This window comes from Manis javanica, chromosome 3 (assembly GCF_040802235.1).
Source record: "Manis javanica isolate MJ-LG chromosome 3, MJ_LKY, whole genome shotgun sequence".
In the NCBI taxonomy this organism is placed as follows: Eukaryota; Metazoa; Chordata; class Mammalia; order Pholidota; family Manidae; genus Manis; species Manis javanica.
In genome coordinates this window covers 41,570,534-41,640,487 of record NC_133158.1, presented here as the reverse complement: position 1 = coordinate 41,640,487, position 69,954 = coordinate 41,570,534, and the positions used below count along the sequence as shown (strand labels likewise).

The window sequence follows — 69,954 nt, the reverse complement described above, 5'->3', positions numbered from 1 at the left end:
TTACTAAGCCCTGTCTACGGGCCAGGCCTGGGCCAGACACTGCGTCCTGCTCCTCCTCCTCGTATGTCCGTGAGCGACACAGACAAACAGTGTCTCCATGGAGCGTGTGTCCTGGCGCAGGAAGACAGAAAAGAAGCACAACAAGAATAAAGAAGCAAACCAGTAGATTAGGAGGCGCCGAGTGCTGTGGAGCAGCAGGGTGGGCGGGTGCGGGGTGCCAGCTCTGCGACTCCCTGGGGGTGAGCCACACGGAGCTTCTTTCATGGGCCTGCTGGCATCTCTATGTCTTTGGAAAAAATGTCTATTCAGGTCCTCTGCCCATTTTTAAAATTGGGATATTAGTAAATTTGGTGTTGAATTGTATGAGTTCTTTATGTATTTTGGGTATTAGTCCCTTTTTGGATGTCATTTGCAAATATCCTCTTCCACACTGTAGGATGTCTTTTCATTTTTTGTTGATGGTTTCTTGGCTGTGCAGAAGCTTTTAATTTGTGCACCTGCTGTGGAAAGTACTATGGAGGTTCCTCAAAAAACCAAAAATAGAAATACCATATGACCCAGTAATTCCACTTCTAGGTATTTATCCGAAGAAAACAAAATATCTGGTTTCAAAAGATACATGCTTCCCTGTGTTTATTTCCATGTTATTTACAATAGCCAAGAATGGAAGCAACTGAAGTGTCTACTGACACACGAATGAATAAAGAGGTGGCACATATATGCAACAGAATATTACTCAGCAATAAAAAGAAAGAAATCTTGCTATTTGCAACAACATGGATGGACCTAAAGAGTATTATGCTAAGTGAAATAAGCCAGGCAAAGACAAATTCAATATGATTTCACTTATATGTGGAATCCACAAACAAAATGAACAAAACAACAGTAGACCCATAGACACTGAGAAGTGACTGGTGGTTACCATGGGGCAGGATTGGGGTGGGTGGGTAATGCAGGTGAAGGGGGTAAAGGGGCACAAATCTCAATCATAGCATGAATTAGTCACAGGGATGGAAGTACAGCATAGAGAATAGTGCCAATGGTTCTGTAACATTTTTCTATATAGTTGGGGTGTGTATTTAATAATGTAAAGAACTGTCAAATCACTGTTGTATACTTGAAACCAATATAATGTTGTATATCAACTATACTTCAATGAAAAAAAAAAATGGAAGAGGAAAAACCAACCTGGAAAAGAGAAAAGCAAGGCAGGCTGGACGGGGCCCTGGGGGGCAGTTGCATGTTGACTCGTGCGTGTGTGGGTCAAGGCAGCCCCAGGGGACATGAGAAGAGAGCGATATGACACACGTGTGTTTCAGGCCTCCCTTGGTTGCCATGCAGAGGATGGATTGTGGCAGTGGTGACAGGGAGACCAGGGGGAGTCTGCTGCATGACGCAGAGGTGACCCGGCTGGGTGGTCAAGCGGCAGACCCGGGTTCTCTGAGGACAGGGCCAGGGGGGCTTCCTGGAAACGAGAGAGAGCTCAGACTTAGTCTGAACTAGGAGGATGGGGGGGTCTGCTGTGGTGGCGGGAGATGGGGAGGGCCGTCACTCAGTCTACCAGCCACCCAGGTCAGGGAAGCAGGTCTGCCAGATGTGTGGGCTGTGGAAGCAGGTTGACCGGTGTGAGTGCTGGGCTGGGGGTTGCCATCCAGGGTCACAGAGGAAAAACCTCTACTGTTGGGAAAAACCTCTACTTCTGAGAAACGTGCCAAAGTCATGCAATCATTTATCTAACACTCCCACTATGCCCCCTGGAGAACTCTTCTCATGTGTAAGGTCAAGATTCAGGTTGTTTTGAATGCTCTGCGGGTGAGAACCCTCAGGGGACAAGTTTATTACCTGACCCCACCTGCAGGCTGAGCGCAGCCCCTCAAAGCCCCTCTGAGAGCCCCGACTGGACAGGAAGGGTCTGAAAGCGCCTGCTCCTGTGGCTGCGGTTCTGTGACGCAGGAAGAAATGACAAGGTGAGTGGGGTGAGAGCCTCCCTTTCCTGACGCAGTCCAGGAGGGCTGCATCTAGACCTCAGGGCGGCAAAGGGAAGCAGCCAAGTGTCTGGTGCGTTTGTGGGACTGTGTGCACCTGAGTGTGTTGTGTGAGCATGATTGTATGTGATACATGTGCATTACATGTCTTATGTGAGTATTTGTGTGTGTTGCAGGTGTACCTGTGTGTTTGTGTATATTTGTGTGGGTGTGAGTGTGTTTGCACTTGTCTGGTTTAAAAAGTGACCAAGTGAACTCATGCAGAAAGAACCTGGGGTCAGGAAGGGTTCTGCTGTGTACACTCAGAATGTGTGCACCCAGGCCCTTGGAGTGGGGGAGGAGAGTGCATGCTGTGGCAGACGGGGCATGGGTGCTCAGCCTGTGGCCGGCGTGTTCCTGCCTGGGACTCACAGTCCCACATTGCCTGCAGTGGGTGGGGCAGTCACTCGGGCCCAGGCAGAGAGTGCAGAAGGCAGTCCTGAGAGGGGTGGAGGGCAAGAAGAGGAAGTAAACATGGTCTGGGCAGGCAGGCGTCTGGGGCAGGAGGGGTGGGCAGCACCCCCGCCCTAGAGGCCACTTCCTGTGAGTGGCCTGTTGGGAGCCTGGAAAATAAGCAACTCAAACAAGAGTGGGTGGGCTGGGCACTGGAGTCCCCACAGGGCGTGTGACCTGTCTCGGTGGTTCGGGGAGGAACAAGAACAAGGATGCACCGATGGTCAGTGTGAGCAGTGGGTGGGGGCTGGGTTTATGGCTGACAGGACTATTCTGGCCCGCAGTGATTTCCTGTGGTCATGTGGTCCTCTCAGTATGCAAGCTGCCAGACGATGGGGTGGGGAAGACAGAATGATTTATACAAGGTTTTGAAAGGAAAATTGGAGCTTAGGGTGCTGGCCTGAGAGCAGAGAGCAAAGTACCTCGTTTCCAGCACTGGGGACATCATTAACACCACCACCATCACCACTGCTACCAACACCAACACCAACACCAACACCATAACCACTACCACAATCGCCGCCACCACCATAATCGCCGCTGCCGCCACCACCACCACCATCACCACCATTACTACCACCACCATCACCATCACCAACACCAACACCATCACCACCATCACCACCACCATCACCACCACCACCACAACAACAACACCATCACCACCATCACCACCAACACCATCACCCCCAACACCATCACCGTCACCACCATCACCACCAACACATCACCACCACCACCACCATCACCACCAACACCACCACTACCACATCACCATCATCATCTAGTCACTGCTATTGGGGTAATGACCACATATTTCTGTTTGCCCCACAAATTTCCTCCCTTCCTCTGCTCCGCCCACACTGTGGTCCAGAAAGCTGAGAACAGATAGCCAAGAACCTCGTTTCCAGCACTGGGGACATCATTAACACCACGTGGGTGATTTTCCTCACCTGGCCCCCTCCCCTGCCAGCTTCCTGCTGGGGCTTAGCCAGCTGGAGGCCGCGACAGGACACCACACGGAGGAAAGCATATGGGAGGGCTGCCCGTCTCCAACCTCACCCCACCGCATCCTTGTGGCAGCCTGTGTCTCTCCAGCAGTCCTTACAGGCCCCAGCCCTGCTCTGGTGACCAGCCACTCTCCTGCCTGGTCCCCTTGGCTCACAGCTGCTGCTCAGAGGCCCTGCGTGCCTCAGCAGCTCTGGCCATTCCCCTCAGACCTGTTGACGCCTCTGAAGATGCTCTCTTTGATCCCCAACCCCAGCAAGTGTCCTGTCCCACTCGGAGAGATGCCTGTCCCACCATGTGCTGGACAGCACACACATCCCAGAGAGTCCCCGCAGTGCCTGTGCCTGGTGCACCAAGCCGAGCTCAGGGACGTGGCCTGCCCCAAGGGGCCCAGGGGCCACAGGAGAGTGAGGGCTCAGCCAGAAGGCCGGGGTCTGGCTCCAGAAGCTGAGCGGTGAGCAGGCACGAGGGAGCCATGGGAATCAGGCTTGGGCATGATGGGGATTCGCCTACGGCTGGAGGGGCCATCGAGGCAGTGTCTGGAACCTGCCCCAGCTGCCCTGGTGTGCCGGGGGGCTCTGCTGGGCAGGGGAGCTCTGGTGGCCGTCCTCAGGGAGAGAGGGCAGACAGACGCTGGCTGTGGGGAACAGCATGCCCTCTGCAGATGGTGCTGGGTGGGGAGTACAAAGCCGCTGCCCTTTCTCCCCCGCTCAAGCCCCTCTCTTGGCAGCCCCGCCCATCCTCCCTTCCCCTGCCATCCCCCCACCGCCACCGCCCTGTCCAGCCAGGTCTGTGTCTCCAGAAGTAGCTCCCTGGTTTCCCCTCTCCTCTGTCCCCACCTCTGGTTCTGTTTCCCTGAGGGCTCTGGCACTGCTGTCAACAGTCATGGCCTTCCCGAGAGCGACCCTTCAGCACAGGGGCCCTGGGCCAGTCCTCAGCCTCCCTGGATGGGAGGCCAGGGCAGGCCCCCAGACTGCCCGGAGGGGGAGATGTGCCATTCCCCCACGCAGGACGTCGTCATGTTTCTGCCCCCAGCTCCTGCCAGTGTCCCCACTCCAGAGCCTCTGAGACACCAGATTCATCAGAGTGGGAACACTGGCCCCCAGAGGAGGCACAGCCCCAGGGAAGGGTGGAAATTGGTCCCACTGGGCAGGTGAACAAAATGGAAGTTTCTGGTGTGGAGCCCACGCAGGTGGGCCTGGTGTGGGGTGGGGCTCTGCTTCCTTCTTTCTGGGCTCCTGGCCTCTTCCTGGGCCTGTGGGTCCTTATTCATTTCCTACCAGAAGTGACCCTTGAAGTGATAGCAGCTCCATTACCCTCATGCCCAGAGGCCCCAGCGGCCAAGTCTCCCCACCTGCCTCCACGCCTTCCTCTTTCTTTCCTTGGTGACAGTAGTGATACTAACAGTGACGCCCTGGCACCTGCTGGCCCGCAGGCCCGTAGGTGCCATTTGGGGGCAGCTCACTCTCCTCGAACGCACTTGCCACCCAGGAAGTGTTGGGCTACTCCCCAGAGACCTGGAGGAAGGCCCAAGTACCCACGACAGAGCCACCATGTCTTGAGAATCTTGTATGTCTTCTTAAAACAATATTCATTCACATACTGTATTCTCATCCACGCCAACCCGTGCTCTATAACTAAAGCTCCCCAGAGGTGGGTGTCTCCAGCCTCCGGCTCGGCTCTCCCGACCCCAGAGCTTTTAGATCTGAACATTGTCTCTCGGATGCTGGTGACATTCAGGCACCGAGTGCCTGGGTGACTAAATGACAGTGCGGCCGGGAGCTGGACTCAGCCTGGTCTTGGCCAGTGCAGGGCAGGGTGGGGGCCTGGACACTGGAACAAAGGCCTATGTACCAGGGCAGGAGGATGCCAGCCTCAGGCCTGCTGGGTCCCGTGGGATCCGCCCATGGGGTCACAAAAGGCAGCCCGCAGCCCCGCCACCCAGTCCTCCTGGGCTGCTGGGCCTGGCACTGTGGACAAGGTGAGCAGGGGGCAGAAGGAGGTTCTGTGCACTTGGCAAGGCCAGATGCACGTGCTTCAGGTCGGCAGAGACTGTGTGGCTGAGTGGCCGGTGGCCGAGTGTGGTGGGCTGTACAGCGCTCCCAAAGCTGTCCACATCCCACTTCTGGAGCCTTGAATGCATGACCTTCTGTGGCAAAGGAAAATCTAGGTTGCCAATCCTCTGTCTCCATAGTGGGAAAATATCAATTCTCTGGGGCCCAAGGTGCACACATGAGCGTCTTCCCTGGGGAAGAGGCTGGAAGGAGGGTCAGTGTCAGGGAAGCCAGGAGCTGGTCAGAGGTGTAGTGCAGAGCCCTGCCTCTGAGTGTCCTTTCAGAGGGGTGAGCAGCCCCATGGCAGACCCTGGGGCACACCTCATGGCATAGGGCCAGACGGCCATCTGGGGGGAGGCCGGTGCCGGGCTCATCCCCCCACCTCTGCCTTCCCCAATCCCTACCCAAGGTGCAAAGGGCAAGTTTGCCCACTGGGCAAAGGCCTGGTTGCCCAGGTGTGAAAGCCATCTTGGGACCAGCCTCCAGGTCTGCTGAGCTGGGCTGGGACTCAAGAGTCCACTGGTGAGGTAACTGAGGCTAATGAGGACAGGAGGTGGTTGTGGGGGCCCTGGCAGGGTGCCCACAGGCTGAGTGAGGCCGGAGGAAGTTCCTGGGTGGAGGGTAGTGCCCGGAGAATCAGCCAAGCCTGTGCGGTCACCACCATCACCACCCTTCCTGGCCACCAGACCTCTCACACAGGCCTGCATGCGGCTCACTGTAGGGGGGATTTTACACGTGTGCATGATCTGGGAGGGCCAGGCTTGGGGCCAATGCCCAGACCTGCCAGGCTGGAGCCCTGGCCCTCGGCAGCTCACCCAACTCATAGGCTTGGGACCTCTTGCTCCTGACATCACCCTGCAAGCTTGGGCTCCTTAAGGAGCTATGATAGGAGACAGGGTCCCAGGTGTGGAGAGAACCAGAAATAGCTGAGATGAGTGTGGCTGGCATGCACCCGCTAAGAACGGGCCGCTGTGAAGAACCAGTGGATCGGGGCACGCGCTTGGGGCCCACAGGGTAGGAAGGGCTGTCCCCTCACCACAGCTGGCAACTCTGGCACCCTAGCCCCACCCAGACAGAGGTCTAGGCCCTGGGATGAATGAGAGACTGCATTACTGGGCCCACCTGCCACCCTCAGAAGGACCCACCTGCCAGAGTCACAGCTCCGGTTCCCCCCTCCTCTCCCAGGCACCCGGAGACCGGGGGTGAACGTGTCCATGTATCCCCTTCCCTGAGCCCAGGGGGTGCCCTGTCTGCTCTGTAGCAGCTCAGGCCAGGGTGGGACACTGCCTAAGGGGCAGGAGGAAGGAGGGGACCCAAGCCAGCCACCTCCGGCCTCTCCTGGGTGGTGGTGTCCCAGTCTGGGCTTCTGCAGCCAACCTGGGCTCTCCTCACCCAGCCAGGCATCCACACTGCTCCCAGGTACAGGCCCCATCCCCACCCGCTGTACTGTGGGGGCTGGAAGCCTAGCGTGTGCCCAGCTATTTGCTTTTTGTGGCCAGACCCCCTTCTCACCTCCTCTCCCCGGTCATCTCCACCCTTCCAGGAGGCCCCCACTGTGAATCACCCCCCCCATTCCTCTCTGGCATCAGACAGAAGCAGCCCTGCCCATTCAGAACCTCAAGAAGCAGGGCACCAACCCCACTGACAGCCTGAAGCAGGGCCGGGGGACGTGGGGGCTGCCCTGCCCCTGAGCCTGCCCTTGCTCCGGGTCACCGGGTTCCACCCTCACATAGCTGAGCAGCTCAAAGACTCACCCAGTTGGCCCTGCAGGCCCAGGACAGGGTGTGGGGACAGGGCCTCGTCCAGCAGGGCCTTGTGATGTGTGTCTCTGTCCCAGGCGGCTCCACGGTCAGGTTCCATGCCCAGGTGGCCATCCCTGCCCCCCTGGACAGGAAGCGCCAGGACAGCTTCTGGCCCTTAGTAAGCAGGACCTTCATGAGGCGGATCCCCCAAGTGGGGGGCCAGTGAGGACAGTGGGGCTGGGGTCACAGGGAGAGGAGAGCTTCCTCAGGGTCTGAGGTGCTCAATGGGGCCAGGATGGACCCCACAGCCACATGAGCCCCTGCGAGCAGGGGGAGCAGCAGGCCGCGTTCTCAACCTGGCCCTGCCCAGCAGAGGTGGGCATGGCGGGCTGGCAGCCTCTGGCTTGTGTACTGACCTGCTCTTGGGGACAGTTAGACGAGCTCAATATTAAGATGGGGCTGCTCTGCCTGCTAACTGGGTGTAGTGGGCCGAATGGTGGCCCCTGAAAGAGATGTACCTGGGAAAGTGACGTTCTGTGAGGTAAGGGCTTTGTAGCTATGACCAAGGAAAGGATGGGCAGCAGACCCTCCCGGACCCAGGTAGGCCCTGCATCCACTGACAGAGAAGACAGGCCCACAGGGGGAAGGCAGGATGGACCAGGGAGTTTGCAGGGGTGTGTCCACAGCACCAAGAGCTGCTACAGCCACCACGGCCGGTGACAGCCCAGAACAGATCCCCCCTACAGGCCTCAGGAGCATGCAGCCCTGCCTACACCTTGACTTGGGACTCACCTCCCCTGTGAGGCCACGTGCGGTGGTCCAACCTGCCAATCTGCAGTACTTCACCACGGTGACCCCAGGGTGCAGGCTCATCCTGGATGCTAAATGTGGGACACATCGGTGACTCAGCCAAGAGCCCATCAACAAGTGGCAGCAGTGGGGCGGGGCGAGGGTGCAGGGCCTGCACGACTGCTCAGCGCACAGGGAGCAGGACACGGCCCCACCTTTTCCAAAACCAAAGCTCGGCCAACTCAAGCCCTGGCCCCAGGGTGTCTGCCGGTAGCAGGGGCTCAGCGGCCACCATGGGTCTCCCCATCCTCCTGTCCTCACAGGGCACAGGCACCAGCTCCCTGGAGCAGCCAGCCCAAGCCGGCCCCCTCTGGGCAGTCCCCTGGCCTGAGGGTGTCAGTACACAGAGCCAGAGAAGGTGATGAGCTGCGAGGTCAGGGGACCCCGGGAACGTTTCCTTCTGGGGTGAGGCCCCTAACTGCTTCCCTGCTGGGACAGACCATCACCAGCAGGGTCAGTGGAGAAGCCTCTGACCAGATTCTTGGATTTCAGATGAGAGGAAACCCAAGCTCTCTGTGAGCAAGGACCGAATGTGCCTGGGCCGCAGACCGGATGGGTATGAGAAAGATACGCAGGACCGCCAGGCTGTGTGGCCTCTGCTCGGCGCCCAGCTGGTGCTTGCAGTGACAGCAGCACATGGGCTGGTCTCCAAGCAGCTGAGGCGTGGCTGGGGCGACAAGACCTCCACCGCGGGGCTGACAAGGGGCATAAGCCAGCATGTGCCAGGAGCAAGTGGTGACCATGAGGCCAGGGGTCCTCAGGCTGTGGGGGAACATGGCCCCCCAGTCTTGCTCTCAGATGAGGAGATACCCTGAGCGGGTAAACCAAGACGCCTGAAACACACCCAGAGGGGCTGAGGGTGTGTGCAGATAGGAGCGGAGGTAAGTGGGCTTCAGGCTGTTGGGGGCACCCTGGAGGCTGGGGGAACTGGGGAACAGGACACCTGACTGTGTCGGCTCAGAGAGGGTGAGGAGAGATGGGGGGCCTCTTCAGAGGCCTTTGCAAGGGTTAGTCTCTGAAGTGACTCCCACATGCTCCCAAGGGGTTGGTACTGAAGGGAGCATTGGAAGGTCGCATGTGGGAGGTGCACAAGGCATGGGGCATGCAGCTTAACTCCACCGCTCTGCTCACCCAGGAAAATGCTCAGTCACCCGTGCCCCTGCCCCTGGCCCACCCAGAGCACCAGGGGAAGACCAGGGAGCAAGTGGCTTCCCATGAACTTCCAGCAGCTTCTAGCTTCTCCTAGAGGGCTCTCTGAGGACCCTCACAGCTCAGGGAAATTGCAGGTTTGCCATAGGGCCAGGGCCCCTGCCAAGTCCCTCAGTCAGCTGGCGTCCTGCAGCAGCCAGCCTCAGTGCCCACCGGGTGGCAGGCCGCTACGCATGGGAGTGCTGGGAGGCCGCTCCCCCCTCCAGGGCCTACTCTAGATGCTTGCATCATGGAAACTGCTTTTAGAAACTCCATTGCCTGAGCTGCCCAGCTCGTGGGAGACAGGGATGTGGGCTCAGCAGCCACACGCGACAAACATGCAGCCTGCCTCTCCCTGTGGAGCCTGTGTCCCAGCGCTGTGACGTCGCTCTGACGTCACCGTGACTCCACGTGGCTGCAAAGCCCCCAGTGTGAAGGCCCCTCCCAGCCAGCACAGTACTGACGCAAATGAAAAGCTTTCAACTCTCCGAGCAGCTGCCATCCGCTCCAGCGGCAGCCCTGTGGCCACAGCAGGGAGGGCAGGCAGCCTCGGGCTCCAGCATGGGACCTGGCATTTCAGATAATCAGCTGCTCTTTAAAGGGCGGCCAGTGTGGTGTGCGGGGCTCCTTGGAGGTCAAGGAGAGCCAGCTACTGTCGCAGCTCCTGATGAGGTCGGCTGCCCTCGGAGCCTCAGGCTCTGCCTGCCAGGCCACCCCACCCTGTCTCCCCACCCAGCAGGTGCTTGGGGTCCTTCGGCTTTGGTTGTGGCTCTTTGCCCAGAGTGGCATTAGAAGCAGGGGAGGAGGTCAGGCCAGGTGGACCTGCCCAGGGTCGGCTGGGGGCCGGGAACACAGCAGCCTCCACGTGGCGTGAGCAGAGTCGGGTCCTGTTTCCTCTGGGTCTCCTTACAGCCTGGACTGCAGCTGCCGGGAACCGCCACTGCGCAGCCTCCCTTGGCCTCTGGGGGGCTGGCGGAGTCTCACCTTTCAGCAGATCCTCGCTAGAGCAGCTCACAGACACGTGACACACATCCGGGACTCCTGGGAAGAATGTGGGGTGCCAGGCGTGGTGACCACGAGACCAGGGTGCTCGTCCAGACATCTCTGGGTGAAGGCCATCACGGGAACGGGACTGCCCTGGAAAGGCGGGCCCGACCCTGCAGGCACATGCTGCCGGCCTGCCAGAGTGCTGTGCGCCTACTTAAACATATGCATACATGAACGTGCACACACACGCTCACACACACCTGTACACATGCGTGTGCTCACACATACAAATGAGCGAACACACACAGTGCTTGTGCATGCACATGTACACTTGTGAGCAGCACAGGCACAGACTCTTGCGCACTCGTGGAAATACCCACACACACAGATGCACACGTGGGGGGCTTCTGCAGTCTCCCAGTGCCAGATCGGCACTCGCTGTAACCCTCAGGCCACCCTGCGGGATTGTGGCCACTTCCTGAGTGACACATGGCCTCTCCTCTCCTGCTGTCCGCCCTCTACACTGTGCTGTCAGGACCGCAGCCTTCTGCCCTGGGCTCAGTGGACCCGGCACAGGCTGTCCGCGGGCTGAGAACGGCTGCCGGGGGGGATGAGAGTGAGGCAAATGCTCAGGGCCAGGTGGCAGATCCAGGGACAGGGCAGAAGCTGAGGTCCCACCTCAAGGGCACCCTGGGCCAGCCACCTGGGTGTGGCAACTGTGGGCCCTGTGGTGTGCACAGAGAGGACCATCTGTGCAGCCTGAGCTCCCCCTGGGGCCTCCCTGGGTGGGTGGGAGGCCCAGCAGCCCCTCCCATCCCAGCCACTGCTGACACCCCCTGAGGAAGGTCCACTGGGGGGGCCTGTGTGGTTCTGCCTCAGGACCCGAAGTGTCTGGCACCCAGAGATGCCTGCTGGGAGGCTGGCCTCCCCTCTTCTCACCTGGGGGCTCTGTCCTGGCCTCTACCCAAGGTGGAGACCACGCTGCTGTGCTGTGGGGACACTCAGGAGGGGCCCTGGAACCCGTGGCCTATGCCTCTAGGTTGGGGCCATGGGGCTCTGGGTCACCCACAAGGTCAAGGGCTGGTGAACACGGCCTCTGAAAGCCACTGCTGGTGGTCTGTCGGCGTGCTGCTTCCTCACCCGCTGCAGGCCTGCTGTGCTGCGCTGGACCTTTGCACTGGTCGCCTCTGCTCCACGTGGATCGTTGGGGGCCAGTGTGGGGCTGGCAGGGCTGCAGCTGGCAGGAGCTGTTCTCCGCGGGCAGGGTGGCCCTCCCTCGGCCTCCCTTCCGTTTCCCTCTTTCTGGTCCAGGGCAGAAGCTGGCCTTTGTTTTGTTTTGTTTTAATAACCTAAACAATTGGCACAGGCTGCATCAGCCACTGGGCAGGCAGCCGATGGTCATGCTCTCCACGTGGCTGGGCTGGCAGCTTCACGTGCAAGTGGGGATGGGGTGGGGGTGGGAGCCAGCAGTGGGCCCCCAGACACTGCAAAGGCATCCAGAGGAGGAAGTGCTTGCTCCTGCCCCACCCAGCTTGTGTTCCAGACAAGAAAGGCCCCGGAAGGCCACCTGTTCCCCCCACACACGCAGACAAACAGAGGCCTGGCCGCCCAGCATGGCCCACAGAGGGGAGCCGCTGTTCCTTCTGGCCTCATAAGGCCCAAGGCAGCCAAAGCTTCTGCTTAGCTGCCCAGGGGCAGTGCCCAAAGGCAGTATTCCCACATACTCCAACCTGCCCTTTAGTTATAAGATGTAAATATTTGCTCTACCATTTAAGAAAATAATCAGAAGTTACCCTTTAAATGGAGTGTACACACTGGTGCCCTTCAAATGCAAATGCTGCTCTTTCTAAACATGGAAGGAAAAAGCCTGGCCAAGTGGCTCCCAGGAGTGTAAGCCAAACCTTCCCGGTCTGCCTCCTCCTGCCAGAATGCTCTGGAAGCTCAGGGTACCTGTGGAGGGAGAACAGCAGGATTTCCTGGCTTGAGACCGGCTCTCAGCCACAGACATCTTAGCAGAGCCCAGGGAGAGGGAGAAGGAGAGGGGCTAAGGGGCCCTGCGTCGGCATGGAAGGCCTGTATTTGAGTCTCAGGTAGCCTCGTTCTGGTCTGACCTCGGGCAGCAGCTGGCTGGCCCTCTGCAGCCATCGGCTGGAAAGCCAGGGGACCCTAGGCCCCTTGCATGCAGCTACCTGCTCGATGAGTGCTGGTCTGGGCCGTGGTGTGTGGCGGCCCTGGTGCTCTTCGCAGCACTGAGACCAGGGCTCACATTGGCTGCGGGGAGTATTCACCCCATGGGAGGGAATCCGTGAAGGCTGCAGAGCTGGGCGGCGTGTCTGGAAGGCAGGACTCTGGACTCTGAAGCCCATGGGCCTTGGACACTGAGGCCCCTTTCAACCCTGCATTAAAGACTCGGAGTGTGCATGATGGGCCAGCACACAGTAGGCCTTTCTGAGGGGTCTGCATCAATGCGCCTGAGAACAAATGAGCACCTCTGCCAGGCCTCTGCCCTGGAGAGCTGGCATCCACCGAGGCCATGGTTGCCAGCAGCCCCATCTTTCCAGCGATCTGTCCAGGACAGCGCCCCAGAGAGCACGGGCGGCCTTGCTTCCTGACTGCTAGCCTTTAGATCCTGTTGAAGAGGCCTGGAGCCTCTCCTCACTTCTGGGGGCGGGGGCCGCCGGTGCTGGAGCCCACCCCCCTCCCCTCAAGGGCCCCTGTGCTCTGTGGGACCAGGCCGCTTTCTGTTGGCAGGGAGCAGGGTCTGGGACAGACACATGGCCCCCAAGTCCCAGCTTCCTGATTCTGGGAGAATCCCGGGAATTCCCTGAGCTAATACAGGGGAGGCCGCGGCCTGGCGGAAGTCCAGGGGAGTGCCCCTCGTACTCTGACTAGCCCATCTGCCAGCCCCCTGGCTGTGACCCGAGGCCCCCTGAGGCTGGGTCGGGGAGGTGCAGAGATGAGCCCACAGACTACCTGAGTGGGGCAGGGGCCACGTGGCCAACCCCGTGGCCCCACAGGAACGGAGAGGCGGCCTATTGGCACTGGCACACCAAGTGAGGAAACGTCTCAGTGTGATGGCACGGCCTGGGTGTGGGCACCCACCCTCCCGTTTTCCTCCTGCAGGTCCAGCACCTGCAGGCCCTCAGGCGGGGCTCTCCCCTCGCCCTGCCGCTCCACCCTGAGCCCGCGAGCCTGTCCTACCCTCACTCCTCCTGGGTGTCCTGCCTCAGGGGACCCCTCTCAAGGGTCTGCTGACATCCCGCCACCCCAATCACCCCAATCGCCCCAGAGGACTCCTCTCCACTTGTCCCAAAGACAGGGCCGCTTCCCCCAGGTCTCCCTCTGCATCCCACATTCTGGAAGGTTCTTAAGGGCAGACGATGCCTGACGGAAGGCAAGTGTGCTGCCTCCTCTGCCCATGTAGGTTTCCGGCAGGCGAGGTGACCCCCTCTGCCTTTTGATGGGCAGTCAGTCACCCACTCCTACTTTGAAGCCGAGTGGGGCCAGGAGACGGTGGAGGCAGAAGCCCAGAGAGTGTTCCAGGCAGGCCTGCCGGGGACAGGGAGTGAGCAGGCCCTGCCCCAGAAGGCCCCTAGGAGGCTGTCCAAAGGGCACGCCAGGCATGAATCCAAACTCCCCGGGCGGGTGCTTCTGAAGGTGGGCCGTGCATGGCCGTGCGTCTGCCTCCACCCAGGCTTGTTCTGTGAGCATGTCCCTCGCCCATGGCTGACGGCGTCCCCACCGGGAACAACGCCCTGCTTGGCCCATCATTGACCCTCTGATGTCTGCATTCTGCAGTTTGGGCCAAGATAGAAACCAAGAGAATTTCCTGACGTGGGACCTCCTGGCTTCCAGACCATGTTGAGTGGGTCGGAAAGCTGCCCCGCGTGTCACCATGCCCCTCGGGGAGTGGCAAGAACATTGTCCCCTGTGTTTTAGATGGAGAATGGAGTACCCGGAACTCTCTGGAAACTTATGACTGACAAACAAGAGTAGCAAGACAAGGGCCTCTGGCAGCCTGAGACTGGGTGTTCCCCAGGCACACCTCTCTGGCGGCACCTCATAGGTATTGTATTTTCCACAAGAAGATGTGCAGCAGCCCTGCCTGGAGCTAGTCTCTAGGAGCCATTTTTCCAATAGCATTTGCTTACTTGGCTTCTCTGCCACATTTTGATAATTCTTGCAAAATTTAAAATATATGCATTGTGGTGTTTGTCATGGTGATCTGTGATCAGTGATTACAACTCACTGCAAGTTCAGATGATGATAGCATTTTTTCCCAATAAAGTGGCTTTTAATGAAGGCACGCATGCTGTTTTTCTAGACATGATGCTATTTGCACATTCAACACACTGCGGTGTCGTGTACATGTAACATTTACGTGCACTAGGAAACCAAAACATTCATTTGACTCACTTCATTGTGGTACTTGCTTTATTGCGGTGGTCTGGAACTGACCCACAGCATCTCCAAGGTCAGCCTGTAGGGGTACTGGGGGCTGCACCCCGATGCTCCCACTGCCTCTGTACGGCTTTACCCACCCCCCTTCACCATGTCCACCAAAGGGCCTGCAGCCCCCAGCTCAGGGACCACAGGCCCTCCCCTCACTCCAGGGCCCAACTGGAGGGCAGGGACAGCCCTACAGCAACTGAAAACGTGACCCCAGAAGCCCTCTCCCTGTTGTCCCCACGGCACAACTGACTCACCAAAGAGAGAGACTTCCCATCCACACCCTCGCAGCACATGGCCCCGTTCCCAGCAGCCAGTGCTCTCAGGGGAGTGGGGCCCTACTTCTCTCTGCGAAGAACACAGGAAGGGTTCAGCTCTGTCTGGGCTCCTTTCTCCCATGAACAGGGTGGAGCTGACGTCTCTCTGGTTGGGCTGACTTAGAGTGGGGAGACAGTGATGGGAAACATGATCAGCTGATCCCTTCCCAGAGCCCACAAGGCTGGACACCTGCCGGGCTGGTGACCCACCGTGGCCACAGGCAGGAGGGGACCTCTGGGCCAGAGAAGCCCAGGATCCAGAAGGAAGAGGTCCCAAGATCAGCCATGGGACCCATTGTTGGGGAGTGTCTCCCTTTTCAAAGTCATGTATGTCAGGAAAAATGTAGAACGTCCAAACCATGACATGGATTTTGTTGCCCGCAGCCCACCCCAGATCGGGGCAGCATCGCCTCCCCCTGGCTGCGTGAGGAATACCAAACGCGTCGTGATCTGGCTGACTTGCTGTGGAAATGTGGGAAGTGCTGATCTAGCCTAGGGCTCCACAACTGCTTGTGGAAAGGGCCAGAGAGTAAATATTTTAGGCTCTGCAGCCACCTGGTCTCTGTCGCGTCTGCTTGGATCTGCCATTGTATTGCAAAAGCCACCATAGGTGTCACACAAACTGGTGGGTGTGGCCATGTAACAATAAAACTTTATTTATGGACCCTGGAATTTTAATTTGTGTAGTTTGCACATGTCATCCTTTATCTCCAGCCATTTAGAAATGTTGAAGCCACACAAACAGGTCAGACTTGGGCCGTGGGCAGTAGTTGGTGGACCTGATGCCCTCTAAGGTCCTCATCCATACATGTGGGGACAGACCCAGAGGCGGGAAGAGGACTTCTGAATTGCTTGCGGCATGTGGTAGCAGACTGGTCTGAGCCCTCCGGCCCTCGGCCCACACCTTGCCTCCAATGCCCACTGACACGGAGCCCTGGGATGGCCTTGCCTCCTGCAGGTGGTGGGCCTGGCAGGGCATCCCCACCATGCCCGAGGCCCTCCTCCTGGGGCAGCTGTGGCTCAGGGCCCTGGTGTGCCCTCCAGCTCTCCATGAATTGACCCAACAGGGGTCTGGCCATCTTTTGGCAAGCAGCAGTTGGCAGAGAAATGAGTAGATCAGTGTCTCAGATTAGTGTCCCTTCTCTAAGGTGATGCTTTGCTTTGCTCCTGGAGGGAATCAGGGACGAAGACCGGAGAGGAGATGCCGGGCACCTCTGGGTGGGGAGGGCCAGCTGCCTGGGTGTGGTCCTGCAGCGTCAGCTGGTGGCTCGTGACCAGAGCCTGCAAGACACCCTGAGATGAGGGGCTGGTCAGGGGGTTCTCATGAGGGGCTGGCCGGGTGGGCAGGGCTGTGTGTGTCATGGTGCTGGGACCTGGTGGCCTTGATGAGGGCAGATGCAGCCAGCAAACCGAGGGGTAAGGGCATGACCTGTCTCACCCTCCCTGCGGAAACCATGGCCTCAGGGTCAGTCCCCGGGTGCTGTGCACGGCTGAGAAGCCAGTCCCATCTCTGACTTCTGGGGAGGTGCTCTAGGCCCCAGGAAAAGCTGGACACATAATGCTGGGGAAGTGAGCGGGGTGGCCCTGCTCACACACTTTCTACAAAGCACACACCCTGGGCTGGTGCACAGGACATGGGCTGTTACAGGACGTGGGTCGAATGTAGACTGCTGGCCCTTTCTTCCCACATCCCTGCTCAATGGGGGAATATTCCCCAAAGCGCTTGGCCATCAGCCCAAGAGAAGATAAGCTGGTGTGGGGTGGCCCGACAGCCTGCTCTGGGTGGCCCCAAAGGCCTCCAAGCCTCGGGGTCAGTTAGATGCTTGACTTTTTCAATTCTGCATTAAATTGGTGAGCATCATAGACTTTATGTGTGTGTAGACCCTCATATAGGCAATGAATCAACTTGGTCAGTAAAAGTGTACTTTGCCATGATGTCTAAATAAGGTCCCATATAGAGTGACTATGGTTTAAAACTGATACAATGTGAAGGAGGGTGTGGGTCCTCTGGGACCTTAGCTGACCTCTTGAAGGCCGCAGCTGAACTGAGGTGTGTTCTGGAAATGGGATATTCTCCAGCCCCAAGCTCCCTTCTGCCCTTCACCCTGCCCTTCCTGTCACACACACTCACGTACTCCCTTCTCTAGCACCAACAGTGGCAGGCCCTTCTTGCCCCCCATTACAGGTGGTCACAGAGGTAAGCTCTCTGACACCTCCAGCATGGGTGCCAACCCCAGAGGTGACCAGCTGTGGGTCTCATTGAACATTGAACCAGGTTTGTCAGCAACTTTTGGGGTCACAGGACAGACACCCATGCAGGCCAGGTTTGGGGTGGGGGCCATGGAGATGTAGGTGCCTGGGTAGCTTGGGTCCCTGAGGGGAGAATTGGGCTACTGGGAGTAGGTGACTCACCATTCCTGTTTGTCCAGGTTGGAGAGACACAGGACATTTAATGCTGAAAGCAGGGAAGGCCCAGGCTAACCAGGAATGCTAAGGCAAACGTGGAACCCTGGGAAAGTGGTGGAAGGCAGCTGACCAGGGGGTCCTCCTGCCCAAGGCTCAAGAAAGGGATGCGGGGGCACCCGACCCCTGTGAGCACGGAGCCTGCTGACCTGGTGTCACTCTGCCGGTGGCGACTTAACACACAGACTGGCTGATAATCAGTCACCAGCCCCGTCCAGGCATGTGCACCTCTCCATCTCCACTGCACCCTTCTTACACTGCTTTTCTGGGGGCTGAGACACCAACAAACGGAACCAGGTTGCCTGATGGACTGACCGCGGCATTGGGCAGGGCCCTGCGAAGTCTGGGGGACAGGGGGAGCCCCGGGCCAGCGCTCAGACTCCCAGCAAGGCTGATCATGTGGGCAGCTGGGTACACGGCTTAAACCCTTTAATCCTGACTATGAAAACAGTGCATATTCATGCAAGGAATTCAAAAGTTAAGAAAATTAGAAGAAACAGAATGGAAAAAGCACCATCAATCCACTGCGCAGAGAATGCTCTCAACATTTCTGGAGTGTTTCCTCCCAGCCCTGCCCCTCTCAGGAAATGCCAGTGATAGAGCCTTCTTTCCACGTCACCAGTTGGGCACACCTCCATAAATTAAATCCACAGTATCACTTCATGCGCATGTGGGGTGTGCATGTAGCTCGCCTCGCCACTTCACATTGCAACCTGTGTATTTTCCTGGTTGTAATGCTCTTTTTAAATGTAACTCGGAATGAGTATCTAACAGCCTCTCCTATGGATATACCAAGATCTCTCCTTCTTTTACTATATTTGGTTTGCTTCTATTTGTCTTTTAATTACCCTGAGATAAACATTTTGGGGCACCACTATATTCCTATGTTTTGGGATCTTTCCTTAGGTTAGATGGTGAGAAAGAGAAGCTCTGGACCAAGGGGACATTTTCAGGTACACGGTATTCATGTTGGCAATGTCCCCCAAAGTCGGTCTGCATTTATACCCTGATCACGGCCAGCATGACCCACTGAGGATTATCATTTACACAAAGTTCACCGATCTAACGGGGAAATGCATGCTGTGATTTGCATTCTCTGACCACTGAAGTGGACCTGTCCTCCCCGTGTTTGGTGGTCACTGGTCTTTGCCTTCTGGCGAATTCCCTACTCCTGTTTTGGCCTCTTTCAAACCGGTGTCACTGAGACTGTTTTTTAACTTGGAGAAGTTCTTTGCATAAATAGGAGATTGTTATGGCCAAACTGTGTTTCTTTCAAATTCATATGTTGAAACCCTAACCACCAGTTTCTCAGAATGTAACCTTGTTTGAAAATACTCATGGCAGATGTAATTACTTAATATGAGGTCATATTGAGTAGGGTGGCCCTAATTCAATATGACTGTGGACTTATGAAAAGGGGCAATTTGGACACAGACACACACAGGGAGACGCAGTGTGATGACAGAGACAGATCAGGTGACGCATCTGCAAGCCAAGAAATGCCAGAGATGGCCAGCAGATCCCAGGAGCTGGGGGAGGCCTGGGACAGATGCCCCTCCCTGTCCCCCGGAAGAACCAGCCCCACTGGCACCTTGGTCTCGGACATCCAGCCTCCAGAGCTGAGATGATCAACTTGTGTTGTTTGAGCTGCTCTGTGTGTGGTGGCTCGGCACAGCAGCCCCAGGAAACTAGTGCAGGAATTAAATTCATGTCTGCAGATCTTGCCAACATGTCTCCAGTTTTCCTGTGCTGAGGAAGAATGGCTCCTGGGGTACCTGTGCCGGGGCTCCTGGTGCATTTCTGGTGCTCCTAGCCTGTCTCGTGCCGCAGAAGGGCTGTACACCGCTTTGCTCCTGGAGAGGAGCTCCAGCCTGTTCTGGAAGGAGCCGAGAAGACATGACACAAACAGCCTCAGCCCCAGCACCTGCCACGGCCCCACCACACTGGTGTCCCTGCTGACAGCAGGAGACTCCGCAGGCGGGGCTTCTAGCTACAGCATTTGATGGTCCCGCTGTTTGCAGAGGTGAATCTGGGATAAGAGCCGCCTTTGCCCTGTTGTAACAGAGTCTTTTTGCCCACCAGTTTGGGCTAATTCTCTGGATTTGAAGGGGGCCTGGAAGGAGTGGCTGGCCCAGCACAGATGGTGCATGGTGAGAATGGAATGGAACAGAGGATGGCAGGATGTGGGCACAGGGTGCTCAGGCCAGTGCAGACCCGAGCAGTCTCAGGGGCCTGTGACGTGTGGGCCCAGAGCCAGTAGGACTGTCCACACTTACACCAAGGCTGACAGCCCACGCCGTGCTGAGCATCCTCTGCCTCTCTGCCCCTTCCCTGTTCCTGCCTGTCCAAGCTGTGTTACCTGGGGGTGGGGGGATGCCAACCCTGCTCACTGGTTGCTCAGACCCAGGGGGGATGGGCAGGGCAGCGAGGACCAGCTCTTCCTACTTCGAGTTGGCATCAGCAGTCACTAGGACGGCACCCTGTCCTGCTCCAGGTGGCCCCTTGTCAGCACTTGCAAAACCGACAGCATCTCAGCTGGTGCAGCCAGGCCGTGGCACACTGAGGGCTGAGGGCCAGCCTGAGCTGGGGGCGCCTGCCTACCCCCCTGCCGACCACCCCTCAATCCGCTCCTCCAGCACCCAGGGCACCAAGTCCTGGTGTTAAAGGCCCCCTGTTGGAACACCTAGGCCAGCTGGTTCTCCCAACAGGATCCTGACTGTGGAACGCACTGCTGAGTGCCACCGAATGAAGGCCAGGCAGAGCCGGAGCCGCATGCCATGGGGTCTTGCCCACAAGCAGCCACCACACCCTCCTGCAGATACAGGTGCCAGTGCCCGGTGCCCGTGGTTCCTCTTGTGGGCCTAGCCTGGCACGTCCATGTGCCCACATGCCAAACTCCTGAGCTCAACCTGAACGTCTGCAGTAATTCTGAGCCACTTTGCCGTGGAGAAGGGCTCACCCTATGACTCACCCTATGACCTGAGAAACCCAAGTGCAGCAGAGCACACGCCGCATGCCACCATCCCTGGATCAGGGTAACACGACACGCGCCTGCTCTCCTGTGAGTGCATGGGGCACACCCCACCCCAGCCAGCTCCTGTCTTTGGGGAGGGGGATTCGAGGGGGCAGGACTTCACAGAATGCATGCCCCTCCGTGCCTCGAGGACTTCACAGGGCATGCCGCACAAGGTGTGTACAAGAACCTGCTCTTTGTTCAGTGTTCAGTTTGAGTATAATGATTATTTTAGAAAAGATCCCGTCAGTTGAGGCAGACAGCGGTGGGCGGGGAGCCCCTGGGGGTGCTCACATGGGCCCAGGCAGGAGAGAACGTCAGGACAAACCCAGCCCACAGCAGACCTGTGTCAGCCCAGGGGACCCAGCCCCCAAGCCCCCAAGCCCCAGGGCCCGTGGCCTCGCAGCTCTTCAGGACCCTGGTGGGGGAGGCTCCCCACCCTGAGGCCTAAGAAGCATGCTGTGAGGGCTGGTGAGTGTGCCTGCTTACCAGGCTGTGATGAACGGATGTGCCTAATGACAGGCCAGCAGGGCCACCTTGTAGAGCCAACCACCGGGACCCACTTCAAAGCCGCTAGCTGGTGGTAAGGGACACTGTGATCAGGGCTGTCTGCACCACTACTCCCGGAGTGCTTATGCCACTCCACCCCAGGCTGGAGGAGTCTGGCAGGAGCCCCGGAACAGCATCACAGAAGCACTCATGTCCCAGCACCCCCTGTCCCGGAAAAGGCCACACAGCAGCCAGGAAGCTGACCCATCTGTGCCATTGACTGTCACCAAGACATGGCCGTGGGGGAAAAAAGACGGCACTGTGGCCTCAAACAGACATTGGTGCCAGAAGAAATGAAGGGTGCATTGGCTTCTGCCCTGGGCTCCAGGGTGAAGTTCACGATTGCAGACTGGCTACCATTTCTTAAAGACATATGACATTTTATATTTTTTATTTCAAAAATATGTGCATCTTGACAGTGGATTGTCTGTTGGCATCTAGTTTTAATGTTTCTTTGTTGAAACCTTGTTGATGGCAGAGCGGGAAGCCCCTCCAGAGACCTCTGTGGGTCCTGACGGTTTGCTCTTTCCTCCGCCCTCCCATCAGCCCACTGCCCACTGCCCCTCATGGCCAGCACAGTGGGGCGGGGAGGCCCTTTTCCCAGGCCCTCTCTGACACTTGATCGCACAGCCTTCTGCACTGGGACAGACAGATTCTAAACTGACTCTGGGTGCAGATACCAAACCAGGCAAAGACACTACAGCAAAGGAAAACTACAGGCCAGTATCCCTGATGAACAAAGATACAAAAGCCCTTAGTAAAATACTGGCAAACCATATTCAGCAGTATAGTAAAAGCATCATAGGCCATGACCAAGTGGGGTTTATCTAAGGCATGCAGGGATGGTTCACCACGTACAAATCAAGCAACGTCATACAACATATTAACAAACTCAAAGAAAAACCCACATGATCATCTCAATAGACACAGAAAAAGCATTTGACAAGTTCAACACCCATTCATGGCTAAAACTCTCAACAGCATAGGTGTAGAGGGATCTTACCTCAATACAACAGAGGCCCTGATGAAAAGCCCACAGTTCACATCATCATTAGCCGGGGAGAGGAAAGCTTTCCTGCTAAGATCTGGTACAAGGCAGGGGTGCTCACTCTTGCCACGGCAACCAAAGCAAAAATAGCCAAATGGGACTACATCAGACTAGAAGGATTCTAGGAATGGAAACAATCAGAGTGAAAAGGCATCCTATGGAATGGGAGAAAATATTTGCAAACCATATATTTGGTAAGGAGTCAATATCCAAAACATGTACGGAATTCATAAAACTCAAATAACCTGATTTTAAAATGGACCAAGGAATGAACAGACATTTGTTCCAAAGACATACAAATGGCTAACAGGTATAGGAAAGGTGCTCACTAATCGTCAGGAAAATGTGAGTTGAAACCACAATGAGACTCCACTTTACACTTGTTAGAGTGGCCACTTCAGAAACACAAAAGGTGAGGAGTGTTGGTGAGGATGTGGAGAAGAGAGAGCTCTTCACTGCAGGTGGGAATGTGAATTGTTAAGGCCACCCTGGAAAACAGTATGGCAGTTCCTCAAAAAATTAAAAGCAGAACTACTTCATGATCAAGCAATCCTACTTCTGGGTATTTACCCAAAGGAAATGAAATCAGGATCTCAAAGAGCTATCTACACCCCATGTTCATTTCAGTATTATTCACAATAGCCAAGCTATGGAAATAACCTGGTGTTCACTGAAGAATGAATCAGGAAAGATGGTGTGTGTTATATATGCAATGGAATATCATTCAGCCTTAAAGAGAGGGAAATTCTGCCATTTGTGGCAACGTAGATGAACGTCAAGGACATTATGTTACCTGAGATAAGCCAGAGGCAGAAACACAAATCCTGCATGGCCTCAATTACGTGGAATCTAAATATCGGAACTCACAGAAGCAGAGAATAGAATGGTGGCTGCCAGGGGCTGGGGGAGGGGAAGACCGGCAGATGCTGGTCCAGGGACACAAAGTCTCAGTTACAGACGAGATCTAATGGGCAACAATGTGACTATAGTCAACAATACTTAATTGTACACTTGAAATTTGCTAAGTGGGTAAATCTCAATAGTGAAAAAGTTAGAAATATTACAAAGAAAGAAAACCTATCTGAGGTGACAGGTTAATTTTCTTGATTGTAAAGTTTATTTTACAGTGTAGATGTTTTCAAGCCATCAAATTGTACACCTTAAATATATACGCTTTTAATTGTCAAATTTCCTTTGTTAAAAAAAAAAGAGATTAGCAATGGCCTGGTCTCACATCCAAAGCTGGATCCCCGCTTGAGCCCCTGCTGCAGGTGCACCAGCTGTGCCCGGAAGATTCGACTCATCTCTTCTCGCTCGGCGTGAGTCTGCCATTCCAGGCATGGCAGATTTTCAAAAACAGATGCATCTGTCTTCATGGCCGCTGGTGGCAAGTATTCTGGCTCTGCTTCGCAGATGGAACATCTGAGAGGTCAATTAAATCATTTGTTGCCCCATAGGGAGTTGGCTTTGGGGCCGGGAGCCACCTAGAGACCGGCTCCTGCCGACCTTGGCCGAGCTGGGAAGCCGTTGAGGCTCCCTGCCCCCGCAGGGCAGCTTGCAGGCTGGCCCCGGAAACGGGCGGGGGCAAATCTGCAGACTGGCTGCTTCCATTCCTATAACTTATAATCACTTTGCTCCTCTGAGCTTCCAGGAATAAGAAATTGTGCCTATCAATCAAGTTAAAGTGCAAGTTATTTATATTGTTAAACTACTCCTATTATTATTTGAGAAAATGTTACACTTCAATTAACAAAAGGACATATGCGGTAATTTCTGAACGAAGCCTTATTAAAAACACTCAAATACACAAATTAAAAATACTAAAAAGAATGAGTAACACCTGGCCTGGTGCTCACACGCCCTCTTCCGGAACTTGCAGCCAGCCCAGTCTCCCAGGAGTGCCTGTCTGTCCCCCACGGCGGGGCCCCCCATGTGGCCGCCTCTGAGCAGGTGCAGACCCATTCCTCCCCTACCCAGGGCTAGCTCCTTTCTTTGAGAAGCAGGAAGCTGGGTGGGTCTGTCTCAGGTTGAGTTCTGGAGAAGCAAAGCCTGAGGTAGGGGTGCTTTGAAGGTGGTTTATGGGGGAACGGATCACAGAGTATTCTGGGGTAAATCATGTTCTCCAAAATTCATGTTGAAGTCCCAACCCCCAGGACCTCAGAATGTGGCTGCCTTTGGAGATGTGGTCTGTGAGTCATAGAGTGGGCCCTGCTGCAGACTGATGGTGTCCCTGCAGATGAGATGATTATAGGAGGGGACACAGAGGTGTCAGGGGTGCAGGAACACAGAAAAGGACACAGCATGAAGGCAGCCATCTGCAAGCCGAGGGGTGAGGCCTCAAAGAACTGACCCTGTGAGAGCCTGGATCATGGACATCCAGCCTCCGGATTGTGAGAAACATTGTCTGTCTTTCTAGCGGCGCAGAATAATCCTGGGGGAGGCAGGCTGGGGCGGAGGTGGAGCCAGGGTGCTGTCTGGTGGTGGGCTGCTACCTGGTCCCCCAGGGCTCTGAGTGTGAGCAGAGCCCAGGGACCAGGGAGGACCCCACTCCAGAGCCGCACAGCTAGGGTGCGTGGGTTACAAGGGGCGGGCAGGGCAGCCACAGAATGCACTGCCTCATGTGGCGACTCTCAGGGATGTGACCAGCCCTGCTGTCTCGGGACACGTGGATCACTGCCCTGGGTAAAGTGGCATTAGCCTCTGGCATTAGATCGCAGAGGGTGATGGGCCCTTGCATGGGGTGCCATGCCCGTGGCACAGCACCTCCGTAGGAAGCCGAGGCCCGCCTCAGGCTGGGGTCCTGCTGGCCCGTGCTCCCCCAGGCGTCTGCATGCAGCTCTGGGCTCCTTTTGGGGCACCGTGCCCGTGGCACAGCACCTCCATGGGAAGCCGAGGCACGCCTCAAGCTGGAGGTCCTGCTGGCCCGTGCTCCCCCAGGCGTCTGCATGCAGCTCTGGGCTCCTTTTGGGGCACCGTGCCCATAGCACAGCACCTCCATGGGAAGCCGAGGCCCACCCCAGGCTGGGGGTTCTGCTGGCCCGTGCTCCCCCAGACGTCTGCACGCAGCTCTGGGCTCCTTTCGCTTCTCTTTCTCTCAGCAAAACTGGCCTTTGCAAAAGGTTCCTGGGGCTGGAGAGGGTCGTGTCCGGGCAATAAGAATAGGAGTTTGGGGAGTGAGCAGGCAGCAGCCCGGGGGGATGCCTGGGAAGCCACTCCTGGGCACAGGGCAAGGGTAAGTTGCCCTCACTGGGGGTGCCTGCATGTCTCTAAGTCCCAGCATCCCCAAAAGTGAGCAGTATGCCCAGCAGTGTTCTGACCCCCTAAGCCCCGCTTGCCTCTCTCTGCTAGCAGGGGTCACTCACCCCCTGCCCATTACCAGCTGCCACCTGTCCAGGGACCCTGCAGGTAACCAACTGCAGCCAGGGCTTGGGAGGCCGACTGTGTGAGGTGTGTCTCTTGAGTTCCTACTTAAAGCTACAGAAAGAAAGAAGAGCCATCTCAGGGTCACGCATGTGCGAGCACATGGCACACGTGTGCTCTGCTCGTACAAGAGAAGCAGGCCGTTCCCACAGAGAGTGGCATCTCACCCAAAGAAGGTGCCAGGGCTCAAGTGTGGGACAGTGCATGGCAGCTGAGAGCCGGAGACAGCACGACCCAGAGGGGCTGGGGTGGGGGTGGGGGTGCCCCCGCCCCTTCCCTGCTGTTTAGCGATCTGAGCTCCATTTTCTCATCTGTGAAATGGGGGCATGTGCTGCGCACCCAGCTGCCGTGACGCCTGGATCAGAGCCCCATGGGCAGCCCTCTGGCTGCCGGCTGTCCATCCCCCGCTGCCTCCAGTGCAGGAGCTCGAGCTGGCCACGTGTGGTTCCCATCCCCCCAGGCTCCCCAGGCCCCCTCACCCTCGGGTCCAGGTGCACAGTGGGCCAGCTGCTGACGCTGACAGTGATGACTGAGGTCTCCAGCACCCTCGACCCCCCACTGACGGGGTCTTGGTCAGGCCAGGACCCACAGGGACAGTTGCTGGCGCTTGCTTAGTCTTTCACGTCTCCAGCATCGTTACAAACCAGAGCAACAATGCGTGCCCGCTGCACATGGCACACTGAGGGGCACAAGCCATGACCTTTCTGATACTCCTGAGGCAGGCACAACAGTGACCCCGCCTCCCCATGTCACAGAGATGGGAACAGGATCCAAGATGCACGGGTGACTTCCCTGGGTGGCTGCAAGTCCCTCTCCTCTCCTGGTGCATGTCTGAGCCCAGCTCCCCTGACTGTCACCACCCATCTCAATGTCCTTTGCATGGACAGCGAACAGTCTGGGGGCAGCTCGGAGCACTCCGAACCCTGAGCATTTAATCGCATGAACATTTCTCACCATTGATTTAAAAGTTCCAGGGCAGAAAGACAAAGAGGCGTCATTTCCTTCTCACTTAGAACAAGCAGAAGCAGGATGGAAATACCTGGGTCTGCTGCCAAGAGGCCACCCCACCTCCGTCCTGCAGAGATAAAGCCCTAGAGTTTGTCTTCATGAAGTGTGAGCAAACAGCACGCATGTGCAGAGCCCAGCCAAGACAGCCCGGCTGCCCGGAGGGCTCATGCCTTTTAGTTTCCAAACCTGTGGGATGCTTTTGGTCACAGTGGTTCAGGCTGTGGCCCTGTCTGGATGGGACATTGGAGGGTCTGGCCCTTCTTAAGTCTAATGTCCTGTCCCGGAGAGCTGGCCCTGGGTGGGTGGGGCCGCAGAAGGGACACTGAGCTCACAGCCCAGCCCGGCACTTCTGGTTCACTGCAGCCTCTCGTTGGTAGCGGCCTGGGATCAGTCCCACATGCATTTGGGTGATGATATACATGTTAATCATTTTTAACCAAGGACAGGGTGAGGTAGGGGAGGGGAGGTCTGAAGGATTGGTGCCAGAGGCCTTGCTGATGTGTGACCCTCAGGCAGCATGCTCTGGGGAGCCTGCTGGGGCCTTTTCCCCCTAGTCCAGGGGAGCAGAGGGCTCACTGTGTCCCCGCTCTGTGTCCCAAGCCTGACCATATCCTCTGTGTCTGCCCTGGGGCCCTGCCACCTGGGACCCTGCAATGGCTGAGGGACACAAAGGACTTGGGTGGGCGGATGTCACCCACCCCAGTGAGTGGGTGAGTGCCCGCCACTGCCTATTCCAGGCACAGTGTGGGATTCTGAATCACGGCTCAGATGCGGCTCACAGAGGTCCGTTTGTCTTCCAAGGGAAAATATCCAGGGAGATCTCTCTCTGTGCGTATTTTCTCACGACCCCCTCCTCCCCTCCCGTGTCACATTTCACGACACATTCCCCTCTGCCGTCACATGTGGCATCATCCCCCGTTGTTAGCTGCTCAGTGAGCCTCCGCGAGTCACATGCGTCTGGGGTGCGGGAGCCCCCCTCCTCCAGGGGAGGAAGTGCTCCGAGGAGCAGGGCGCCAGCTTCTGCGGCCATAGCCTCTGTTCCGGAGCCCCGAGCCCCAAGCCCTGAGACCCTGGGCCGCAGCCAGATGCCTCTGCGCCTCCCTGCGGGCCAGGAGTCTCTGGAGAACCAGGGGTTCTGCCTCCAATGTGCTGGATGTGTTCCTAAAATGCTATCTCAGCTTGAAAAAAAATGAATCACACAGCAAATGCAATTTGTGGCTGTCAGTGCCTCCAAAAAATCAAAGGTGTTCTTTTCTGGAAGAAAAGTCCTTTGGAAAGTGAATGATCTCCTCATTTCCTTGTGCTGAGCAAAAACACTAACACATTTTTGCGTGTTAGTTTTCGGGAAAGGAAGAGCCCCATTGGGATGGCGTTCATGATGGAATGGGGCCAGGGGTGCCCTATACCACCATCCACGCTGGGATCCTGAGGGTACAGGACCTCGTTAACAGATACTAGGGACAATGGCAGCAGCTGGACCTGGCCCAGACAGCTGGTCTCCAAGGGCACCCTGACCTTGGGGCTGACCTTCCCTTGGGGTCCATCTGTGCCACTCTTTTCTAGACTCGCTTTCTGGGTTACAGGCTTCTGCCCTGGTCCTGGAGCAGGTCTCCCTCTGTTCCTGGGCCATCGCGTGCAATTCGTCAGGACCTCATTTCCAACTGCCACAGCCACCAGCAAAGGTGCAGCAAGAGGGTCTCCCTGCAGTGTCTTGCTCTCAGGAGCTGCCAGGAATGGATGCGGCCGTCCCCCATCAGATCCGGGCCCACTGCCCTGCCCCCCACCCCCTCTAGACACCCAGGCTGAGCCCTCTGCATCAGGCAGCAACAGTGCAAATGTGTATCTCCAGCAGCAGGGCTCCGGGGACCACAGGAGGTCTGGGCCCTATGAGTGGCTGTGCCCCAGAAAGCCCCTTCAAGGCTGCTGGCTTGGCCTGCGTCCCATGGGCAGGACTGGAGGTGGGGTGCTGGCTGCCAAGGAGTCCTGAACATGGGCAACCCGTGACCTGCCCTTCCTCCCTCTGGTGGGGCAGAGGCCACAGGCTGATTCAGGCCAGGTCAGCTTCCCTCCTGCAGCCTGGTGGGGTCCCTCCCAGTGACTGGCTGGAAGGATGGACACCAGCGAGCAAGCAGCCTGCGCAGAGCTGTGGTCCTGCCAGCGGGCCAGCAGCCCTGTGTGCTCAAAAGACTTGGCTCTATCTGGGTCAAGACGAGCCCACTGCAGGCAGAGGGCCATTGACACTCCTTGGGTGGCATGGCTGGGCAGTCTTGCTGGGCTTTGTCCTCCAGCCCAACTGCTGGTCCCAGAGAGGCCAGAGGGCCCAGAGCCCGTTCAGCAGGGTGTCTGGAGGGAGAGACGACCCTCACTGCCTCTCCCCTGCTCTTTGGCTCCGCTCCCCCCCCGTCTCTGTTTCTCCAGGGCTGGTTGCTCTGGCCCTGCACTAAGGTGGTGGGGGCCATGCCTCTGCCCCCTCCCTGTGGGAAGACTGGGCTTCCGGCCGTGGGCAGCAGGCGTGGCCACGAGGCTGCTTTGGCTGTGACATGGGCGCAGTGTCAGGCCCCCAGATCGGTGGAAGCCTTGAGGGCTGAGGCTGCTGCACAGGCTCCGTGCCCTGGGCTGGGGGCAGGCGGCCCCCAGGCAGGGGCTGTGCTGTCATCCCAGTCCCCCCTCCCCACGGCTCACAGCCAGCCGGCCACCAGCAGGCTCCGTGGGCAAGCTCCGCCCTGAGCCCTGCAGCTCCACCCTCTGCTGCAGCAGAGCGCCTGCCCCAGGCTGCCCAGGCAGGCACTCCCACAGAAGAAACTCGAGGGTGACTGGCGCCTGCTGGCCTATTGTGTTGGGCATCTCTCAGCAGCCCATGGGGTGAGGACGGCCCCAGAAGCCCATCCCCAGGCCCGTACAGCTCCCGGTTTCCCTTCGGGAGCCACCCCCAACTCAGTACAGACCAGGTGGCACCCACCCTGCCGTGGGGCTCTGAGCCTTGTGGCCTGCCCTGGCCAAGCTGTGGACTGTTTGGGCACTGCTGGAGAAAGTCCTGCCCTTCACACTTTTGCCGGCACAGATAGGCCCAGGGTCCACCTGGAGAAGCCCCAGGAAGGAAGGCCCATGGGGGCAGAGCCCAAAGCGGGAGGGCCACTTGCCGGACGGGGCCCTGGTCCTCCCTCTGAAGAGGGTCCAATGTTTTGCTTATTATTTAGGTTAGTGTTTGAGGGCCCCATGCGGTCTCTGTCTCTGACAGCCTTTTGGAATCGTGCAAACACTGTGAGCTTGGGGCTGCACACAAACAGGCCACACCCCATCCCTGCTGTGGGCCTCTGGCCTCCATGGGTTGGGAAGGTCCTCCAGTCCAGCCAGGGTGGTGGGGCTGTTGACAACACGAGAAGACAGTGATGCTGGGAGTGGCCCAGAGAGGCCCTCCGATAGCTGAATCCCTCAGGGACCCAAGCTGCAACCAGCCCTGACTCCCATGACCCCACCAGCAGCCGAGGCCCTGCTCCCAGCTGTGGGCAGGAGGAAACAGCTTGTGCCTGGTGCCCACCCTACCGCTCGGCACAAGCAGCAGACTGCTTAAGGGCATTGGGCTGCAGAGCCAGGTGTCTGAGGGGACCCCCTGGAAGATCACTGGGGTGTGGGGAAGAATTTTCTCTGCCTCTTAATAATTCATGAAGATGGAGGACTTCCCAGGCCTTGTGTCAGCTCCCCAACCAGCCCCAAGGCCAGACCTAAGGCCAAGTGGCAGTCAGAGCGGCAGGGGACAGAGTGGAAAGTGTCCAGGGGAGGACTCCAAGGGTCAGAGTGGCCCTGGTCTCACCTGACCTGGGAGTGAACGGGTTGCTGTGCCCTTGGGGCTTCATGGCAACGGGCCGAGATGTGACTGGTGAAGGGCGGGGACACCAAAGCTCTTCTGGACCCTCATGGATAGGCAGGCACCTTGCCCACGGTGCACAGCTAGTCAGCGCCCAGTGGGGTCAGAACCCAGCTCAGCGGGCTCCAGAATTGGGTGCTGCCCTCATTCAGGGAAGACTTTTTCCTTCCCTGGGTGCATTTCCTGTGAGTAAGTGGAGCCCTGGGGGTTTGGGGTCAGCAGGCACTGCCTGGGACTGCGTGCACCCCGGCCTCAGGATGCGCTCCATGCACTGGGTTTTCTCCCCTGTTCTTGGCTTCTTGCATTTGCTTTCAGATGAACCTCGTCATCTAAAGGCCTGCATAAACATGACACCAGTAAGAGGGACAGCGGGGCACAGGGTGGGGACGACTGGGCAGGGCACGGGGGGTGCAGGGCGTGTGTCCAGAGAACGTGCAGAGCGCCAAGGGTGAGCCAGGTGATCAGACACTGGGTGACGAGGGCAGGTCACTGCAGCCATCAGCTAAGACAAGGCACCAGCCGGGCTGGGGCACGGGGGGCATGGGGAGATGGGGAATCCCTGCACTTTCCTCAGTTTAGCTGGGACCCTAAAACTGCTCTAGGAAATAAAGTCTGTTTTTAGAAAGTCTTTCGGGATGTGTCTTTCCCTAAAAATTCAAATTTATGTCCATCAAATAAAATACCATTTATTTTTTTAATATTTAAATCTTTGCAAACCTCCCTCTAGTGATTTCATGACTTGTTCTCATTCTGAGATCGGGAAGAAGCACAACGAGTGTGGGTGGGAAGCCCCTACGTGCCTGCGGTCCTGGGTGGGGAGCAGAGGAGAGGAGCGGAGCCGCTCCCGACCCCCAGAGAAGCCCCTGGCCCTCCACCTGGACACGTCCCTCTGCCTGGCTTCCTGGACACCCCCAGCACCCTCTTCCCTCGCGCTCCCTTCCATCCTTCCAGAAGCTTCTCTGACTCTCAGTGTCTGGCAGCAGCAAATCCCACTTTGTGGGACTGAATCTTACCTAGTCTGGGCACCACTTTAAGAAAAAGAAACAGAATCATAACCACAAATGTAGGTGTACAAGTGACTAGAATGAGAAAAGAAATCACAGAAAAGGACATATTTTGAATTCCACATGTACAACAAAATACGGAAGAATGGCATAAGCTCTTATTAATCGCACATCTATGTAATTCCCTTTCATCTGTATTTTTGACTGGATACTGTGATTGTCTCTTTATGTGACAATGATGTTATATTTCCTGTGAAGAGAATTCAGGCTTTCCTATCACATGGTTGATTAAAATTCATTCCTAATTATGCATAGAAAATTTCCTTTACTATGTCAGGTATATTTTTAGGGTAATCAGATTTAGGAAAACCTTTGCTGAGGGGCCCTGTTTTATTTCCCTCTGAACCGTTGGATCTGGAGGAACATTCCACAGACAAGCTCTGGCTGTGTTCCTCCTGAACTGCTCACACTTCCAGAACTGGGACCCCCTGGACGTGCTGGGGTCCAGACTCCCCCTTTGACCTGCAGCCTATTTGGCTTGGCCACTGAGGTCAAGGTGAGTGGGTAGGAGTTTACTGCAGGCTATCTGTGCTCTGAATGCAACAACGTAGGTGTACCCCAAGGTGGACTTGAACTATCAGTACAGACATCCCACTATACCCAAGACAGAGGTGGCCCCACTCTACACTCTGATGCCTTTGGCTCCTGCAAGGCCCTGGGGGGACATGCCTGGGCACAGAGGGGCCCAGAACCCATGCCTCGCATCGAAGGCCCTGACTCTGGTGGGTGTGAGCCCACACTTGGGGACCTGGACACCCTGAGCATCGCCCAGAAGCAAGCACCTGCAGATAAGGGAGGCCCTCAGATGTGGGGACAGGCCAACCAGAAATCACCTCCAAAGGACACAGGCCTTGGCGTCCTCGGGCGCTGGACGGCTTTGCTCCCCAGCCCGGGTCTGGGGTGACACATAATGGGTAAGCCTGGAGCTGGAGGTGAGCATCTGTCTGCTGCAATGGGAGTGTGTGGCCTAACGGGACTGGCCCGTCCAACACACCTGTGAGGTGCTGCTCTAGTTCCCCACCCTGGTCTCCCTTGACTGACGCTGACAGTCACCACACAGAGTGTGAGAAGCCACCCCCCCGAAAGGCAGGGCCCACCACCCAGCTGCACAATGCTGTTAATTCCCCAGGGTGAGGGGGCGATGTGAGCAGGTGTCAGATGGAGAAGGAGACTTTTGAAAGAGGCTGGGGGGACTGGGGTGCAGAGACTGGCTGTGGAGGTGCACAGGCGTGGCAGCCCCCATGTGACAACAGAGGGGTCCCCATGTGTCCTGCCCCAGTGCCATTAGTGAGAACCCCCTGAGGCCCTTGCTCTGTGAACACCGTGCTGCCCACTAGGAAAGCAGATACTGAGCCCTGAGTGGGTGGCAGCTGGACCCTCCAGCCCTGGCACCCCATGCCCTCATCCTGCGTGGTCAGTGACAGCTTCAGGAGCTGGGAAAGTTCAGCCACTCAGCAAAACAAACACAAGCTCTCGAGCCCCCGTTCAGTCCATAGACACCTGTGCAGCGGGCGACAGTCCCAGAGCAGGCGCTGGCCCCACACGTCACACATTCACCATCACCAGCTGAAATGACCTCAGGGATGGAGCGCAGGGGCCTGGTGTGGGGGGAGATGAGTCACGTCCTCCCAGGACTGACCCCTGAGGCCTCAGGGTGGGGTTGGGGGGACGGCAGGGTTGGGGGGTACGGGGAGGCAGCAGGGAATGCCTCACAGTGGGAGGACTGGGGTGGGCTTGTCGGGAGTGGAGAGCCCAGTGGGTTGCAGCACAGGGCTGGTGGCCCTTGGAGAGAGAGAAAACTGTAGTGGGGGCCATGGGGGCTGCCCCCAGCGTCTTTTCCCCAAGTGTGGGGGCAGCCGCGATGGCACTAAGCTCTGATCTGCTTTTCAGGATGCTCACCAAGCTGCCCTGCACGTGTGCGTGGAAGCTGGGGAGCAGCTGCGAACTCCTGGATGGAGGTCAGGCCAGTTGTCAACAGTGCGGGTGACCAGGAGGGCCTGTGGGGGACAACATGGGGCTTCCATCCCCGTGACCTGGTCTGGACTGGGGTCACCTTCCTTAGAGGCGCAGGGGTGGGGATGAACAACGGGGCCTTCACTAGTCAAAGCAGGCAACAGCGTGCTACGTCCCAGAGCCCAGGATCTCAGAAGCTCAAGGCCCCTGACTTATTTCTCACTCAGTAAACGCAGCCTCATAGTAGATGCTCAGCCACTGCAGCAGGAAGACCGAGGGAGACGGGAAACGGTGCAGGGCTCCTGAAGGCTGTCTCTGGAAGTCACATGTCAACCCAGCCACTTCCAGCTTCGGGACTGAAGGGGACACAATCCTACTAAGTGTGGACGAGAGTGGGAAGTCCAAGAGGGCAGCCTGTGGGCTGGGAGGGGACCTCCCAAGTTGGTTTGGGGCCTGCTGGCTGGGACACTGAGGGACCAACCCCGAGGAGGCCAGTCTGAGCTGCAGATCCCCTGGCCTGGGGACGATGGGCACCCAAGAGGGGGTCAGGTCCCGGGGGGTTCACTCCCCAGCTGACAGCGATAGCCACACGGAAAGGGTGCTCCATTCCTAATGAGGAGCAGGAGGCCCGTCCTGCCACACATCCTTACTGGACATGCCACAGGGAACAAAGCAACTCCAGGTGCTCCTTACTGGCCTTTAAGGAGCTCATTTCCCCGAGGAGCTGGCAGACTTCTGCTCATCGTCACGTGGCAGTGTGGCAGTGACTTCACATGCTTCATGCCCAACTTGTGGTCTGGGGAGTGGGGTCTGAGCCACCCTTTCCTATCCCACCCCCAGATTCCTGAGTTCTGCTCCCTGCTCGCTGCACCTGTAGGACGTCTTCCCGATTCACACACCCACTCCTGCCTAACATACCTCTCTGCGTCATTACTTGACAAGTATTATGTGTTCCTTCAGAAACATTGCTGATATCACCTCCTCCAGGAAGCCCAGTGAGCCTGCCCCACCAGATCTGTTCCATTATCTTATATCTGTAACCCCTGGCAGGCTGTACTGTACCACCACAGCTTCCCTGGCTGGAATGGTGCCCAGGTGTGTCCATCCAGCTCTACCTGCCCACTCACCTTTGAGTCCATCAGGAAGACCTGAACATACCACTCATGTGGGACGACTGGGAAGCAGGTGTGCATACCAGGTGTAGACTGCCCCAGCTTCTGGGCTCAGTGGCTCTGGGCCCCGCTCTTCGGCAGGCTAGCTCAGCACCACTGCTGCTGGCGTCCTGCCCACGGCTTCCTTCGGTCGAGCAGGCAGAGTGCTGCCCGGGCAGCCGAGCTGCTCAGCCACGGGACAGGACAGCCCAGGGGCTCCCGTGGGGAAGCCAGCTGTTGCTGCATGACAGGCCTGCCAGTGCCTACCTTCCACCCCCACCTCCGCCACCTGGAGAGGCGTCCACAAGCGGCCAGGAGGAGGAATGGGAAGGGAAGCAGGGGGAGGGGACCTGCTGTGGGGTCCCCAAGTCCCTTTCTGGGGAGCCTGAGCTCAGGAGACTGGGCACTGCCCTCCTCAGGGGGCCCCGGGGGCAGGTGCCTGGCTGCCGTGCACTGGCTGGGCGACCTCAGACAGGCACCTGACCCACTGAGCCACACCCATAATGGGGCGCCAGGAGGGCGGGCTGTGGACAAGCCCCTGACACGGCCCCTCAATGATTCCCAAAGGGGGTAACAAGCCCCACCAGGCAGGGGGCTTGCAGAGCTGGTGGGGAGAAGGTGTCCCCTGCATGTTGCATGTCTGGGGCCTTGCTAGCCACAGGCCTGCCTCCACACACGCTGCTTAGGGCAACACCCCAAAACAGCGTCAGCAACACCCCAGTGCCAGAGAACGGGGTGGAGGCCTACTCCTGCTGTGCCGCCAGCCAAGAGGATGCTTCAGACCAGACCAGCTGCCTTGATCCTAGAGAATTGGGGCTCACAGCCAGGCCCCGGAGCCCTGGAGAGCAGGGCCACCTGGGCTGGGGGGCTTCCATGGCCACCGCGCTGTGCCAGGGCCCAGGCCCTCTTGTGGGACAACCCACCCCAACCCCCAGGCTGTTCCTGCCTCAGAAGCCGCCAGTGGGGCACTGCCCAGGGCGGCAGCCAGCATGGGATGAGCAGTCCTGCAGGAGCCGGTCTGTGTACCCTCAGCTGCCCCTGCTGCATCAGAGGGCAGGGAGGGGTCCAGACCCCTGTGTGTACTGGTGTTTACTGGGCTCCCACTGGGACCCTCCAGGGGCAGCACAGGGCTCCCATGGGGACCCAAATCCAGCCCACTCACCCTGCCCTGGTGGGGCTGGAGTCGCAGGGAGAGGGCCCTGCTCATGTGCCTGTGAGGATCCAGCCCTCTCTGGCCCAGTCTCAGCCCTGCATGTCATCACCGGCCCTGGGCCAGAGTGAGATGCTCATGTTGGCACAAAATTTAAGGTGGTGGGGGCACTAAAAAACTCACTAATCAAGGTCAATACTATTTTGGGGCAATACTCCTAAAAATCAAAATTAATGCAAAATTCATGATGAACAAGATAGCAAACCTTTAAACAAAAGCAAGTGCCAACCCTGCCCCTGGGCACCCGGGCACCCGGCTGGGGCTTCCCGAAGCCACAGGAACGAGCTTGCCTCCCCGCAGGTTTCCATAGCGACCAGCCCAGGGCGGGGAGCTTGCAGTTCAGGGCCACTGGGGCACCAGGAGGGGAATCCCTGCCAGGAAGAGACTGGGCTTTGGCTTTGGGGCTTCCTTCAGAGGGGAAACGACATTCCAGGGAGGAGGTGAGGAAATCCGTCCTCCTGGGAATTTCCCAGAATCACCGCCCTCCGTGCAGCCCAGAGCCCTCAGACCTCTCTCTCTGCGGGAATTCACTCCAGGCACCGGGAAGGCCGCAGGTCCCGCACATGCAGAGAAGAGGCTGATGGTAGCTGTTGACCTGAATGGTATTTTCCAGTGCACCGCCCCTGTGAGTGACCATCTGTGGAGCTTGACTATTAGTAATAAGAAAGCAAAAATAGTTCAAGTACACCCTTTCTGTGTCTTCTTTATTAAAAACCCTTACCAGTTGTTGACGCTATTGACAATAAATCTGAGAGGTGTGGGAAGAGGTGGAAGCTGCTTCCAAATTTCTGCAGGGGCAGAGAACTGGGAAAGCACCTTCTGATGGCAGGTGGCAGTGTCTTAACTTGGGGGGCAGCGTTTGCCAGGTATGGCCTGACAAGAAATAGATGTTACATTCCAGTTGGGTCATTTGAGGGGAGTTTAACGAAGGGACAACTTGCAAGAGTATAGACAGGCTTTAGGAAGCCAGGCAGGGATGGGGGTCTCCTCGGGGCAGCACAGAAGGGAGCTGTGTGCACCTCTAGATCTGGACAGTGGAGGGGAGGCTCAGGGACTGACCTTGTGAGCAATGCAGCGGCAGTGGCAGGAAAGGCCTGGGAAGGCTGTGCAAACACCTGCTGTGTCAGCCAGGGCTCTCCAGAGGAACAGAGCCAATATAGGCTGTGTGCACACACACACTCACACTCACTCACACACACACACACACACACACACACACACACACACACACACACACACGGGAGAGGAGTTAATGCTGTGTAACAAATTAGCCCCAAACGTGTCAGTTTGAAACAACAAACATTTGTTCCCTTACAGTTTCCATGGCCCAGGGATTTGGGAGGGGCTCAGCTGGGTAACTGTGACCCAGGTTGCAGGCGAGGGTCACCCAAGAGTTGCATCCCCTGAAAGTGTAACTGGGGCTGCAGGGTCAGTTTTCAAAAGTGCGTTCATGGGCTGTGGGCGGGAGGCCTCAGCTCCTTGCTGAATTGGCGTCTCCGTTGGGCTGCTTGAGTGTCCTCAAGACAGGGCAGCTGGCTTCCCCCAGAGTGAGCCATCTCAGAGAGCAAGATAGAAACCACATGCCGTTTGTGACCTAGTCTCAGATGTCACCTGTCATCACACAGACCAGACCAGATACAGTGTGGAAGGGGACTCCACAGGGCATGAACACCAGGAGGTGACACTGCTGGCTGTCCTCTTGGGAGCCTGCTGTGACAGCGGTCAGGACTTTGAGTGGGATTTTTACTGGAGCCCTGGAACTGGGACTAAGGTTGAAGACGGCAGTGGTACCAAGCAACCCCTGATACCTCCTCCGAACACGCACAGCCTAAGAGGCCTCCAGGGCCAGAACCGTCCCTGCAGGGCTTCATGCACGAGAATCACCAGGGTGGACCCCGAGCCTCACTCCCTGCCCCAGCCTGGTGTGCGTGGGGGTCAGAGCCATCAGAGTTGGCAGCTGCCTGTGTCCGCACCCCAGGCCTAGCTCCCTAGAAGGAGGGAAAAGCATGGAGCCGGTGTGAGGGGATGGCCAGCCCCTGGATGACTCAGTGACCAGGTATGAGCGGGGTCTGCCTGAGGCCATGCTGGGTGGGGAGCTGACTGACAGCGTGACTGAACACTGAGATCGGTCGAGATAAGACACTTTTGCTTTCACACCAAGCTGAGGCTAAGCAATTAATTGTGCACAGAGAAAGAACATGTGTGCAGCTGATATTTCGGTTATTTTTCTGCAATAACATACATCAGGTGCAGAATTTTTAGAGAAACAATTACAGTACATAAGAATGCTTTTGTCTGCATTTTAAGGAGTCGGTTTGCAGCCTAGTCAATAAACAGATGAAGAAAGAAGGGAGTCAGCAGGGCGACACTGAGAGAAAGAGGGGAAAGAGGAGGCTACGGAGGCTGTGTGAATGCGGCACGTGGAGGCTTCGCCGCGCCCTGCAGCCAGCAGTGGTTTGGGCCTGGGACATGCCCCTGCACTGGGTGTGGGCTCAGCAGCGTCTGCGAAGTAGGATGGCCTCTCCTGGCCCTCAGGGAAGGTGGCCCTTGGGAGCAGTGGCACCCAGCCGATGGAGGGAGGCTGAGGAAACGTGCCACTCATTGGGAACCACGTCCATGTGTCCTCACCACCCACCCTGGGAGCGGGTGGTCCTGTTCACATGGTATGGGCGGCAGAAAACGTTTTAATTTCTATTCTCACAAAGCTCTACCCTCCTTCTTCCAGACTGTGGGGACATGGTAATTTGGGACACCAATTCAGGTTAACTTAACTTAAAAAGATAATTTATTGGCTTACATACTGCATCATCTGTGGCAGCTTTAGGCATGGCTGGATCCAGGACCCCAGACGATGACCTTAAGGCTCTGCCTCTCTGCGAAGGCTGGTGCTGGGCGTCCTGCCTGCAGTGACCGTGGCAGCCATTGTCTAGCACCCATTTCTCATTGCTACCCCACTATTCCCAAAGTGCAACTAGCATACCATGGGTCTTGATTTGGGGCTGAGCAGTGTGGCAACTTTGAGAAGGGTCTCAGGGGCAAGGAAAACCTGCCCACCCATTCCCTGGTCAATTCTGCCACAAGGTTTGGTCCTTCGTCTTGAGGCCACCAGATGGGGAAGACTAGGGAGGCTGAGAGGCTTCCCAAAGATGACCTTTGCCACTTATAATTTCCCCACAGTCCATGTGCTCCACTCTCTCTGGCCAAGGAGCCCTTAAGGGTGGGGTGCTGGCTAGTCAGGAAAGACTATACCCACCTATGTGCCAGGCATTGTGCAAGGGACTGGGGGTAGAGAGATGCCTAAAATGCACAACCCTCCTGACAGGAACTCCTCCATTCTGCTGGGAAGGGGGATGCTTCCCTTTACCAGGCAGCAAACTTCTCTTTCCTGTGGGGCTGATGAATATCCCATCTGCCAGCCTCAGTACAGGTCCTGGGATGCTCACATAACCCAACCACACTATAAGAACCCCCACTGGGTTTTGTCTGCAGAGTGACAGGAGGAAAATCAGCCTCTTACCCCTGGAGCTGCTACCTTGGGAGGAGGCAAATGTGGAGGCCTCCTACACCCTGTAGGGAGACAGTTGGCATCCAGAATGAAGTCAATCAAAGACAAGCAGACCAAGGCATGGAAAGAAACGCAGAGCCCTGAGGCCATCACTTGGGCTCCTGGATCCACCTGTGCCTGAAGCTGCCTCTGAGAGATGCAGTTAATGTAAGCCAACTAATTCCCCTTTTACTTGTGTTCATTTGCATTGGGATTCAGAGTCGAGAGCGTTCTAGTTGATACAGAGAGGCCAACACACATGCAGGAATTCTGGGTTGATGTGCTAGGCTCTCAGGGAGGGGTGTGCAGAGGTACTGTGGAAGCAAGGTGAGGGGCAGGGCCAGGACAGAAAGGACTGTGCAGCTGTCCAGGCAAAGGCGCTGAGAGCATCCCAGGCTAGGGAACCACATGAGCACTGGAGAGGGTGGGGCTCCAGACGACCTTGAGGGGCTGAGCACACTGTGAGGGGCCAGCAGGGAGGGGCCAGGCGCTCAAGAGCAGTGAGGTGGGTGTTTTGTGACAGCAATGCCTCTTTCCATCCATGTGCCCATCACAGACACACACGCACAGAGACCAAACATAATTTGCAAATAAATCCCCGGCCACACTTTCTTTCGGCAATGTGGTGGAATTCATGCGCCATGGCACGCCTTCCTGAAATCCCTGTTTCCCTCCCATTTGCTGATCCTGCCCCACAGGACCAACACTGCCATGCCTTCCTTCCCCAAAGCCCCCCGCGATGGACCGCTCCCCACCTCCTGCCCCCTCTGTCTCCCCGCCTCCTTCTGCCTGGATTCACGGGCCCATGAAAACTTTGGGCAGCACCCACCCTCCAGCCTGGGCCCTCCAGACCCTGGGCCTGGGCTGGTTTGCCTCTGGGACAGGGAAGGCCCAGCCTCGCCCCAGGGTGGCTGCAGAGGGCTCCCGGCAGCACAGAGCCAGGCAGGGAGCTTGTCACGACTCCTGAAAGCCACACGGGCCTCAGGTTGGAACCGTTGTGCTGCCTACGGGTGTCCTCAACCCAACGTCACGAGTGAGCCCTGGTCTCAGCCTTCCCAGAGCCGAGGAGGGCGCTGTGGGTCTGGTACCCTCGTGAGTCACTCCAAAAGCATTCACCCAAGCCACCTCCTTGCCCCAAATCCATCTTCACTTGGGCCAGGCCCTCAGGAAGAGGCCAAGAGACGTGATCCCTGAGTCAGACAGGTCTGTGTCTCATCAGAGCCCTGCTTGGATGGGCCTGGGCACTGGAGTTGATCCTGGGCACAGCAGGCTTCCCAGCCCTCCCAGGGGGTGGGGGTGGGGACGTCACTGAGCAGGGGCCAAGGGGACGGGTGCGCAGGGGTACCCACAGCAGCCCCCGGAGGCCATGGCTGCCCTGCCAAGCTCGTGCAGGGACCTGGGGAGGGGGGCCAGGAGGTGGCCTCCTGGGAGGCAGATCTTCCAGGGGCTGAGGGCCCACAACTCCTACTCCCAGAAAGATCTTGAGGCTGGGCCATCCTGGAGAACCCATCTAAGACTGCTTTGGTCTCTGTGTTTGGTTCTGCGTTTGTTCCCCCAAATCAGCAAAGAGAAAGTCACCTGAGTTTCAAAGTCAAAGGTGAAATGCCGCCCGAATGGACCCATGCACGCAGTAACTCGGAGTGACCCGTGTGCAGGGGACCTGCGTGCCATGACTCAGCACTCTGCCCAAGGCCAGCCTCGGGGATGGACCAAGAGCACAGGGACCTGCCTGTGGTGTGGCCCAGGCCCTCCCAGGGGGCCTTCTTGGAAGCGGGTCTTTGAAGCCCTATGTGACGATAAACTCAGGCTGCAGGGAGCCCAGCCTGTGCTAAACTTTCACATCTTTCCACCTGCACACACACGGTCCTTGACCAGGAAGGAGGCGGCCTGCACCGGTCTGCAGCCCAGGGCAAAGGTGTAGCTGGCCTCCACAGGGGACCATGGCTTCCTCGGGGGCCTGACACAGACCCTCCGCCCTGTTGTGGCCCCTGGCCTCCTGCAAGACATTTGGCGTGGTTCTGACCACATTGTTTTCCCGGTGACAATCAAGGTCTCCGACTCAGGAGCACATGCCTATACACATGCCTGTGCCCTCACATGCCTGTGCACACACACACCCCTGTGCGCACACACACCTGCGCCCTCACACGCCTGTGCCTTCACCCCCCTGTGCCCTCACATGTCTGTACATGCCACGTAGGCATGTGCCCACTCCCCCTGGGGGTGGGAAAGCCCAGCTTCAGCATGGCCTTCCCTGGCCAGCAGCTGGCACAAATGACATCAGCTCGGCTCACATGAGCTTCTAGGACTCCAGGACCCAGAACCACAGGGGCTGACAACAGGGCATGGGTGGGGGCTGTGGGCAAGAATCCCCTGCTGAGAGTGAGATCCCTGTCCAGTGGCAGAGGGCCTGGGGCCTGAGGATCTGGGGCTGCAGGAGCCAGTCAGCCCCAGGCCAGCCCACAGGCCCCAAGGCAACAAAGGCCTGCTGTCCATGGTCCTCCTGACATACTTCTCCCTATGGTCACCTCTCCCTGTGGTCACCTCCCCCCGTAGTCACCTCCACCCCATGGTCACCTCCCCCCATGGTCAACTCCCCCCATGCCACCTTTCCCCATGGTCACCTACCCGTGTGGTCACCTCTCCCCATGGTCACCTCCCCCCATGGTCACCTCCACCCCATGGTCATGTCCCCCCATGGTCACCTCCACCCCATGATCACCTGCACCCCATGGTCACCTCCCCCCGTGGTCACCTCTCCCTGTGGTCATCTCTTTCCCTGTGGTCAGCACTACCCACATGGTCCCCTGTCCCCTGCAGTCACCTCTCCCCCTGGGGTCACACCAGCCCACATGAGACACCCTTCCCTACCAGGCACTTGCCCACCTGGCCTGGTTGGTCAACACACTGGCCCCTCACCTGGGGTCACTGAGGCGAACGCCAGTTGAGGAGCTGAGCCGCTCAAATTTCAGCCTCCTCCTCTGCAGCTTGTGGACAAAATATTTGCTTTCCAAGACTGCAGTGGTGACCAAGGTGAAAAAAGCAGGGAGACAGGTTTCTGTGCCTCCTGTGTCCAGGTCTGTGTGCACATGCATGTGTGCAGACACAGACATCATGGAGCAGCCTGCCCGGGTTAAATCTCCTCCACCCCCTGCCACGCCTTGTGTCCCCTGGCCCCCCGGGGTGAGCCTGGGGTGCCAGCAACACCCCACTGCCTCTCTTCTGCTTTCTGCAGGTGATTCTGGGGCTCAGCTTCCTCGTTGGGGAGCGGGAGCAGGGCGCCAGCCCCACAGGCGGGCATGAGGGTGAGTGGCCCTGTGTGATGCCAGCACCTCACGTCCCCACTCGGGGGCCCTCGCCCCACTTGCCGCAGGGGCTGTAGGGCCTGCCGACCAGACCCAGCCTTCGGTCTGTGACCCAAGACAGACACAGCCCTGTCTCTGCAGGCTGGGCTGTGGGGGCTCTGCACCAGCTGCTCCTGCCTCTGGCCAGTTTCCCCTGCTGCCCCCCGCCCCCCAAGTCCTTTCCTGAGGAATCACCTGCTGTCCCCAACCTGTGGGCACTGGTCCACCCTGCCACCCAGGAGAGGTGTCTCCTGCCACTGGAGCCCGGGGAAGGCTCGGAAGTAGGGTTCTTGTGGAGTAGCCCTTACAACTGTGCCGTCGGGCTCCTCTAGGAGCAGGCAGCCTGCCGATGCCCCAGCAGGCCCCTGGGCACACCGTCACTTCCCCTAGCTGGCCACCCCCTCACATGGGCCGTGGGCCCCACCTGTGGGAGCCGCAGATGAGCAGCGTTCACGGGGGCAGGAGTGGGGCGCCCAGACCTGCCCTCCTAGGCCTCTGCTGGCTGCCCCAGAGGGCGCCCCACCCAGCAGGGGAGCCTGGAAGCCCGGGGCAGTGAAGATGGGTGACGGGTGTGCTGCCATCAGATGCCCGGGTGGCCCCCTAGGCCACTGAGCAGTGTGCACTGTGTCCTGGGGTCACGCTGTGGATGGTGAGGGGGCCCAGGGCTCCTCACTGGGCCCCGAGGTTCCAGAACCGAGACTGGCTGGGCACCCAGCACCCCAGCTCCATCTTGCACACACCACGCCCATGACGCTGCCCTGCTCTCTTGGGGCAGTGCACTTCCCCCTATGTTATCATTCCTTCTTTTCCAGGGGGCACAGACCACCTGCCTTGGTCCAGGGCAGCATCAGTGTCAGGCCAGGTGTGTGAGGCTCCGAGGGGCCTGGCCACCAGGGGTAGCAGGGGATTTGGGGATCAGGGTCTTTCCTAAATACAAGCTGAGAGGTGCCAGCTGCCCCCAGACAGTAAGGGACTTGGCTGGGAACCGACCATCGTCTGGACCCGTAAGTCTGGCTGCTGGAGTCCCACAGCCTTGGAGCGGCTGGAATTCAGCAAGGATGCCCCCCACCCCAACCCGCAGCCTCCTGCCAGTGGGCAGCCTTCCCTCACCATCACTGTCGCCCCCAGCACCCCCCCACACCGGCCCTCCACTCTGTCCAAGCAGACCAAGACAAGTGCCTTTGAGCAGCCAGACCCTGTGCTGGGAGGTGGGAGGGGACTCTGAGGCCCAGGCTGGGTGGCTGGCGTGTTAGGGTGTGACCCAGCCTGAGCCTCTGCTCACTGGCCCCCCACCCAGCCCTGAGGTACCCACTGAGGTACCACGCAGGCTGCCCACTGCTCCTCCTGCTTGCCAGGTCCATGCCAGCTGGGATGCCCAGAACCTGTGCCAGGCCCTCCCCACCCACCCCATCCCCGACCTGCCCACTGGCCTCCTTCCTGAGCACTGCCCACCATTAACCCCTCCACGTGCCAGGCTCCGGCCCACCTGCACCCCCACCACGTAGAGCGGCCCTCACCTAGCCTGAGCCTGCCCAGCTGGCGCTCCTTCAGCCCCTCAGCCTGGGCCCTGGGGGCAAGGCTGCCCCTCCATGCCTGGGGCTGAGGCCAGCCAGTCCAGAGAAGAACCCTGGAGCTGTTTCCGGGACGAAGCCTGCACCGCGGGGACAGCCCATTCTCCACCCATCAGCTCCGCAGGAGAGAAACAGTGCTGCTCAGTCAGCAGAGAGGGGCGCCCTGTGGCCCCTGCTTGGGTGATGACCCCTCCCACAGGAGGGGGGCAGACAAGCTTCCCCCGGGGGGTGGGGGCCTGGCCAGCAGGTGCGGGGCTGGTGTCCTAGAGCTGCCTCTGCACCCAGAAGGCAGTGTCTGCCAGGAGGACGGCTGCTGCCTCAGAAACCACATCTGGGCAACGTGGGCTGTGAGCCTGGGGTCCACCATCCACTGACAGACAGAGGCCAGGCTCCGAGCCGGGTTGGGGGATGGGGTCCTTGCGAGGGGACCCTGGAGCTTGGTGCTGTGGCACCTCAGCCTGAGCCAGGAGCCTGCCTTTTTGGGCCCTGTCGGCTTCTTGGCACTGCCGGGCTGAGCACCCCAGGCCCAGCTCCGCAGGCCAAGCCTCTGGAGGCTCCAGGGGAGGGTCTCTGTGGTCTCTTCTGGCTCGGCAGCTCCTGGTGGCCCAGGCGTCCCCCGGCCTGAGGCAGTGTCACCTGGCTGTGCCTGTCCTTGGCCTCTCCACGTGTGTCCAGAGGTCCCTCTTCCTATAAGGACACCAGCCTGTTGGATTTAGCCCTGAACTAACAGCTTCAGTTTAACATGATTCCATCTGCGAATACTCAGTTTCCAAATGAGGTCACACAAGTGGGGGGCTAAATTCAACATGTGATTTTGGAGGACACAATGCAACCCATAACACCCTTCCTAAAAAGAAGCTAAAATGGAAACCCCATCAGAAATGGGGACTTGCCTCCCCTGCAGGGACGTAGCTGTTCACTCCATGCCTGCTCTTAGGCAGAGTCTTTCCATGGTTGGGGGGAGCCCATAGGAAAGTGGCAGCAAAGCAAATGGGGAGCCCCCTGAGGGAGGCCCCAGAGAGCCCCTCACTGCACAGTGCAGCTCTGGGGCCTGGTGGCCAGGTGTGACAATGCTCCGCCCCTCACCAACTCTGTGATCTGGGACAGGGCTGGGGGGAGGGCGGCGGCTGAAACCGATTCCCCCCATGAAATGGGCTGACTGGTAGACACCTGGGGAGCCTGGGCAGAGGGCCTGGCTGGCAGAGCTCCCGGGGCACGCTGTTAGGCTGGCCAAAGATCCCCCACCCCAGTGACACAAAGGAAGAAGAGAGCAGGCCTGGGTTCTGCCTGGACCCTTCTGCCAGCGGCCAGGTCGCAGCTCCAGCTCAGACCCAGGATGGGCACGCGTCCCATGGTTAACCTCTGCGGCCTGTCTCCCTGTTGGCAGCCCTGTGGGACCAAACTTCTTGGCTGCCAGCCTCCCTCACAGAGGAGGCTGCAGACCTCTGAGATCGGAAGAGGCGCCTGCCAGCCTGCCTTGCCCGCGCCTGCCCTCCAGGCCTGTACCTGCTTCCCCCGTGGTGACCGCTGCTCCCTCCCAAGCAGGCCTGAGCACTCTACAGCGGCTGCTCCCACACCAGCTGCCACCACCCGCCCTGGCGAGGGGAGAGGCAACCCCACCATACCTTGGCACAGAGGCCTCAGACATCAGGTCTGCCCACACCCCTCGCTGAGTCCCTTTCAGACCACTCACCACCTACCTTGGCCAGCCCACCATTACCGGGTCCTGGGGGTCTTTCTCTGGACAGGGGAGGCATTGCTGGGGTGCCGTATCCACACTTTACTGCCCGCTACCCTGGCCACCAGCCCGTGGTGGCCACCATTCTGCTCTTGGCACCAGCCCTGCCTGGGCCTCTTGCCCCCCTGCAGCCTTGAGGTGGGGTGGCTGTGTCAAACAGTGCCTCCCTGACCTCTGGCCAGCCCCTGACCTCTCCCCTGTACCATCCAGCATGGCTGGGGAGCTATGAGTGCTCTGAATTCCCAGTGGCTGATGCCGCGCCATGCCTGTGAGAGGTCATATTCACCACCTGACTCAGATAGCAGACTACTGGGCTGCCGTGCCTATTTCAGGAAAATTAATTATACCCCATACGGAGAGGGAATTCGCTCATTAAATGTCTCCAATGCACAGGCTCAGATTGCCACAGCACAGCCTGCCTGCAGCTCTGGGCATGGGAAAGGGTGGGCAGAGCCCCTAGGAGCCCAGGTGTTGGAGGGCTCACAGGTGGTGGCCAGCAGGGTCCCATCCCCTCCATCCCCCTACCAGCCTACACCTAGGAAGTCCCATTTGAACGTGAGGACTTTGCTAGCTCACTGCCAGGAAGGGCCTGGGCTGGGGCCGACTCGAGGACTTGGTGGCCCTGGTGCACCCTTGGGTGGGTTCTGTATCTTGGAGTCTGATGGTGGCTCACCATGGGGAAGGCTGTCCTGCTGCCCATTTGGACAACAGGCATGCCTGGGGACCAGGGCTGGGAGCCAGGCTCCGTTGGCCCCAGGCTGAGACACCAGAACAAGACACTGTGCCCTGGCCCCCTTCCCTGCCCACAGCCAGGCTGCGGATGTCAGAGCTGAGCCTCACAGGAGGAGTAACGGAAACTTACGGAGATCCAGCGGCCCTTGCACCATGTCTCCAGCCAAGTCTGCCCTCGCTGGTCCTTGGATGGCCCGGGGCATGTGCTGTTCTTACCCGTGTGGCAGGTGGAAGATGGGGGCCAGAGCAGTGACAGTCCCCCCAGGCCGCAGCATGTGGCCAGGGAGTCACTGCCCCCACAGCAGGTCCGGTGGCTGCAGCCCACAGACAGAAGCAGCCTGGCCTTAGGGCCCTTAGTGGCTTGTGAAAGAACAAATTCCCTGCTCCTAAGTCCTCACGTCCACACCCACCAGTGGAGGCTGCTATGTCAGCTTGTGGCTCTCAAACTTTTGTCTTTGTTGCTATTATCATAAAAATAAATCTTACACGAATACTGCTCTATGAGACATGATAGAGTGGGCAGTTCCTGGAAGCCTGCAGCCTCCCTGTGTGCCCACAGTCCGACATATCCATGTATGCCTCTCCATGTGGAGGCAAAATGGAGCAACTGAAACACAGTCAACCCAGAAGAATATACACAAAGAGGATATTACAAGCGAAAAGAAGGGGAGAGAAAAGCTGGAATCAAGAGCAGGACAGTGGACTGAAACTGGGCCTCATCATTACTTATGTTAAATGCTGAATGAGCTGAACACACCGATTAAAAAGCAGAGAAGGTCAGGCTGGGTAAAAGTCCAAGGCCCAACTATTCACTGTTTATAGGAAACCCTCTTTAAATACAAAGACAGGCTGAAAGTGTGAAAATGGTAAAAGATATGCCACGTGAACTCTGACCATAGGGAAGTGAAAGGCTGTGTAGTGTCAAAGTGGCCCTGAGAACCAGGCAGTCTGATGAGGACAGCGAGGGTGGTGCTGGCTGAAGAAGGCCAGTTCATTGAGGAGACGCGGCAGCCCTGAAATGTGTGTGCCTGAGAAGAGCTGAGAACTGGCTGGGGACCCTGATGCTCTGCGCTCAGTGGTGGAAAGTAAGGACAGAAAACCAGGGGAATAGAGACTCGAGCAGCGGTGACAACAGTTGACATAAGTGGCGTTTACAGAGCGCTCCACCCAACGAGAGCAGAATGCACAGGCTTCAGCGGTGCGCGAGGAGCATGCACCGAGATCAGCCAAGCTCTGGCCCATGAAACAAGCCTCAGTGAAGTAGACATTGTTACCGAGTCTACAGCAGTGAAAGGATCATGAACTCTACAGAAATACATCTGACAACCCAGATGAAATGGGCGAATATTTGAAAGACAGAAACATTCAAAACTCACAAATTGAAGTAGAAAGTCTGACTAGCTGTAAATCTACTAATGAAATTGAATTTGTAATTTAAAACCTTTCTACAAAGCAACTCCAGCCGAAAATGCCTTCACTGATGAATTCCATCAAATGTTTAAGGAAGAAATAAATGCATTACAATTTGTAGAAATTGATGAACTTATTCCAAAATGTATATGGAAATGCAAAGTACCTAGTAAAGCAAGAATAATTTAGAGAAAGAAGAACAAAATTAGAAGACTTGTATTAACTGATTTCCTAAAGACTTAAGCTATAATAATAAAAATTGTCAAGCCAGGTAGTATTGCCATTGGATAGACATCTAGATCAACAGAATAGAGTGCAAAAATAGGCCCATATACTGATAGTTACTTGATTTCTGATATATGTGCCAAATTAACTCAATGGCTGCAAACAACAGTCTTTTCAATTAGTGGAGCTGGAACAACTGGGTATCCATAGAGAAAAAAATAAACCTCAGCTGTTATCCCCAACCACAGGCAAAAGTAATCTCCACTGGATCACAGATATAGACATAAATCGAAAAGTATAAAACGTGTAGGAAGGAAAATAGATCCTCTCAACCCTGGGGAAGGCAGAGATTTCTTAGGACACAGTACCAACCTTAAAAAGTAAAATAAGTAGGACTTCATAAAAATTCAAACCTTCAACTCCACTCTTCAAATGAAAGGCAAGCCACAGATGGGAGGGATAGTCAGCGTGTGCATGCATGTGTATACAATACATATGTGTGTTTGCTTATATATACATACATGTCTATATATTTATTTACTTATGTGTATGTTTGTATACACACACAACATATTTATATGCAGAATATCTAAAGAACCCCTACAATTCAGTAAGAATTCAAACAACTCAATTAAAAATTGGCAAAGCCTTAAATAAATTTGAAAAATAGAATGTCCCTTAAGCACATAAAATGATGCTAAACATCACTAATCATCAGGAAAATGCAAAATAAAACCACAATAAGATGCCACTGCAGACTTACTAAAATGTCAAAATTTAGGACTGATACCACCAAGTGCTGGGGAGGGTGTGGAGCCACTGGAATGCCCTGCATTGCTGCTAGGAATGCAACTGGTGCGGCCACTCTGGGTCACAGTTTGGTGGCTTCCCCAGCTAATAGCTATCAAACCATATGATGCAGCCTTTGGGTTTCCACCTCCATTACCCAAGAAAAATGAGATGTATTCAACAAAGGCTCACACACGCAGTCACAGCAGACCACTGGTAATATCCCTAAGCCCACTGCAGGGATTAACACCCTGGCATCCACGTCAGGGAGCACTTTCAGCAGGAAACAGCACTGAACACTGACCCACACAGCACCTGGTGCACCTCCGTGTGCTTATGACAAGTGAAAAGAGGCCAGACCAGTGGCGTGTACGCTGTAAGGCCTGTTCATGGGAAATTCTAGAAAATGCAGTACGAACCCCCCAGTGACAGAGGGCAGGCTGCCAGCCATCTGGGCCAGAACAGGACAGGTACTCAGCAGAGAACCGGGGCTCTGGGTGATGGAGCCCTTGTGCATGGTGGTGGTCAGGCAGGTCTGTGTGTGTCACAGCCCACGGCCCTGCATGTTCACCAGGGGCGTTACCATGTGGGCTGCACCCTGGCAGAGCTGGTTCCTTCCAGGCCAGGTCTCCTTGGGGGCTCACGTCCTGTGCTCTCAGTCCAGTAGGACCCAGGAGCCCAGGATGTTTGCTTCACCACTGTGGCTGGAAGTGGACACACTAGGGGAGGGAAGAAAGATACCTTTCCCCTCAGTTTTAAGACAACATCCCAGATCTACAGGGGAGCCAGGCTGGCCTGGAATGCTTGTATCTCCTTCTGCCACACTCCTCAAACACACAGGAGGTGGGGCACCCAGTTCACCCCGCTTCCTGAGCAACTTTCCCCGAAATCACCTTCCATTGAGGGAGATGAGGATGATGAGAGAGAAGCCACTCAGGCCGAGACCCCAGGGCGGCCCTGAGGCGGGCGGCTGGACATGCTCCTTCTCCCCACTTCTCTCTATGCCCCCAGATTCCAGGCCTCTCTTCTCAGTGTGGACAGCAGCCTGCAGGACGGTGGCCCTTAGAGAAAACCACTCCCTTGCACCCTGCTCAGGAGCACCCAGGATCATAGGTCATGGCACAGGGTGGCCCATTTGCCCGGCCCTGACCGCCATGATCCTCTGGAACGTCGAGGCGGAGTTCTGGAAGGAAAGCTAATAGGCCAGCACTTTTCTTCAACCTGGACAAGCCAGTTCCTCCTGGGCCAGATTCAGTTCCTGCCTCTGAGAGACGACCCCTTCTCAGCCTGGAAGCCCCTTACTCCATCCACGTGGGTGGGGCGCCCTCACCCACAGACAGTGGCCCCAATTCTGAGCCACCATGTTTCTGAGTGTCCAGAGGACCGCCTCCTAAAAGCAGGGCACACGAGCACACACAGCAGCGTAAGATCCGCCAGCTTGGGGGCACAAACACACGGCCATCCTGGGCCTGCTCTAGGCGGAGGTGCCCCTTCCTGCTGCAGAACCAGCATTTTCAACGCTGAGGCAGGCAGCCTGGCCCACTGACGCTCCTGTCCCATGCCCATCACCCTAAGAAGCACCTTGACACATACCAGGTCGCAGTCCAAGTCACAGAGCGGCACAGAAAGCTGCAGATGGAGTCTGACCCCAGAAGCCACCTCCTCAGGCCGCCGTGCTCCCTGTGGTTTGGCTCCCCTTGCATCAGCAAGGCCATTTGGTCTGCAGCAGTCACAGCTCTGGGACGTGCCTGGACCCTCGCCAGTGTAGGGGGTCACCCAGAGCAGAGCCAGATGCAGGTGGTGGCCCAGAAGAGGACCCCTTAACCCACCTGTGGGCCTCACTGACCCCACGGCCACGCTGGCCTCCTCTTCACCTGAGGGCGCACAATGATGGCAGAGCAGGTCCTCAGGCCCGGACAGAGTTCTAGCCTCCCACAGGGCCTCTGCAAGGCTCCCTGGGCAGGACCCCAACTTCTGAGGACTCTAAGAAGCACGAGGTAATACTAGTACACACCCCACGCTCAGAAGAAACACCCAAGCACGTGAATGTGCACTCACCCAGCTAACAGTGTCTGTGGAGGAGCCCGTGCCCACATACCTGAGGCACCATTGAAGCAGGATGACATACGGCCAGCCCCACAAGGAGCTGACCTCCCAGCCAGGAGCCCAGATCACGTAACGTCAGCACGACGCACACGGAGGCCAAGTATATGGAGAGGCTGACACACTTTTGCTTGGGATCTTCCTGGTTACCAGACTCTGCGATCCAGACAGCCAGCTGATTGCCCTTTCGCCTCCTGACAGCAAATGCCAGAGCCTGGATTGAGCCGCCAAGCTGGGCCTGCTGTCCCAGCGCTGGTGACAGATGCCAAGAGTCCCCCGAGCCAGCCGCCACTAAGCGAGGCACACAGCTCCCTGTTCAGCACACCGGGCCATCCTGGTGCGCACAGTCTAACCCAGCCCAAAGTTGGGCTCAGGGTCATCATCACTGTGAGCCAGGCTGGTGATTTAAGATGTGTCACTGGTCTCCAGTGAACAGCAAAACCTGCCAAGACTCCTCGGTAACATGGAGGTGTTTTCTGGGGCCTCCTTCCCACAGTGTGAGACGCTGGGCACAGACCCTGCTGGGGGGTGCCGCCAGGTCTGGCACTGAGAGCCGCTTGTACACTGTGGTTCCAGACCAGAGAGACACATTCTCAATTCTCACTGGATCCTCCGCAGCAATAACCCATGGCTGCTGCCAGCCTTGGTCGGCTCGCTGGCCTGCTGTGCTCACCCCCAGCCCTTCCACGAGGAAGCCACTGGCCACCCTGGGCTTCTCCCCACAAAGGGTCTTTTTCTTTTCATTGTGTTCAAATACACGTAACATAAATTTACATCCTAAGTACATGTAACATAAAATTATATCCTGAGTACATCCTAATTACATGTCTAAGTGCACAGCACGGTGGCGTGACCATCACCATGACCCTCTTCCAGAGCTTTTTATCTCACCAGCTGAAAGCTGCCCCCATCAAACACCCGCTCCCCATCTCCTCCCCTGGCCCTCAGTCCCCCAGTTCCTTTCCTTTCTGCCTCTGTGAATTTGCCTGCTCTAGGACCTCACGTGAGTGGACTGATCCTCCGTGTGTGTCCCTCTGTGTGCGCTCAGTCTGCTGAGCGTCGCGTCCTCAAGGTCCATGCAGGCGGTGGGGTGCCAGGCCCTCCCTGCTCTTTGGGGTGAGTGTACCCATTGTGCGGGTAGGCATTTGTCACGTTTATCCTCGTCCATTGACAGATACTTGGGCTGTTTCCACCTCAGCTACAATGAGCAGTGCTGTGAATGTGGGTGTGTAAACATCCATTCACGTCCATCCATTTTCACTTCTTTTGGGCAGATGCCCGTGAGACTGAAGGATGATATGGTGGTTCTTTACCTCTTTAAGGGACTGCCACACTGTTCTCCACAGCAGCCACCTATGCCACCGTGCGTTCCCCTGCTGCGTGAGGGCCCACTTTCCCCACCCTCACCCACACCAATTTACGTTACTTTGACAATGACCATCCTAATGGGTGTGAAGAGGTTGAAGAGCTTATTTTAACCAAAAAATACTTGCCAGGCATCAAAATGAAGAGAAACCTCTGTTCTTTTGGCAGCCATGTCCACCCTATTGCCAGAAGGCGACAAAGACAACTTTAGAGGACCAGGAAAGAGTTTGGCTGTGAGATATTCCCCAATCCTTGCCTTATAAATGGATTCAGAGAACATTACAGTGAGTGGGGAGCAGAGAGCAGGTGGCAGCCTGGGAGGGGAAGAACCGGCCCCAAACAGACCTGGTTGTCAAGACACAAGCGGAAGGAGCCGGCAAGGCCCTAGGTGTGGGCGCCTGGACAGAGCCACCGGCTGTGCTGACCACTGGGACCCCCGTCGTGGCCAGGCTGCCTCTGTGGAGAGGCGGATGCAGGAGCGGGCACCAAGAGGCTTCAGTGAGGCCGGAGGCAGCAGCTCGCAAGGGAAGTGCGCCACAGAGATGAACTGAGGGAGGGAGTCAAAGTTTTCTTCCCTCAGATATTTTATTTAAATATTAAATTAAAAAACATATATCTACTAATCATTTGGCATACATTTCTCATGATAACATAAGAAATAATTCAGTTATGGTAAAAACAAAACCCCAATTATATCTACCATGACCAACTGCGAGGCCCTTGAACAGGCTGCTGCAGCCCTGGAGCACACTGTCAGGAAGCTTCCAGAACACACATCACACCCCTACAAAGACTCAAAACACACCTCACAGCAACAAGGAAGCCTCACGCAGTAAAGTGCTTGTCACAGTTCTGAGGCCTTTGATCTGTGGCGTCAGGACAGAAGTTCGTTTAAAAGGGGGACACGGTTTGGTGTGGGGTCAGCTGTGCGACCCCCACAGAGACAAAGGAAAGGCTGGGGCTGCCCAGGACGCTGATTCTCCCCTATCTCGGCAGGACCGCAGGAGGCTTTGGTGATTCCTCTGCGGTCAGGCATGAGGACAGTCCTCAGCCCAGTCCTGGGACAGCCACAGAGCAGCAGTGGCTGGAGGACAGGGTAGGCGGGTGGAGCCAGGCTGGGCGAGGGCAGGAGCCTCCATGCACCCTGCTAGCCTTGTGCCCCCCAGGAAGGCGGGTGGCCTCCGGCCTCTCAACACCGCCTTCTGCCACCACTGCCTCTGCTTAATACTGCTGGGTGTGAGGGCTGAGTGAGCCGAAGGCACCTGGGTGGAGAAGGGCATCAACTGCCCGGCATGGGTGTGAGGCAGCCATCCATTCACCCTCAGAGCCGCCGCCCTAGCCCACCGCCAGGCAAGGACGCACCCTGTCTCCCCTTCCTCGCGGACCCGGCTCTCGCGCTTTCTATGTTACCAGAGAGGAAAACTTAAAACAGGAACACAGAAGTGTAGTAAAAAATATAAAAATAAGTAGTGTGTATTTGTCTCCTATTTATATACATATACAGTATTTGCTTTAAAAGAGGAACAAAGCTGGAACACTGACCTGACCTCTCATTTCACTGTCTTGAACAAAGGCCTGACAAGCACAGCCTGGGTGAGGCGGGTAGCCCACTCATCACACCTGCCGGGCAGGCAGGGCCCCCACCCCTGACCCCGTTTTCCGCCCATTCCTGACGGACAACCATACCTTGCCATATTGCACCCCCCTATCCCCATGAGTTGTTCTTTTTGGACCCTGATAATGAAATGCATAAAAACTTACTTAGCAGCAGAAATAAGATGTGCAGCAGGGAGAAACTTCTCCAGGACCTCAAAGGTGCCCCAGGGCTCTGTGCTAGGTGACCCGGGACAGAGGCCAACCAAGGGCCACATACCCCTTTACATTCCTCCCTGCACCTCCTGCAAAGAAACCTAGAAAACCGATTCTCAAGCCGTTTACAAAACTCCTCATCCAAAATAAGAAAAATGAGCCCCAGGTTCTGATGTCAGGGGAGATAATTCCAAGATTATCTTCTCCTGGGCTGGCCATCAGAGCTTTCTAAAAACTGATACATAAAGGAGAAAGTTCACAGTTTCCATTTGAAGCATAAATGTTTCAGAAGTGGAGACTCCATAGCTAAGAACAAACACAGCCACGCAGACACACGCCCACCTATTTTCCCGCAGCCAAGGCTGGTTCCTTAGAGGCGATCCCTGCTGTGCCCCGGATGCGCCATGGACAAGGGGGCTGCTGTCCCGTCCCCCCCCGCCACTCCTGACCCTGGCTGTGGCCCTGGAGCTGCCTTCCTTCCCATCCGCCCACCCCAACAACACACCCCTCTATGAGTATTTTTCTTCAATAAGTTTCCAATCCTTACTCATAGTTGTAGTTGCTCAGTGCAAAGAAAAAATAAAACAAAAATAAACTAAAAAGCCAAAACACCAAACATATTGCTTGTTTTTCTTCTAGAAAGTGATTGGCTTTGAGTCCAGAAACATCTTCACATACTCTGAAATTATTGCTTCGAAGAGTCAGCTGGCTGGTGCCAGAAGGCAGTGGCAGGGCCACGGTCCTATCCTCACTGTACCAGGACGAATGTGCCCAGCTGGCCGGAGGTCAGGTCCTCCATCTCACAGTCCCCCTGTGGCAGCCCCAAGGGGTCAAAGCTCGGGGGCAGCATGACAAAGTGCGGCTGTGGGGCTGCAGGGGCAGAGAGGGGGGCTGTGGTGGCACTGATGCACAGGTGCGTGTCCAGAAGCTGGGCTGCTGAGGCCACCGGGGAGACTCCCGCCTGGAGGAGGTGGGGCGGCAGTAGTGGGCCAGGTTCCAGGCCTAGCTGCTTCTGAAGTCCCGACATGAGGAGGGCGCCACCGCAGGGGGCAAGGACCAGAGGGGCCACAGGCAGCTGGGGGGCCTGCGGGCAGCTGGGCAGGGCTGCAGGGTGGTGCTGGAGCTGGAGCAGCCTGGTGGGACACAAGGGACAGCTGAGGAGCACGGGTCACCACTGCTCTGCTCACTGTTCCTCCCGGTGAGCGGCACACTGGCTGGGCACAAGCCCTCCCCGGCCCTGGCTGACAGGGCTGATGGGTGAGTCACAAGGAGCCCTGGCCGGAGCTGCTCAGAACACAGTGCTCCATGTGACGAATCCCCCGAGCAGTTCCTGACATTCCCGTTCTCCATCTTGCTTTAAAGCAGCTCAGAGATGCCAACCAGATGTGACATTCTTACTCATGCCCCCTCCATCCCCAACTCTTGGGCAGGTGGCAAAGAGGCAAAACTTGCTGGCTCCCCACCCCCACCACCTCCTGCGGAAACAAGGCCCGCCTCCCAGGCTGCCCTGCGCTGGGGGTGGGAGAGCCTCCTCTGGCTCTGACTACACGGAAGGGCTGGGAAGGGAGGGGCGCTGAAGAAGCCTGCTGCGTGTGCCCTGGGGCTGGGGGGGCAGGGTGGCCGTACCTCTGCTGGTGCAGCACCTCTTCCAGCAGGCCCCAGCCCTCCCTGCTGCCAGCCCCGCTGCCATGCGGGCCCGGGCTCTGGGCAGGCAGCTGGAAGGCACTGAGGCCACCCCTTGCGGCCCGGCTGGAGGAGGAGGGCTGGCACACCTGGCGGGCCAGCCCCTTGATCTTGTTCAGGCCCAGAAACCCTTTGGTCCTCGTGCTCTTCCTCAGCTGCTGCCGAAAGGCCTTCAGCCCTGCAGGGAGGCAAACCGGACGGTCTATGGACCCCAGCCTGGGCCCAGGGCCACAGCCCCGACTTGCTGGGGCTTCCAGGCCTCGGGGTGGGGGCAGGAGGAGAGGCCCCTGGGAAGGGGGCGGGCGAAGCAGAGGCAGGTCTTCTGCCGGGTCAGGGGAGCTCTCTGGCCATCCCATCACTTTTCATGACACCCCCCCTGGGCTGAGAGGTCATCTTCAGCTGGGGTCTAACCCCAACAGACATGCCTGGGCATACCCTGAATCCTCCATGGGAGGAGGGTGCATGGTGCCACAGGACTAGGGAGGGTGGCATGGCAGGAGCCCAGGCAGCCAGGTGTGGGCTGCTTTAGGGAGGGTCCCTTGTCAGGCCAGGAGCTGCTGTCCAGCATCACTGCCAAATGTCTCTGGGGCCACTAGAGGTTGGGTCCATCACAGAAGACCAGGCTGTCCACAACCTGGACAGTACCTTCAGCCCGCCTGGGGAGCGCTGCTCTGCCCATGCCCACTAGTGAACGGGGGAATGCCATTGGCCACCAAGGACAGAAACCCTTCCAGGGCCCAGCATGCATGTCCTGGGGCAGGTGGCAGTGAGCGTGAGGGGCAGTCACCTTGAGTGAGCGAGGTATCCGAAGCCCTCCGGCCTTCCTGGAAGGTGACAGGGAGCAGGGTGGCTCCCCCCAGGGCTTGCTGAGCCTGTAGCACCGGAGTGGCCGACTGAGTTTCCAGGAGCGGAGAGGTCAGGCTGAACGGGGAGCAGGTGCCCACCAGCCCCTGAGCAGCCAGTCGTCCGCTGAGCCCCACCAGGCTGTCACCTGTCGAGGTCAGACAGCTGTCGGAGCTGGTGCCTTCCGAAGGGCTCGCTGTGGAGGAGACGACTATACCTGCAGAGGGGGTATGGCACTCATGACAGGGCCCCACACCCACCCTCACCCACCAGCACCCACCAGTCTTTGCTGAGGCAAAGGTGCCAGCAGCCCCAGAGAAGGAGTGGGCGCTGACCTCCATGCATGCTGCCTCCTCCCCAGCCCACCCAGACAGCCTCCCCATCTCTACCTTCAACCTGGGTTGGGGGAGTGAATGTTGGCCAGAGGCCACCACAGACTGGAGAGCCTTGAATGGCCAGCCTCCATGGGGTGTGCCTATTACTGCAGCTGAGAGGTGGCCCTCAGACCCAGGACACAGGGGCCTGGGTAGAGGACCTACCCTCCCAGCACCTGGGAGCGGCCAAGCCCCACGCTGTGCCCGCCACCAAACAACCACATGCAGCATTAAAGTTCGGTCTGTGTGGCCTCAGGGGATGTGCAAACGGCAAGCCACAGACCTGTAATCAGAAGAGGCCGCCCAGCACAGGTTTCGCATCAGCCTGTTACAGGCTAGGCCGTAACCCCACCAGGCTGTGTTCTTGGCCCACAGGGACACTTACTCGGAGGGGCACAGGGGAAGCAGGTAGAGACCTCGGCCAGCGTGTGCCTCCGGCCCGTGCTGCCGGGCAGGGGCTTCTGTGCCTCCTGCTCCTCCTCCAGGCCCTGACTCTGCCTGGCCTCCTCGCTGATGGCCGTGTCTAACAAGCTGCTGGGGGAGATGGACCGATGCCGGAACACTCCGCAGCCGGTGTCCACAGCGAAGAGCAAGGGCTGCAGGGACGAACACAAACCAGAGGTCCTGGGGCTCTGTGAGACCCAGGTGGGGGTCGTCACCCCTGCTGGGTCCCCCACCCCGGACACACACCCAGCACAGGCACTCACACACCTGCAGCGGGCTGTGGAGATCACAGTCCAAGTCAGCCTGCAGGAGGGACGGCCCCAAGATCTGGGGCTGTGGGCCCAGCAGGGAGGACCGGAACATGTCACCAGAGAGGCATTCCTGAGGCACCTATGGGCCAGCGGAGGACACATACCATCAGGGAGGAGGCTCAGGGACAACTGCTAACAGCACCCAGATTTGCTCTTATGCTGATGACACCATAAGCTGACCTGGCTTAGGACACGCACACCCCTCCCCAAGGGCCTGCTCCATGAGGACTAGGAGCAGACGCAGAGCAGCCAGCCCCAAGGACTGACAGCAAATAAGTGGCCACAGGGCAGTGCCTGACCCCCAGCAGAGCAGCTGGCACCCTGTCTTCTGCCTCTGGTCTGAGGCTCACATGGAGACTCCCAGTGCCTAGTATGCACAGATAGGGCCTGGGGACCAGCAGGCTCAGCCTGAGTCCTGCCCTGGGCATGTCTGAGCAAGAGACTCATAACAGGGGGACAACCCAAGGCAGAGGGACAGGGCTGGAGGAGGTGACACTCTACCTCAAAACCGCTGAGATCGCAGCTCTTGGGTCTCGGCTGCCAGGCCAGACCGGGGCGGGCCAGAGGCTGAGAGTGGCGATACTCCTGCAGCCGCTCAAGGAGGAGGTAATAAATGGCTGCAAAGTGATTGTAGCTGCTGTTCTGTAGGGACTGGGGAGACAGAGAGACACGGGGTCAGGGTGAGGCCGACAGAGAGCAGAGCAAAGTGGAAGGGTGCCCGCATGGGGTTGTGCCCAGATGTGCTGCAAGCCGCTGAGGCCCGACAAGACTGCTCGCAGGGTTATTCTCGGGTGGCCAAGAATATTCCTTAGGGGAGTGGACAAGCTGGCCCTTGAATTAGCCCATGTTCCCATTTTAACTTGGCTGGCAAGTGCCTGCTTCTCCTGCCCGAGCTGCTCAGAGGGCATTGGCTCGTGTAGCCACCCAGGGTGCAGGTCAGGTGGATGCTCACCTCCACAGTCCTCTGCCGGTCGACGCCGAGGGTCTGCATGATACCCAGCACCTGCTCGTCGTAGTCGCCGAGGTTGGAGCTGTAGCTGAGCGTGGAGAAGGCCGGGCAGGCAGGCTGCGGTGGGGTGGGGCCGGCCCGCACCCACCTGTGCTGCCTGATCTGCGCGATGCTGATGCGCTTGGCGGGGTCCACGGCCAGCATGCGGCGGATCAGCGTCTCACAGTCTGCGGTCAGGGGAGGAGCACTGAGCCCAGGCGGGCTGCCTGCCAGCGCGGTCTACCACTGCCTCCCATTCCCAGCACCCGCAGGGCATGTCCGCTTCATGTGGGCAGGCGGACAAGCCACCCTCCTGCAGAAGACTGAGCCAGGAGTGGTGGCCTGTGCCAGCAGCTCAGACCTGCCACCAAGGAGAGCCACCAACTAGGGCATCAGGGCACTGGGGGGCAACAGTCCCCTATTGTCCCCTGATAGAGAACCACTTCGAGTCCCCATTCTGCTGTGACCACACACTTCAATAGGCAGGGGCTCAAACATCTTTATTGGATGGCAGAGAAAAGCATTTGTGTGTACTGTGTGGGATTTGGGGAGGGGTCAACAGCCCAAGGTTGGCCCAGGGAGGGGGCTCCAGAGAAGAGGCCCTCAGCAGCTCTGCAGCTTGCAGAGCAAAGGCTCCTGCCTGTCTGGTAAGGGGGTGCTGAGAAACACCTAGTGGGTGGGGTTTCTTGCAGGCCTCTAGTGAACATGACACAGAAACACAGGGCTGATGCACAGAGCTGACGGCACTCAGCAGACAGACAGTCCAGCAGGCATTCCAGTATACAAAGTCCTTCTCCTTGGCCACACTCCCCTCCCAGTCACCCAGCAGGTCCTGTGGCAGGCTGGCACCCACTGCCCGTCTGGGAGAAGGCATGCTCACCCACCTCGAGACATGAAGAAGGGGATGCGGAACCGGCCCTCCAGCACCCGCTGCCGCAGAGCCGGCAGGCTGGGCCCATCGAAGGGGAGAGACCCGCAGACAAGGACGTACAGCACGACACCGAGGCTCTGCAAGGACCAAACGGCCACAAGTCAGCACGGGCACAAGTTGTGCCGGTCGGCGCCATAGGTTTGTGCGCCGTCCTGATGCAGGCCATGCACTCGGGCCCCTACCCAGATGTCCAGCTGGGGGCCTTCGTACTCCTTCCCCTCAAAGACTTCCGGGGCTGCATACGGGGGGCTGCCACACCATGTGGAGAGGGGTTCTCCTGACTTGTAGAAGTTCCCAAATCCAAAATCTGAGAGGAAGAAAACAGATGGAGAAGTTACGGTGGAAACGGCAGGGGCCGCAGGTCCACAGATGTGTGTGCACAGAAGGCAGGGGTCCTCGTTGGCAGGTGGCCCTCACACGGAAGCAGCCCTGGGTGCAGGGTGGGCCTCCTTGCCTGCCAGCTTGATGTCCATGTTGCCGTCCAGCAGCAGGTTCTCGGTCTTGAGGTCCCGGTGGACTATGTGGTGGCTGTGGCAGTACTCCACAGCCGACAGGATCTGCCAGAACTTCTCCCGGGCTTCACTCTCGCTGAGGTGCCCGTGCGATGTCAAATAATCTGAGGGGCGACAAAGCAAAGCAGTAGCCCCAAATCCAAAGGCCAGGCCACCATCTGGGCACACGTAGGGCGCATGTGGAAGGCTAAGGTGGGCGGACCCAAAGGGCGGCACAGCAAAGCCTCACGGGTCAGCGCCACTGCTTCTGACAGATCATAAATAAGGGTGGCTTACCAAACATTTCTCCGTTTTTTGCAAATTCAGTAACAATGTAAAGCATGTCCTTTGTCTCCATAACCTGAAACATAAAGACCACATTTAACTGTGCTCAAAGGGGACACACGGATGATTTAAGAACCCATAGGAACCCCAGGAAACTTTAAACTTTTCCAGGATGACCACATTCATTATTTTAGAAAGGAAAGAAAAGAAAAACTTCTGTAGTAAAGAAACAAATGGGGATTCCCATTCAAAAAGAATTTTTTAAAAATCATGAATGGGTAAATTCTTCGCTAATTTGCCTATCCTAACTTCATTACTCTCAAAAAAAGGCCTAAGTGTATCAGAACTCTCCTTTATCACAGACGCCCAACCAGCAACAGACTATCCAAGCCAACGGTCAGCACCAGCTGAATAACAGACAGCAAGTGCCCCCGTCCACTAGCGGCCCAGACCGCAGGACTCAGGCAGTGAAGGGGGCCTGGCCATGTAAGCTACAGCAGGCTGTTCTTTATACAGCAAACTACCCAGCTGTCACAGCAGCAGCCACTGTCAAATACACCTAAAGGTTCACTTACTGATTGAGAATTTCATTTCCCTTTGAAAAAAATTTTTAAAGAGCTTAAAATGTAACTTATCAAGAAGGCAAAATTCAAATCTTTGGCACTGAAAGAAATAAAACAAACTCATGTTGTATATTTTTAAATATTTCAGGAGAAGGATAGATAATACATTCTTACAGAAAAAGGGTTCAAAATAAAGATTAGTCCTTTAAAAAGCCACTGTAAAGACAACTGCTTTGAGCCATAAATCTAACAAGAAAAGGTAAGACAATGCAAGAATTTTAACCACCCTTGCCCTCAATGGGTGGGAGAGTGTCAAGCAAGATGACCACTATTTATCCCTTTTTCCAATTAAGAAAAAAAAGATGGAAAAAGAATTAGGAGGAACAGTGTTTTTTAATAAGCCTCAAAGAAAGAGTGAAATGTTTCACGGAGGCTCTGGGGCCTGCGCCAGCTGGATGAAAACTAGACACTGGTGTCAAAACCAGAGCAGTAGCTATTGCTGCTACCCCTGAACCCTGCTGCTTCAGACAGCGACAGCAACACACGGAACAATGAGAAAGGTCACCCCAGAAAAGACCCCTAGCTGGGCCCACACGGGTAGTGTGTCTTGCTGGCTGGGCTACTGTACACAATGGGCCAGCAGAGGGACAGGAAAACAAGGAAGGTACTCGCTGGCTCATCCCTCCAGCAAAGTCAAAACACACAGGGGTCAGCCCACTCCTGCGGAAACAGGCCGGGCACGTTTCTCAGGCACTGACATCAGTGACCATGGAGGAAACGTATTATCAAAGTGGCACGACTTAAAACCGACAACAGAAACAGAACACAAACCAGAGTGCACGTGATGTGGGCTTTGAACTAGTGGCGCTGAGTAAACCATCATTCAGGGGAGGACGCAAGCCCAGATGACGCCACTTCTTCACTCATTTTAACTGAGGGGAGTCTTCTGCGGGGTCATTTTCTGCTTCAGTTCTCTCTCCTACCACTTGCCTGTCTAGCCCTGCCAGCTACATGTACACACAACACATCCCCTAGTCATCTCAGGTTCAAGGGGCTTCATGAAAGCCGTCAAAAGGAACTTGCATCCAGTGCACCCATATGAAATGTTAAGCATCTACAAAGAACTAACTTCTGCAAATAGAGCTGATTTCATCTTTGTAGAAGTGGTCAACTAGGTAAAAAGACTGCTCTGTTGTCCTAATTAAATCAGCATATATTTTCCAAAAATATAATTTATTAGTTTCAACATGAGAACAAAAATAAAGTCACAAACAAACCAACAGACGAATAGGGTGAGGCATATTCTTAATGTGGATTAAATGACAAGTTCCTTGCTCTCACCAGGGCAAAAGTATTTTTATCTCTCCATTTTTGATGGAAGAGTTTAACCCAGGCGGACAAATACTCACTGCTGCCTTTGCAAAGATAGGTTTATGAAAACTGGTAAGAGAAGCTGGTTTTAAAGTTTAATAATTATCTGCAAAGGCGGAAGTCCCTAGGTTTGCTCAAATTTGATCTACACGAAATGCTTGACTTGGGCAGAACATAGATCAGGTGGTCTGTTTTTACAGTAAAAGGAAATGTAACAACCAGCCTCTATGCATTTAAAACGAACGAATTACAATGCTAAATAAAATTTTAAAGGAGAATAATTGTGAATTCATCCACACAGCTTACAACAATCAATTTACTGTAGACAACTCCCTGACACCCACATACACCCAGAGAAACTGCACACTAACATTGGTAAAAGTAAAAATACGGTTGCCAGAAGTCAACAGTGAAGGCAAACCTGAGCTCATACCTGGTAGAGTTTTATGATATGAGGATGATTCAGAAGCTTCATGATCTGAACCTCACGATATATTTTCTCCAAATTGCTTGAATCTAATCGTGTTTTATCGATTATTTTTATTGCAACCTACAGATTTTTAAAAGAAAAAGGGTATTTTGTTAAAAAAAAAAACTTCACTTAATCTAACTTACACATTTCATTTTTTTGCAGGTTAATTTCGAAAACACTTTATGTCCCTGAAAGGTCACCAAAAAAGCTGAGGGAAAATAACCAAAGTAACCATTAAAATTACTTAAAATGGTCAATGTTAAATGTCCTCAGCCTTTGCAGGCTCACTTTCCAGGCTTGAGCTCTGCGTGGGAAATTGCTGCCTTCCTGGGTTATTTGGTCGTTATCCTTCCTGCTGCCCCATAATATTTATACAAATTTTACAGAATCATAATATAAAGCATTTTTTTCCTTTACCAAACTAAAAACCGTCGGGGTTTAGACACTAAGAGGCGAGCCGCACAGCGGGATTCCACCCGCCTGGCCCTAGGAGGGTCCACCCCAGGAAGGTCCAGCTGGGGGCTACTGGCCGGTCGGTCCGCCCCACGCACCTGGGTTTTAGTGACTCGATGCCGGGCCAGCTTCACCACTGCGAAATTGCCCTTGCCCAGGGTCCGCTCGATGTCGTAAAAGCCCACCCGGAGGGGCTTCTGCTGGCCCTGGCCCGAGCCCGCGGGGGCCCCGCTTGACCCCGACATGATCACCATGGCTCCAGGCCGCACCTGCGGGCAGCGGGCAGCGCTCAGCCGGGCCGAGGCGACCCACCCCGCGGCCGCGCGGACCGCTCCCTCCGGCCCCCACGCCGCCCCGCCGCCCGCACTCGCTGCATTCCAGCCCCGGACCCCCGGGCCCCACGCCGCCGATAATCGGCTGCATCCCGACCCCGGACCCCCGACCCGCTCCCGCGCCGCCCCCCGCCGCCGGCTTCCCCTGAGAGCCCGACCGCCGGACCGGCGGGGCGCCGACCCGCTCCCGCGCCAATCCAAAACAAAGAGGAGCCCGGCGGCGTGCCGGCCCGCGAACCCGACGCGCGCACCTGCAGCCCCGAGCCCGGCGGCGGCCACCCCGGCCGCGCCGCCGCCTCACCTCCGCTGCCCTCCGCGCTCCGGGGCTGGGCCGCCGCTCGCTCCGCCGCCCGCTCGGCCGCTCGCGCTGCTTGGGCGCCTGGCGCTCGCCCTGCCGCTCGCCGCGCCGCCACAGCCGCCACCCGGGCCGCGCCGCATGTCAGCTCTGAGGCCCGCGCCGCGCGCCCCGCCTTGCGCGCCGCCGCCCCGCCCCGCCCCGCCCCCGGCCCCGCCTCCCCCGCCGCCGCCGCCGCCGGATTGATACATCCGCATTGACGTCGCTTTGACGCCAGAGCGACGCGCAGCCCAGCGCCCGGCGGAGGGGGAGCGGGAGATCGGGCCGTTGCCAAGACACTGTCGGCTCTGACGCGCGCTCGGTGAGGCCGTCGCCGTGGCGACCGGGAGGCGGTGACGTCAGGGGCGCCGGCCGCCAGAGGTCGGCGGAGGCCCTCGCACCCGGTCTGCCGGCCGGCGGGCGCGCGCCCCCTGCCGGGTGTCGTGGGCGCTGCAGGCTGCTTCCCACCCGCGCGGCCGCCTGTCGGGCCACCCCTTCTCCCTGAAAGAGAGGCTTGGCTCCGCGCGGGTCCGAAGCCCCGACGTGCGGTGGAGTTGCCGACCCGTCCTCTTCGGACTACTGCAGGGTCCTCGTTGTCGGGGTGTGGGTCCCAGGCCCTCCACTAGGGCAAGTGCCAAGCGGGCCTCAGGGAGCCTTACGGCTCGGGGACTGGGGCCTCAGGGGGTCTGGGGACAGCCCTCCAGCTCCACGCCCCATCCCGGAGAGGAGGCGGCAGCTGCAAGCGTGCAGGCCGGCTGACGGTCCGACTTGCACTACCTTTGTTGCGTGCAAATATCGGAGGGCTCCTCCTAGCCTTGCCCACCTCAGGCGGAGTGGCAGTGTCCCTTCCAAGATGGACTTCTGCTTGTCACCAAGTGTGAGATAGGCACTTTGTTGCTGGACAGTCCTCGTACCCGAGGCCCTTCTCTGTCTTCCTGGCTTTGTTTCATCTGGTTTGTATGGTTTAAGGCATCGGCCCCACAATTTCAGGTGTCAGCCCCCCAGCCCCTTCTCCAAACCTGCTGCTCAGATGCCCGCTGGTGCAGGGAGAAGCTCTGGGTCCTGTATGTGGCGTCCACGGAGCCCACCTTAAGGATGGAACCCAGAGGATGGAGAGGGGGAAGGCTGATTGCCGGGAGCCCAGGTCCAAGTGGAAATGGACTTGGGAACAGAGTCCTGGGAAACCCAGTCAGTGACCCCCTCAATAAAAAGGAGGTGATTCAGAGTGCCCAGGTGCTCTGTGTGCAGACAAGGAAAGAAACGTGCCCTTTGGGGGAGTGGCCCCTCCCCAGAAGGCCAATAGGTGGGGTCAGCTGTGGGAAGGACTTCTGCTGCCGGACTGGACTCGCTGCATGCCCACTGGGCACTCCTGATTGTTTTTGCCTTCGACCTGGCCCCACCATGCTACTGCCCAGAGCTGCAGGGGGGCTGTGCAGTGGGGACCCGTGCTGGGCAGGACTGAGGTGCCAGACAGCTTCATTCCCACCAGAAGGGAGGGGACGCAATGAAAATGGCAGCAGGTGACATTTCTGTTGGTATTGCTGCTCATGCTCCTTTAAAACTCATCAGAAAATAAAACGTTTTCTAGGGAAGACAGGGGCCATGGGCAAATGGTATTATTTAAACATTAGGAAAGCAGCAGTTTAGGATTAAATTCTGTTTCTAGCCTAGAATCATTTTTCCTTGTTACTAAGAACAGCACTTCATAGAAGGGGGTGGGGAGCAAGAATGAAGCAAAGTGGATACAGAGCTTAGAACCCTGCTTGCAGAGGCTCCCATACATACGTGGGTAGCCGCCCAGAGACAGGCAAGGGCTCCAGGCGGGCCTGGGGCAGCTTCTCCTGATGCACAGTGAAATATTTCCAGTCACCCCAGCCTGGGAAGTTGTCTGTGGGCCAGTTTGTGTGGAAGGCCTTTCAAGGACACTAATGGTCTCAAAGTTTTCCTTAGTCTTTCAAAGTGTCCTCATTATCAATCCCAGGTTTATCCACCAAGAATGTGGAGGAATATTTTCACTTCCTTCCAGCTGAATAGTTTACAACTGATTCCCTCCCCTTTTGGGGGTCCCCTTAATCTATTCTTGGTTCCAAGATGCAGAGTGAAGACACCGGGGACCAGGTGCACTCATCTGCTGCCCTTCCTTCTATGACCTCAGAGCTCTCCCCAGGCTCACCCAGGTGACTTCCCACCCGTTCCCACCCACCCAGCCCCAGCTCTTAGCCAGGCTTTTGAAAGGTCGCAGGTGTTTGCAAACACCCGGCTGGCTGTTTGGAAACATTTGTCAGTGCTGAGCAAAAACCACAGCCAAAAGAGCGAAAGCTCCTTTCCAGAGACTGTCCCTGGACCCAGGTGCCCTTGACCCCTGCTCCCAGCCTTGCCTGAGCTTCGAGCTTTCAAGCAGCCTCATGGGAGCTGTGGCCATTCCCCAGGCCCTTGGGCCAGAGACTGTGCTGTGGAGAACGCACGTGGGGCAAGGGACAAGGCTGACCCAGAATGGCTGTCATCTCCCCAGCGGGGCTCCTCTGGAATCTGCCCCTGCTGGCCTCTGCTTTCAGTTGTCTGTTTGGTGTTTATAGCTTTAGTCCCTGGAGACTGTAATTTCTTCCAGAATCCCTGACATCTTTTTAGATTTCTAGTCTTCGACGCTTTGTACACGTTGAAGAAAAGAAATACATAGGGTGTCTTTCTATAGACATAAGCACATGATTCAAGGAATTCCCCACTTAACATATTGGAAGAAGTGCTTTCAAGGTCTGTGAGGATAGTACTTCTTTTGTTTTTGCAGAAGATTTGGGAGAAGCAGTCAGTTTTCTTTTCCGTTTGGAATTTCTTAAGCCTGTATTATGGCTGCAGCATTTCTGGAATTCATCCTACTGTTTTTGGATCTTGAGATTGGAGACCCTGTCAACAGGAAATGGGTCTTGTTCACACGCTTTCTGGCTGGGCACCCCAAGTGCTGAGCATGAGCATATCCTGAAATTCTCCAATGAATCAAGACACACAGCGGGAGCAGGGCTTGAAGGCAGCATTTATACAAATGAACCTGGTGGGGTTCTAAGCTTGCTCCCCGGTCACTACAGGTGCTGGAGTGGCAGTGTCCCTTCTAAGATGGCCTTCTGCTTGTCACCAAGTGTGAGATAGGCACTTTGTTGCTGGACAGTCCTCATACCCGAGGCCCTTCTCTGTCCTCCTGGCTTTGTTTCATTTGGTTTGTATGGTTTAAGGCATCGGCCCCACTATTTCAGGTGTCAGAAAGTAAGATGGGTTGCCAGCACCCTTGGGCCTCGGAGCCACCCTGGTCCTGCCTGCAGCCTGCCATTTGCAGAGCTTGACACGGGCATGCTAATAGACACGGGCAGTATCGGGGACCTATAACCCCTGGCCTGGGGTCTGGCGGGTGGGAGGAAAGCTCTTGCTCTCAGGGGCAGCCCTGCTGCTACAGGCTAACTCAGGGGACCCAGTGAGCTGGCTCGCCGAACACCTCCCCACCCCCACATTTTGGCCTCTAGGGGCATCTCCTATGCCACCTCTCCTCTGGGTGCATTCTCTCTGTGACTCATTCAGCAATGGCCGTATTCCTTGGTTCAGGCCCTCCTCAGGCTGAAAGAAGGAATCCCAGGTCCTGGGGCGTTAGGGCTGGGGTGGGGGCCCTGGCATCTGAAGAGGCAGCCATGGATGGGCAAGGCTTCATTCCAACATGCTGGGCTCTCACCCACACACCAGCAGGAGCTTCGTGCTCGTGGCCTGTTGGCCCTTGACTCTGAAGGTCCAGGGCTTCAAGGCCCCACTCCTGTAGCTGTATGTAACCGGGTTGCCTGACAGGAAAGCAGGCTGTGGTCGATGCCCTGCCCAGGACCTAGCAGGCTGTGGAGGCCTGCCTCCGTGACCGTGTTCCGAAGACAGTTGGAGCTGCCGGTTGGGGAGAGGGGAGCAGTGTGGAGTCAGCAGGAACCACGGACAGAGACTCTGGTACTCACCAGAGGGCTTGCTTAGGAAAGGCAATGTCATGCAACCTGCTGGGGTGTCACTTGCCCTGACCGGCTGTCCTCACTTGGAAGAAAACTGCATTTGTATATGCCAGTTCTCCACCATTTGGAGGGCAGTTCCAGGCAATTGGGGAGCAAAGTTCCCAGTCTTCCACATTGCAGAGCAGGAGCCCTGGGGTGCTCTGGCCTCGTGCAGACCAGGGAACAGAGCCAGGAGCCCCAGTGTGGCCACATCCTGTACTCTGGGCTTTGGGCAGGGGCTGCAGAGCACCCACTCCTGGAAGATGTCAGGCTTCTATATGGTGGTTCTCATTGTCTCCAGCGTGTCCACTGGCATCAAGCAGAGGGTTTCATTCATTCAGACATACGTGAGTTTCTACTCTTTGCAAGAACTGTGCTGGCTCTGCAGCTAAGCATGACTGAGCAGGACCCAACTTTGCCTTGAACTGTGACAGACACGCTAGTAGGGACAAAGCAGGAAGAGAAGGGACCAGGGGCCTGGCATGCAGACGTCTAGCCAGGCTCAGGAAACACCTCTGGGTGCCTGGCACTGTAGGGTGAGCACCATGGGAAGGGCCAGGTGGTGCCTTCTCTCAAGGGCTGTCATCAGGGGGAGGAGGAGAGGAGAGACCCTGACCACTTCCAGCTGGAAGGCAGCCCTGGTGGGAATGCTCAGCATTGTTGAATAGCATGTAGGAGAGATGGCCCCAACTGGTGTGTGACCTCTCTCTGGGGTGCTTGGGCCAGGATGGGGGTGGTTCAGCCAGGGATGGGGCATCACCAGGCAGAACCATGATGGGGAACGGGGTCTGGGAGTTTGCCAGGTGGTTGGGTCTGGAGTGTGGCTTCCCAGCAGGGGAAGGAGGGAGGGAGGGAGGCCAGGAGGGTGGGGGAGTCCCCATGGCTCTGGAAGGCTAAGCAGTGTGCCCAGCTCAGACCCTGGGAGAGAGAGGAGGATGCCCCCCATTACTGAGCAGGTTTTGGGGTGAGCTGAAGCAGGGACAGGCAGTAACAGAGGCCAGGCCACTGGCTCTGCAGCTTCTAGATGGATCCCAGGCCACTGTAGTAGCATCAGGTGGGAGCAAGACAAATGCTCCCTCAGCAGCCTGGTCTTTTCTTGTAAAGCACATGGCTTTTTCTAAATATAAAAGTCAACAGAAAATGCTCAGTAGAAAGTTTAGAAAATACAGAAATGTGTAAAGATGAAAACATAAAGTGCTGGTAATGCACTTGACAGTTTGATGTTATTCTATCCACTCTTCTTCCAAAAATAGTATTGAGACCTCTGTGTATGATTTGCATCCCCCCTTTTCGAGCCATAGGAGGTGCATCTTTTGTGTCATTAGTGGGTCATCAGAGTCATGGGTTTAGTGTGAGCCTGGAATTCCATTAGGAAAGTGGCTACAGAGCGAGCCCCTGTTTAACCCCTTGTTGTCCTCCTCCCCCATGCTGGCTTCTTGGTCTCTCTGATGAACCTTTCCTTCCACATTCTCCAGGAGACTTGGTGGAGATGGTGTGGCTGTCTGAGAGGCATCTGAGGTCCAGACCAGACACCCGGCCCAGCCAGCTCAGGACAGCACAGCCCCAGGAGGGCAGTCCCAGGGGCCAAGGGCAGAACCTTGGAACCCAAGGGGCTCCCAGGCACCCC

At 57.1% G+C, this 69,954-nt stretch overlaps 1 protein-coding gene across 4 annotated transcripts; it reads right to left on the bottom strand.

The window, feature by feature from the left end:
• Window positions 1–53,196: 53,196 nt before the first annotated feature.
• SIK1 (salt inducible kinase 1) lies at window positions 53,197–64,439 on the bottom strand. 4 transcript variants are annotated; one of them, XM_037014761.2, is made up of 14 exons: window positions 64,288–64,439; window positions 63,753–63,923; window positions 63,163–63,279; window positions 60,808–60,871; window positions 60,474–60,635; window positions 60,202–60,326; window positions 59,973–60,096; window positions 59,053–59,276; window positions 58,602–58,751; window positions 58,057–58,179; window positions 57,731–57,977; window positions 56,916–57,188; window positions 56,072–56,306; window positions 53,197–55,578 (listed from the first exon to the last, which is right to left on the bottom strand). In XM_037014761.2, the coding sequence occupies exons 2-14, from the start codon at window positions 63,906–63,908 to the stop codon at window positions 55,194–55,196; spliced, it is 2,385 nt and encodes a 794-aa protein (XP_036870656.2). In that variant the 5' UTR covers window positions 63,909–63,923; window positions 64,288–64,439; the 3' UTR covers window positions 53,197–55,193. The 4 variants fall into 4 exon arrangements, with proteins under 4 accessions (XP_036870656.2, XP_017508148.3, XP_036870657.2 ...); XM_017652659.3 differs by having other exon boundaries at window positions 57,731–57,941; XM_037014762.2 differs by having other exon boundaries at window positions 64,238–64,395.
• Window positions 64,440–69,954: the final 5,515 nt, after the last annotated feature.

Excerpts from the sequence above, each read along its gene's own strand:
- SIK1 (XM_037014761.2), bottom strand. The coding sequence starts at position 63,908 with ATGGTGATCATGTCGGGGTCAAGCGGGGCCCCCGCGGGCTCGGGCCAG. Across the intron at positions 60,097-60,201 it reads GCCCCCAGCTGGACATCTGG|AGCCTCGGTGTCGTGCTGTA; the intron begins GTAGGGGCCCGA and ends TGGTCCTTGCAG. Across the intron at positions 58,752-59,052 it reads ACCGGCAGAGGACTGTGGAG|TCCCTACAGAACAGCAGCTA; the intron begins GTGAGCATCCAC and ends CTGTCTCCCCAG.